Below are 72,089 nucleotides of genomic sequence, written 5' to 3'. Positions count from 1 at the left end.
TTCACGTTTGTTCAATAGAGAACTTTGCACTTATAGTTATTGAGTGGACATCAGTTCTTTACATGGTGTCAGAAGCGCTTGACGAACACATTGCTTCGAAAGGATGGCCAAGTTTAACCCCCCGGAAAGTTTTGCTTTCGACCGACCGAATGAATGGGCAGATTGGAAGCAACGTTTCCAGAGATTTCGGATGGCGACGAAACTTACTAAAGAGAGTGGCGAAGTTCAGGTCAGTTCACTGATTTATGCCATGGGAAATGAAGCTGAGAACATTTTCAAATCTTTCAACTTTGCGGATGGAGCGGATGAGAAAAAGTTTGACGTTGTGTTAAAGAAATATGACAAATACTTCTATCCCAAACGCAACGTGATTCACGAGCGCGCTTGTTTTCACCAGAGATTGCAGCGGCCCGGTGAGAAAGCTGAAATGTTTATCAGAGCCCTTTATGAGATGTCAGAACACTGTGAATTTGGCGTGAACAGAGACGAGCACATCCGTGACCGGATTGTTGTGGGCATTGTCGATAAAGAACTGTCACGCAAATTGCAACTGATGGCTGAACTGACGCTTGCTCAAACCGTTCAAAACGTTCGCCAGTCTGAAGAGGTCACACTCCAAGTTCACCAGCAGGGTGAAGCACACGCTGCGGTGCAGGAGGTCCGTGGAAATGCAGCAGGCAGAGGGAAATCTAAATGGCAACCCAAAAGGAGGGAAAGTGGAGAGCAAGGAGACTCTAAGTGTGGAAAATGTGGGAAATTGAAACACACCGATCCAGCAAGGTGCCCAGCCATGAATTCAACATGCAACAGATGCAAAAAGGTGGGTCACTGGGAAAATAAATGCTATAGTAAATTAGTGAGAGAAGTAACTGAAGAGACAGTTTCACAGAGACCGTATTACCTGGGTGCAGTCACTAACACAAACAGAAATGACGAACTATGGACAATAAAGTTAACAATTGGAGCAGCACCAGTCAAATTTAAGATTGACACAGGTGCAGATGCAAACATTATGGGAGAAGAGACATTTAACAAATTAACTCCCAAGAAGAAATTAGAGCCGTCTAATATCACACTGTGTAGCCCAGGTGGTCAATTGGACTGTTTAGGGAAATTTCTAGCTAGCACACAATACAAAGGGAAGCCATACACTTTTCCTGTGTACGTCATCAGTGGCAAAACTGCAAATAACTTGCTGAGCAGAGACACAGCAACATCGATGGGGCTTGTGAAGCGCATCGAAGAAGTTCACAAAGCATTCGGTGAACTTGGAACTTTGAAAACAGAACCTGTTAAAATCCTGTTAAAAGAGAACGCACAGCCATACACAGTGCACACGGCCCGTCGCATCCCTTTGCCCATGTTGCAGCAAGTAAAAGAAGAATTGCAGCGAATGGAGGAGAATGAGGTGATAGAAGCCGTGACTGAACCTACAGACTGGTGTGCACCAATGGTGCCAGTCCCACGGAAAAATGGAAAAGTGCGTATCTGTGTGGATTTGAAGAGGTTAAATGAAGGTGTACGTAGAGAGAGATATGTCCTTCCTACCGCAGAGGAAATCACTGCAAAGCTCAGTGGCGCAACCATGTTCACATCTTTGGATGCCGCCTCTGGCTTTTGGCAAATTCCTCTCCACCCAGAAAGCACCAAATTAACCACCTTCATAACGCCCTTTGGGAGATATGCCTTCAAACGACTCCCATTTGGTATCGCGAGCGCGCCTGAAATTTTTCAGCGCAAGATGACGGAGACGCTCAACGGCCTGGAAGGCGTGGCAATCTTTATGGATGATGTGCTAGTGTATGGTGACACTCCTGAGCAGCACGACCAGCGTCTCAGCAAGGTGTTGGAGAGGATTGAGTCGGCCGGACTGAAGCTGAACAAAGAAAAATGTAAATTCAGACAAGACCAGCTTCACTTCCTGGGCCAGGTAATTGACAAATCAGGCGTGAGGCCGGACCCTGATAAAGTCAAAGCAATCCGTGAGCTCCCTCCACCACAGAATGTGAATGACCTAAGGCGTGTCCTGGGTATGTTTAACTACTTAGGGAAATACATCCCAAACCTGTCAACAGTGGGCCAGCCACTATATGAACTGTTAAGATCCAAGTCAGTTTGGACGTGGGGCCCTTCTCAACAGGAGGCATTCCAGCGCCTGAAAGACATTCTGTCTACCTCTCCAGTCCTGAAATTCTACGATGTGAACCGACCAACTGCTGTATCAGCTGATGCCAGCAGCTATGGCATTGGCGGGGGTACTGCTGCAGCTGCACGACAAGGACTGGAAACCAGTGGCATTTCTGCTCGCGTCGTCTGTCGGAGGCCGGAGACCAGATATGCCCAAATTGAGAAAGAATGGTTTGGCTAGTGTGTGGGCGTGTGAGAGATTCGAGAAGTACCTCTGTGGCCTTTGAAAACTTCAAGTTGGTCACAGACCACAAACATTTGGTGCCACTTATGAACAAAAAGGACCTTTGACAATGTGCCAATACGATGCCAAAGGCTACTCATGAGACTGGATGAGGTTTAAACCAACAGCTGAATACTGCACCTGGAAAAACATTGACAGTGGCAGATACACTCTGGCGAAGTCCGCTACAGTACGTAGAAAGAGAGGCTGACACTCACTCAGATGTAGCGTGTTACATAGCAGCCATTGTTGATAATATGCCAGCTACTCCACATAAACTGATGGCCATAAAGACCGCTACAGCAGCTGACTACAATCTTCAGTTAGTGTTGCAGTAGCGTCAGATCCGTTGGCCTGAGTATATAGGCAATGTTCCAGCAGTGAATTAAAGACTACTTTCCCATCAGAAATGAACTGTTCTGAACACAACGGGATTCATCATATAGAGGAAACCGCATGGTGATTCCTGATGTCATGAGAGCAGACATCCTGGATCGAATACATGACGGACATCAAGGTCTGACAAAGTGCAGAGAGCGGGCCCATGCGGCTGTGTGGTGGCCCGGCGTCTCATCTGAAATTAAAAACAAAGTCCAGTCTTGTCAGGTATGCCGTGAGATGAAAACCCGCCCACGATTGCCGAAAGGAGCCCTGATCTCAACCCCTTTACCTGATAGACCCTGGAAGAGACTGCCATTGGACCTGTGTGACCATAACAAACACATCTACCTTGTTGTCTCGGACTACTTCCTCCCGGTTCCTTGAGATACTTCACCTGGCAACAACCACTGCTTCACAGGTGATTTTAAAGCTGAAAGGAGTGTTTGGAAGATTTGGTTGTCCAGATGAGGTGTTTAGACAATGGGGCCTCAGTTCCTTGCCCAAGAGTTTCAAGAGTTTGCAAGACAGTTTGACTTTATGCACATCACTTCTAGTCCCACAACAACCCCCAAGGAACGGACATGCTGAGAAGAGGAGTACAAACCGCAAAGAGAATCCTACAGCAGAAAGATCCTCTGCTCGCCCTTATGTGCTATCGGTCAACGCCTTGCGCCACCACTGGCGTAAGCCCAGCAGAACTGCTTATGGGCCGGAAGATCAAAACAAACTCTTCCGACTCTGGAGGCCAATCTTCAGCCTCGATGGCCTGATTCTGGAATTAGTCAGGAATTAAGGATGCAATGGAAAAACAGAAACAAGCATTCTACTTTAATCAGCGCCATGGAGCAGACCCTACCATCACTAAAACCAGGTGTCCGGTCCTCATGAAATTGGACCATCAGAAGTCCTGGAAAACACCCGCCATTGTCACTGGAGAAGGCATCACACCTCGCTCCTTTGTCATTGAAAACCCCAGGGTGCAACACTGCGACGCAACCGCCGTCACTTGCAACATGTTCCTGAACAGCTGGAGCTGCACACCTTTAGCTCCAGACGGACTACAACAGGGAGCTGCTGGACAGGCAGCCCGACCCTCCAGTTACGACTGGCACTACCTCACCAACAGCCATTGTCAAACCCCCAGACCCACATAATGGACTGTTTCATACCCGGTCTGGCAGACAGAGTAAACCTGGGGAAGACTGAATCTGTGAAAAAAAAAAAAAGAATGTCACATGTTCACTGTTGCTGTATGTTGCTATTTTGTTTCAGTAATTAAGCTATGGACTGTGGGGAGGGGAAGAAAAGAAAGAGAAAAAATAAGGTTGTTGATTTTGTGAATTGAAAAGTTTACTGAAGCTGTGAATGAGCTAATGTTCTAATGATCTAATTGATAAAATGCTCAGATTTTGATTTTGATAAGTTAGTGTTTGATAAGCTAAGTAATATCAGTGTCTTGCTGATTTATGAAAGCAGTATCTTCTGAATGTTTAGTCAGGAAATGTAATTGTCTTGTTTTGTTCTGAGAGAAAGAAACAAGCTGAAAAGGGGAGATGTCATATAATGTGTACATGTATATGTGACCTTATGAGTGATGTCACCGGTAATGAGATCACGCGAGATATACGTTAGTCTGATGTTAATGCTAAAGTGATAAGTGGGATTTACCTGCCTGTGTGTTACCTTCACGTTTGTTCAATAGAGAACTTTGCACTTATAGTTATTGAGTGGACATCAGTTCTTTACACCAACTAGCCCAAACCTACTACTGACAACCCAAAACTAGCACTGGAAGGCAGACCACACTAACTTTGGCTGCACCAGTACACTCTTTGCCCATATTAAACCATATACAAACGGTATCTATACCCAGACGCACAAACCCAAGCAAATCACACTAAAAGAAGTATCAATCCAGGAAAATCTAATAAAGATACAAACCTTATCAGCACACAATGAAACTTGTACAATCCTAAAACTGGCCTTATTAACATTCGGTCCTTAACAATCAAAAGGTGCACTTATGAATGAGCTGATATCGGACAACAACATTCAAATACTTTTCCTAACTGAAACCTGGCCTAAAACGAGATGAATTCCTAGCCTTAAATGAGTCCACCCTCCAAATCATGTTAACTGTCACATCCCCCCGCAGCACAGGGCGTGGAGGTGGAGTAGCTACCAATTTCCCTCGCTAACCTATGTATTTCCCCAAGACCTAAATTTAAATTTGCATCATTTGAAGTCCTCGTACTTCATCTTTTGCATCCAAACTCAAAAGCCACTCAGCCGGTCACTCTCGTGACCTATATAGACCACCAGGCCCCTACACTGAATTTTTATCTGAATTTTCCGACTTCCTATCCGCCCTGGTTGTAAACTGATAAAATCCTCATAGTTGGGAGATTTTAATATCCACATGATAATGAAAGTAATGCCTTACAATTGCATTCCAATCATATAGACTCTATCGGGTTCTCCCCAACATGTAACACACCCAACTCACCACCATAATCACACCATTGACCTGTTATTAACACATGGCTAGAAATTGACCGCCCTCTAGTTCTACCTCAAATACTGCCCTTTCAGATCACCACCTAATTACATTCAACATGAAATTAGATCTCCGTCCAACAACGGAATTAACCTATTCTACAGCCGTTGTTTATCGACAGGACTACAGCAGAATTCATATCAAAACTACCAGTCGCTCTTGCCACAGCTCCTACCACTGGCCAAAAGTAAATGACGTAACGCACACCCCCACCCCATATCGACCTACTAACGGATGGCGTCATACATGCGCTCCACTCAACCCTTGACGCTGTTGCGCCACTAAAAAAGAGAATAAGAAAACTGAAAAAGACTGGCCCCATGGTACACTGATCAGACTCGTGCACTTAAACAAACCACACGAAAACTAGAAAAAAAATGGTACTCCACCAAACTTGAGGTATTCCACCTGGCATGGAAGGATAGTCTTCTAAGCTATAAACGAGTACTTTCTGAGGCAAAATCGGCTTACTATTCTTCATTGATTGACAATAATAAAAACAACCCCAAAGTTCCTATTTAACACCATTTCTAGGCTAACAAAAAACCACAATACAATCGAACATTCTGTTCCCATAAGCTTTAGTGGTAATGATTTCATGACCTTTTTCAATAACAAAATTCTAACAATAAGAGAACAAATTCATAGTCTCCTCCTTACACCTCTTCCAAAATGCCCTATGGCTATGGCAACACCCCCTAAACCTGGTGCTCTCCTTGAATCCTTCGCACCCATTGACCTCCCTGAACTAAACTCCCTGATCCTCTCATCTAAATCATCGACGTGCCTACTAGACCCTATCCCACAAAAACTTAAACATGCACTATCGTTATTAAGTGAGACATTACTTAATGTAATGAATAATTCACTAATTTCCGGATACGTCCCCAAATCATTTAAATAAGCAGTGATCAAACCATCTCTCAAAAAACCTAACCTTGATCCTGATAATCTAGCTAACTATAGACCCATATCTAACCTCCCCTTCTTGTCAAAAATACTTGAAAAAATAGTAGCTAAGCAACTTACTTCCTTTCTACACCAAAACAAAATCGAAGAAACCCTCCAATCTGGCTTTAGAGCCCACCACAGCACTGAAACGGCCTTAGTCAAAGTCCTGAATGACCTACTAATCGCATCCGATCATGGGTGCACCTCAATACTAGTTCTCCTAGACCTTAGTGCCGCCTTCGACACTATAGATCACCATATCCTATTACAGAGACTTGAACACCATGTTGGCATCAAAGGCTGTGCCTTATCCTGGTTTAGATCTTACCTCTCTGATCGCCATCAATTCGTTCACGTCCATGAGAAGTCATCCAATCACACTAGAGTAAGCTACGGTGTTCCCCAAGGCTCTGTCCTCGGACCACTGCTCTTTTCCCTTTACATGCTACCCTTAGGTGCTGTCATAAGGAACCATGGCATTAACTTCCACTGCTATGCTGATGACACCCAACTCTACCTATCCATGAAACCTGATGAAATTGTACATTTACCCAAGATAGAAACTTGCCTGCAAGATGTAAAATCTTGGATGGCTAACAACTTCCTGCTCCTCAACTCTGATAAAACTGAGGTTATGCTTGTAGGCCCCGATCAATTGAGAATGACACTATCTAGCCATCTATCCACACTCGATGGCATCCCAACACCCAATACTAGCATCAAAAACCTTGGTGTAACTATCAACCAAGACCTCCTATTTGACTCACACATAAAACAGATCTCAAAGACATCATTTTTTCATTTACGCAATATTGCCAAAATTAGAAAAGTCCTATCCCTCCAAGATGCAGAAAAACTAATCCACGCATTTATTACTTCCCGACTAGATTACTGCAATGCTCTCCTGTCCGGATGCAGCATCAACTCAATAAAGAGCCTCCAACTTATACAGAACGCTGCTGCCGTACACTCACCAGAACTAAAAAATATGAGCACATCTCACCTGTACTTGCCTCTCTGCATTGGCTCCCTGTCAAAAGTAGAATTGATTTCAAAGTACTCCTGCTAACATACAAAGCCCTAAATGACCTGGCTCCAAACTACCTTAAGGAACTAGTTGTCCCCTACTGCCCCCTAAGACCGCTCCGTTCCCAGAGTGCAGGCCTCCTTGTAATTCCAAGAATATCAAAAACCACAGTAGGAGGCAGAGCCTTTAGCTACCGAGCCCCCCTCCTCTGGAACAATCTCCCTGCCTCCATCCGAGATGCAGACACCCTACCTATATTCAAATCAAGACTAAAGACATTCCTCTTTAGTGCATCCTATAGCCATAAGTAATTGCATCAACAAACCCATCACCTGCTGGGCCAGCCAGTCAGCAAGCATAACTAGACATAACTGAACACATAAGAAAGAAAAAAAAAAAATAAATAAATAAAAAATGTATATCACTGGGCTACAGACAGCGTATGTTGTAGCCTGCAACCCTAACAAAGCTTACGACTAAAATCTCCATATGTACCAAACCAAACTAATTGCTAAATGGCAGCATAACTAAACATAACTAATGCTAAACCAAACTAAATGCCAAACCAAACTAAATGCTAAATGCCAGAATAGCTAAACACATCTAAAACACATGCAATACCCCCCTAATCAACATAACTGGGCTACAGACAGCGTATGTTGTACCGTGAAGGAGTGCGGAAGATCCCGGGTACAGCACACGGCGCGTATTGCGACTGTCACCAGCCAACTAAATACTAAATAAAATCCCCATACACCCAGCCAGGCAGCCTCTCTCTCTCTCTCTCTCTCTCCCTCTCCCTCTCCTTTCTTATCACATTGCTAATGCCTATAATAACCCACTCACTCTGTTCTTTTTCTTTCTCTCCTAATCTAGACTATCTTCGCCATGGGACGCTGCTGTAGTCTCTCTACCCGGTCTACCTGCAGAAACCCTCGACCAATTGCACCCACCGCCACTGCACTGCCGTACACTTACTCTACCTCATACCCTATGCTAGCATTTATATACAATATATATTATTGCCACCATCGACATGTTTCTCTGTTCCTACTCCCCTTACCCCTGTAATAGTAACCCTATCAGCACAGTGTATATCCACTAAACTGGTCTTGTCTGTATCATGTATTTACCACTGGATGTCTGTATATATATTATGTACATCTACCAAATGCAGGCTATGTACAACACCTGTTGTTTCCCTTCCCCTTCTGCCACACAACCCTCCCCCCTTCCCCCCTTCCTATCTCCACCAGGCCGACCTCAAGCAGATGGGTCCCCCCTTATGTGCCGTGGTTCTGCTTAAGGTTCCTTCCTGACTAACAGGGAGTTTTTTCTTGCCCGTGTTGCCATTGTGCTTGCACTAAGGGGGTTTCAGGCTCTGGGCTCTGTAAAGCGCCTAGAGATAATTGTATTGTTATGGCGCTATATAAATAAAATTGAATTGAATTGAATTGAATTGAATTGATTGACTCTTGCAACTGTGCTCTCTTAATGCAACAGTGCACTTATCGTAACTGGCAAAACTAATAATATGCATCACTATTGTATTACTTTTGGTATTCATTTTAGCCTGTGTAAAGTTAATTTGTTTCAATGTAACGGTAGGCACCTGCGGCTTATAGAAATGTGCGGCTTATTTATGTTAAAAATAATTATTAAAAAAAAATTCAGTGGGTGAGGCTTATATTCAGGTGCGCTCAATAGTCCGGAAATTACGGTATATAATGCTGTGTAAGCTGTGCCTGCCCCACCAGACAGAACTTTCTGCTTATAAAAATGAATCTTCAAATCTGTGCAAACATGTGATGGGCTATGATTCAAACAGTATTTTTCCCTTTCCATTAGTAGTTCAGACAGCATTCTTGTTGTTTAGTTAGCTTTGCTACAATAAGCAAAATATGCGTGTCATGGCACTAGTAGCCTCATTTTGGCTAGCACTTACAACCGCCCTGAGTATGCTAACGTTGACTAGCTAGCTAGGCTAGCTATACACTCGTGTACACCCCTTGTATCCATCATTCTGTTAACAGCCGTCATCCATAATAATTCCATTCCTGTCTTCCATTCGTTTCAGGTCATAGCATTATTATGTTCAGTCTCTCATATTGTGTTAAAAACTGCAGATCAGTCATCAGCAATGAAATACACCACATAAACTGATATTAGGCTAATCATTTGGCTGCCTCCCATGCCCTGAAACAGGAACGATGTGAATGCGCACACCATCGTTGTCAGACAGTTGGACAAGTCAATGTCAATGTGTATGTCGTTATCTTGAATTTATCACGATGTTTAGTCAGATATTGATAACAATAAGTGGTGGCTTTGCAACGTGCACGTCTTTCATGTTCATGCTCAGGGGTCTCGGTTAGCAAGAATTTAGGATTATGAATTGTGATGCATGTAGAAATAGAAAATAATGTTATCATTCTGTATATATACACTGTAGGTCTGACATCTCAAGTAGCTATTTATAGCTATTTCTGTGTTATGATGCACTCTTGATGGCAGCTAAATACTTGTCAGAAATGTTGTTTGTCATTCTACAGGTCTAGTCTATGTCAGACAACATCTTGACCTGATGGTAGAGGCTGAAGCAAGTTGGACCACATTCATCAGATGAAGATGATTTGTTTTCCTCAATGAAGTCCAGAAGGTACAGGGGAGTTAGAAGGGTACCTAGCCTGTGTCTCAGACAATATGGATCTGCTGAACTCCTTTCAGAATATCAAAAAACTGTCCCTGAAACTCAATACACCTGCCTCGGCCGCCTGCAAGTGACTCTTCAGCTGTGCTGGATTGCTGTTCACTGCAAAGCGAGCCCGGATGAACTCTACTCACCTTGAAAATCAGCTGCTGCTCAAACTCAACAAGAAGTTTGTAAACTAATGCTCTAAAGGTGGACACAAGTAAAGTAACTAAAGTTTAAATATACAGTGGGGCAGCGGCATTTTAACTTTTTTATTTTAGCTGTCATGTGGTTCATGTCTTGACATGTCCTCCCAAAAGTTCTTAAATGTTGTGTTTAATGTTTAATGTTTGACATGTTTAATGTCATTGCACAAATATTTCTAAAGATTTCCTTTAAATAAAAATAATTCGTTTTTGTATTAGATTTATGACACCTTGTCCTTTATGGCACTATATAGGAGCAGCCCGATCAAGATGTTGAAAGTAACTAAGTAACTTTTAAAGTACATTTTAAATTAACTACTTTTTACTTTCATCAAAGTAATTGTACTTTTACTTGAGTACAACATTTCAGTACTTTTTACACCTCTGTATGGGAGCTTTCGCTCTCTTGAGCTTGCGGAGGAAGTAGAGGCGCCGCTGGGCTTTCTTCGCCAGTGATGCAGAGTTGGTGGCCCAGGAGAGGTCCTCACTGATGTGCACCCCCAGGAATTTGGTGCTGCTCACACGCTCCACAGCAGCACCATCGATGGTCAGTGGTGGGTGTTCAGTGTGGCTTTTCCTGAAGTCAACCACAATCTCCTTTGTTTTGCTGACATTCAGCAGGAGGTTGTTGTCTCTGCACCACGTGGTCAAAAGGTTGACCTCCTTCCTGTAGTGGGTCTCATCGTTCTTGGTGATGAGACCCACCAGAGTTGTGTCGTCCGCAAACTTCACCATGTGATTGGTGCTGTGGGTTGTTGTGCAGTCGTGAGTCAGCTGGGTGAAGAGCAGGGGACTGAGCACACAGCCTTGAGGGGCCCCTGTGCTGAGTGTGATGCTGCTCGAGATGTTGTTGCCGACTCGTACTGCTTGGGGTCGCTCACTGAGAAAGTCCAACACCCAATTGCAAAGGGAGGTGTTGAGCCCCAGCTAGTCCAGTTTATAGATGAGTTGTTGTGGGATTATAGTGTTAAAAGCTGAACTAAAGTCTATGAAAAGCATTCTCACATGTGAGTCTGCTTTTTCCAGGTGGGTGAGGGCTGGGTGGAGAGCAGAGCAGATTGCGTCCTCTGTGGAACGTTTGGCCCGGTATGCGAACTGAAAGGAGTCCAGGGTGGGGGGGGGATGGACTTGATGTGAGACATGACTAGCCATTCAAAGCACTTCATAATGATGGGGGTCAGTGCCACAGGGCGATAGTCATTGAAGCAGGATGGAGCTGGTTTCTTTGGCACAGGTATGATGATGGAGGTCTTGAAATGTGATGGAACAGCAGCTTGACTCAAAGAAGTGTTGAAGATATCCATGAAGATATCCTTAAGCTCCTCTGCGCAGTCCCTCAGTACACGGCCTGGAATGTTGCTTTTCGGGGGTTGATAGTAGAGAGTGTCCTCTTCACACTTTCGGCAGACAGGCACAGAGCCTGGTCGTGGGGGGTGTAGAGTTTTCTGTGGGCTTGTGTTATTTGTTGCTTCATACCGTGCAAAGAAGCTGTTGAGGTCGTTGAGCAGAGAGATGTTGTCGTCGCAGGTCTGTGATGCAGGCTTGTAATCCGTTATGGTCTGGATGCCCTGCCACAGGCTGCGCGTGTCTCTGCTGTCCTTGAAGTGGCTGGTTATCTTTTTTGTGTAGTCCTGTTTTGCTCTTCTGATGCCACGGGACAGGCTGGCTCTCGCTGTTCTCAGGCCAATTCTATCCCCGGCTCTGAAGGCTTTGTCCCTGACCCTCAGCAGCCGATGGACAGCTCCTGTCAGCCATGGCTTCTTGTTAGCCTGAGTGATGATGGTCTTTGTGTGGGTCACATCATCTGTGCATTTGTGGATGTAAGAGCAGACAGTGTCTGTAAGCTCCTCATTGTCTATGTGGTTGTTGTGTGTAGCTGCTTGCTTGAACATGCCCCAGTCTGTTGTCGCAAGACAGTCCTGAAGAGCACACATTGATCCATCCGGCCACACTGAAATCTCCTTCCTAACCGGTTTTTCCACTTTCACCCTGGGCCTATATGCTGGCATTAGCATAACAGTGATGTGGTCGGAGAGTCCGATGTGGGGGAGGGGGGAGGCCTTGTATGCTCCTTTGTGTGAGGTGTAGACCAAGTCCAAGGTGTTTCTCTCCCTTGTTGGGAAATTGACATGCTGATGAAGTTTTGGTAGTACAGTTTTAAGATTAGCATGATTAAAATCTCCAGCGATGATAATAAATCCATCTGGGTGTGCTGTCTGTTGTTCGCTGATGGCCTGATATAGTTCACAAAGTGCTGCATTCCTGTCACTGCTGATGGAGGTTGGAGGGATATATACCGCGATTAGCAAAACCGCAGTAAATTCCCTTGGCAGATAGAAAGGACGGCACTTTATGATCATAAACTCCGCCAGTGGTGAACAATGTCTGCATACTACCACAGCGTCCTGGCACCACGCATCACGTATGTAAATCCAAACTCCTCCACCACGTTGTTTACCTCCGTTAACATGGGCTCTGTCCGCTCGATAGCATGTTAGCTGCTCAAGATGTACAGCGGGTCGGGGTTGTTGTCATTAAGCCATGTTTCAGTGAAAACAAGCACACAGCAGTTACTCACTGTCCGATTCGCTGATCTCAGTAGTCGTATGTGGTCCATTTTGTTGTCCAAGGATCATACGTTTGCCATGATGATGGATGGTATGGCTGGGCGAGTTGGGCTAGCCGCTAGCCTAGCTCGGATACCTCCGCGCTTGCCCCTCTTCTGCTTCCTCGCACACCGTTTCCGACGTCTCTTAATCGGGGCTGTAGTCGGGTCCGGTGTAATCACGGGCTGGCGAAGTAATCCGAGCTCCTTGATGGTTGTCTCTGTTGTAGTATCCAACACGTTGTTAATCTTGCTCTTGCAGATGTCTAGCAGAGCCTGTTGACTGTACTTGTAATCGGACGCATACAGACGAGATGAACACGACAAACCTTCGGACAAACACTTATTAAATAAACAAAACACCGCATTTTCGGAAGCGTGAGTGGCCGCTGCATCTACACGGGCCGCCATCTTTTTAACACCAGATAGAGTGTCACACTTCAGGTCTGAAAGTCACACACATACCAGAGCGACAATCATGCATCACACACATCACACATTTCTTGCCACATAAAATATAGTGTATAGCCTATATTGGTTTAATGGTGTAGTAGTCTGAAAAGTAGATAGTAGATTGTTGTTATCCATTGAAAATGTTTCTTGTTTATTTAATATTTTTTGATGCACTTGGTGCCTTATGCACAGTCCATGCCCTGTGTGTAAATAGCGGCGGCCCTGCAACCAATCATCTCCACTCCTCACTCAAATGGTAAAGATCCACCAATCATCTCTACTCCACTCTCTCACTCAGCAGTAATCAGATCTCAAACAATCATCTCTCACACTCACCCAGAGACAGGACAGATTCCTCCATCTTCTTCCTCTCTTCAGCAGTTATCTCTACCTCCACTGTAATACCAGAGTAGAGAGATGAGCTCTTTGAAGCAGGAGGCTAATAGACATGAACACATATGGAGCACACACACACTTACCTATACACACACTCACACGAACACATCTGGAACACGCACAGAGTTCTGACCATTACCCACCACACACACAAACAATGTTTAAACTGGTTTATTTAAACTAAATGATGAAGGCTACATAATCTGAAGTGAAGATTTAATGAATAATGTCTCTTCTCTCCCCAACAGGACATGCAGACACCCACCCTGTAATTAACTTCTGACCAGGAAGAGGTCAGCTATGGTTTCATAACTCACTGAACACCATTATTCATACAGAGAGAATCTGCATTTAAGCAACTGACAGACAACCTTGTATATGTTGTTGGCTGATCTGACTGTGGATTATTGCTCTGTTACCCACAGACTCAACCTGACCCAGTCACCACATAGCAGATCTCAACCTGACCCAGTCACCACATAGCAGATCTCAACCTGACCCAGTCACCACATAGCAGATCTCAACCTGACCCAGTCACCACATAGCAGATCTCAACCTGACCCAGTCACCACATAGCAGATCCAACCTGACCCAGTCACCACGTAGCAGATCTCAACCTGACCCAGTCACCACATAGCAGATCTCAACCTGATCCAGTCAACACATAGCAGATCTCAACCAATCTGGCCATTTAGGTACCCTATGTAAAACAGTTTTTCTGGTGGCCCCAGTACAAACAACAAAGGCAAATAAATAAATGAGCCCTACATGCTCTACAGATCTTCTCTTTTCCTTGTTCATTTGAAATAGCAAGTAGCATATTCTGCAATTACAGAGTGGCAACTGTGGTAAAAGCGGGATAAAGGACTTCACGCTGCTCTGGTAGCAGAAAATAATGCACTTCCAGGTGTAACAGCCACTCCTCTTTGTGTCACGGTCACATTAACACCTCGCAAGTACATTATTTACTGCTACCTGAATGCTGTGTTGTCCACGATCCCCATATAATATAGCCATTCCGCCTTGCATATACTTTCTTAAAATTCATAGACTGTTGCACTGTTTGTTTTGTATTGTGTTGTAATGTATATTTTGTGTAAGCACACTGAGAGCCATTTACCAAGTCAAATTCCTTGTTTTGTGCAAACTTACTTTGCCAATAAAACCTGATTCTGATTTTGATTCTGATTCTGATCCCTTACTTAAACAACTTTCTTAGAATACACCACACTATAGTAGTAACTACAACCCACTTTCTGTCAAAATGATTGATGGCCTATAATAGATAAAATCCAACAAATCAGCCTTTGATTGCCAGGTTGGTTTGATGGGCCTCTTGCCATTCTGAAATGGCGGAAAATTTGTGATGTGTGAGATGGATTACTGTGGCAACTCTTTGAGTTTGTGAGTGTGTCTCATATTAATCAATGAAACGTATAGATCCGGTTCTTACGCTCAATATTTATTTTTCTGTGATAAGGCCTACAGTTGTCAACACATTCTATCTATGTATCTCATGTCAGATGGATAGAAGCACTGCCACATAACATAGATAATACTCAGTTGTTTGCTTAGTGTCACATACAGTTTTGATACTAATTGTTTTTCAGTAACCAGCTCTGTTTTTGACATGCACACAAACACAAGCAGACGCACAAACACACACACATGCACATGTGGCAAAGATCCACCAATCATCTCTCCTCCACTGTCTCACTCAGCAGTAATCAGATCTCAACCAATCATCTCTCACACTCACTTAGAGACCTTTGGTTGGAGTCCTCCCTCTTCCTACCTCCCTCCATCTCCTTACACACTGTAATAATAATAAAGAGAGAATAGAGTAGAGAGTTGAACTCTTTGAAGCAGGAGGCTAGTAGACATGAATACACATGGAGCACACACACACTTACCTATATTAACACATACACACACAAACACTCACACACACACACACACACATACACACGCACACACAAACACACCTTCTTATATTAACACACACACACACACACACACACATACTTACCTATATTAACACACAAACACACACACACTTACCTATATTAACACACATACACACTTACATATATTAATGCACACACACTCAAGCAAACATGAGCACATTTAGATCACACACAGAGTTATGAACATTACCTACCACACACAAACGCACACACCCCTAATTCTGTCGTATCCTCTAGGGCGACGCCTTTCTTAGAACACGCTAACAATCACCTTTCACCTACACCAGGCTCTGTCGGTTCACCCGCGGTGATTACAAACTTCCTTCTTAAACACTGGGTGTCCCTCCACCTTCACTCCGGCCCTGTTCGAAATCTCTGGTCGGAAGGAAGGAAGGACTGTTCGAAAACTCTTAATCTTTTTCTTCTGCTTTTATGAGATACCTTGAAATCGTCACATAACGGTCATTTTTCAAGAGAGCATAGGAGCAGCCTTGAAGCTGCCTATTACCCATAAATCTGTGCGCCATATCCCTAACCAGAGACAAATTTAAAAAAAGATGGCGAATGAAATCGTCGAAGTCCCACAAAAGTATTCACCGATGTCATTTTCTTTGCTTTTTTTTGCTTGTTTTTATAAAAAGTTACCAAGAAATAAACAGTGTACTATGTAATTATGCCATGGTTGATTAACAAAAATAGTCTGATTTCGTTAGCGAAGTATCCATTAGCCAGGTCGCTAACAGTAGCTGTTAAGCTAGCAAATAAGCACTCACAGCCTAATGATGTCACATGTTGCCGTACATGCTATCTTAACCCTCTGAAGTCCACGCTCCCTGTGCAGGGATATGGTGGTTTTTATGGGGAATTGCTTTTAAAGCTCAGCCAGTTTTTGTCGGAGAGACATAGAAATTACACCCCCAGAAACCTTGAACCCTTTTCTTTTCAAATTTACACAGTTTGAAACAAATATATAAATAAGCACTTTGTAAGGAGAATAGGACTAGTCTCTTGCACTTTTCAGTCTCTGAGTGAGGTTTCAGCTCCTAACGACCCGCCCATTAGCAAATGACAGCTATTCATATGATAAGGGTATGGTAATTCAGTGATCTCTATTGGGCCATGGTGTGTCAAGAAATCCTGTGGGGGGTACGGGCCACAAAGACATTCCAGGGCCATTAGGTAAGGGCCATTGTTCTTGTCTGAGGTGTCCCAGGTGTGTTTACACCTAACTCATCAATATGCATTTGTAGGGACACTAGTTTTGAAAAGGTACAGGTCACTCTAAAATTATAAATATATAGTAGTGAAACCACACACACTTTCTAAATGCTAAACTCACCTTTGTAAAACTAACACTTATGTTTACAAAGTTCAGAGTTCAAAAGCCTTGCTCCAAAATCTTTACAATGTATTTTTTGTACAAAGTCTGAGCACCTCTGAAAGTATGTTTTTGGAAGGGTTTGTTTAGATTTGATTTAAATTCAATCTTTTTTTACTACATTCCTTTCATTCCCATGTTATTATTGCTGAGGTATTCTAGAATATAATCATACATGCCACTTTTGCCTCAATGTTTTTAGTTAGGTGAAATAAACTAAAATATCAAGGCATGGCAGACTACCTAAGAGAGTGAAAAACAGGGTCGGACTCAGTAGTGTTAATAGACTGTTCGAAATCAACGGTTTTTGAGATACCTTGCCCCGAAAGGAGGTGTCTCGTCAGACACCTGTTTAACAAGAGATCAAGGATGAAGACAGCTATCAAAGATTTCGAACAGGGCCTCCGTCATGAGTTACCATGAGTACATGTTTTCTGATCTCTCTGCTCTCCGACGTGAGTGTCGCTACTTTGTATCTCCTCTGTTTCGAGTTAGCACTAAACTGAAGTAGATTAAGCTAGCCAAGCTACCGCGTGACTGTGTATAGAACTATAATGCCGCTGACGTGGATAATTGCTTTCTATTTTTGGATTATACTTTCTCCGTTGTGGATTACCCTTTGTTACGAACTATGTCTACTGTCTAGGACTGAAAGACGTGAACTATTGTATCTCCTGAGTTAATGACTGCCAGTTAACAGACAAGAACTTTTCCTTTTCCCCTTTGTGGATTATATCATGGACTACACTGACTGCTCTGCTCTATGGAGCTCACAGTATACAGGTGAGAACTTTTCCTTTTCCTGTGTGGATTACATTGTGGATTATCTTGCCTGCTTTGTTCCGAGAAAAACTTGGAGTTAATAAACTTGTTTGCATCTCACCTGCAGTCTGCGCTTGTGCTTCAGACCTAGCCTGATATATTTACACTAACAAACACCCACCAACACACACAGGACTGTGACTGCAATCTCATCAGTGAAGAAGTTAAATTAAATGTGTGTCCACATATGAACACTAAGGCCTGTTGACCATATTGACCCGTCTTCTCTCTTACAAGCCTCCCAAACAAAAGAAATGTGTGTATGTGATTGTGTTTGTATATCTGTGTCTGTCTGTGTGCATATGTGTGTTTTTGTCTGTGAGTTTGTGTGTGTGTGTGTGTGTGTGTGTGTGTGATGCAGCAAGTAGACGACCATAATGGCCCCCCTCCCTCCTAATGAAACCCAAACACACCAACTCATTTCTGGTACTTACTTTGCTGAAAATCTAAAGAAACCAGAAACAGAGATGAGATCATTAATGAGCCCAATGGAGACCAACTCACAACAGAATGATTTTCATTCACACATTACATCAACACATATGACAGCAGTTCCCTGTGTTGTGTTTGTGTGATGTATGTGTGTTTTTGTGTGTGTGTGTGTGTCTCTGTGTTTGTGTCTGTTATTGTGTGTGTATATGTGTGTGTTTTTGTATCTGTATAAAAGTGTATGTATATATTTTTGTGTCTGTGTGTGCATATACAGTGGGGAAAATAAGTATTTGAACCCCTGCCGATTTCGCAAGTTTGGCCACTTGCAAAGAAATGTGTGATCTATAATTGTAATGGTAGGTGTATTTTAACAGTGAGAAATAGAATATCAACAAACAAATCCAGAAAACTGCATTTTATAACATTTATGACTTTATTTGTATTTGATGCAGAAAATACGAAAATAATACGAAAATAAGTATTTGAACCCCCAAGCAAACAGCAAGAATTCTGGCTCCCAATGACCAGTTATGTGCCCAAGAAGCACACAGATTAGTCCTCTTTAGGCCTAACAAGGTACATCTGATCTCAACTGGTGACGTGTTGTGGCATCACGGTGGGCCAGATATCAGAGGGGTGTGGTGTTCGTGTGGAGGTCTGGCTGCCACACCACAAGATGGCTTCCAGTGGCACTACATCTCCCAGAATGCAGCAGCACCCAACCAGGTGTAGGTGCTTAAGGCACCTGATGGAGGGGGCATTTAAGACAGGTGGTGCCTGTTGTGAAAGGGCGAGCTACGAGAGCAGGAAGAGTCAGGAGGGAGAACAGAGAGCACTTGATGTGCGGGTGAAGCCGTTGTGGAAACGTTTGTTGAAGCGCTTGCTAAGCCGCATCCGGAAGGGGGAAGGCTAGCCCCAAGCCGGGAAGGACCTGGACGGAGGAACTTTAAGCTGCAACTACAGTGGGCAGGATGTAAGTGAGGAGCAACTTTATGAAGCCTATGTTTTTGCCTTTGAAGAACTTTTATGTTTGCTTCCTGAAAGACTTTGTGTTTGGTGAATAAACCTGATCCTCGTTTGAAAGCACTTTTGCCGGCTCTGTCCTGTTAATTACGCACTGCCCTACACCCAGCTCAGTGGTAAAGCCTCTCATGATGCCACAGTGTATAAAAGAAACCTGTCCAAAGAATCATACTTCACACCTTCAACCTCACCACCATGGGCAAGACCAAAGAGTTGACCAAGGACGTCAGAGATAAGATTGTAGACCTGCACAAGGCTGGAATGGGTTAAAAAACCATCGGCAAGCAGCTTGGTGAGATGCAGACAACTATTGGTGCGATTATTCGTAAATGGAAGCAACACCAAACAACTGTCCATCGCTCTAGGTCTGGGGCTCCATGCAAGATATCCCCTCGTGCGGTATCGGTGATCATTCGAAAGGTGCAGAATAACCCCAGAACTACACAGGGGGAGCTTGTGAATGATCTCAAGGCAGCTGGGACCACAGTCACCAAGAAAACCATTGGCAACACACTACGCCGTAATGGTTTGAAGTACTGCAGAACTCGCAAGGTCCCCCTGCTCAAGGAAGCACATGTACAGGGCCGTCTGAAGTTTGCCAATGAACACTTGAATGATTCTAAGGAGGATTGGGAGACAGGATGTGGTCAGATGAGACCAAAATCAAGCTCTTTGGCATCAACTAGACTTGCCGCGTTTGGAGGGGGAAGAATTCTGAATATGACACCATCCCCACCGTCAAGCATGGAGGTGGAAACATTATGCTTTGGGGCTGTTTCTCTGCCAAGGGTACAGGATGACTCCACTGCATCGAGGGGACTATGGATGGGGCCATGTAATGTGGAATATTGGGCTTGAACCTCCCATTGAAAACGCAGGAGGATTTGGAGAGGATCTGCAAAGAGGAGTGGACCAAAATCCCTCCTGAGATGTGTGTAAACCTGGTGACCAACTACAAGAAAAGTCTGATGTCTGTGCTTGCCAACAAGGGTTATTCCACCAAGTACTAAGTCATGTTTTGCTAGGGGTTCAAATACCTATTTTCTGCATCAAATGCAAATTAAGTCATAAATGTTATAAAATGCAGTTTTCTGGATTTTTTGGTTGATATTCTGTTTCTCACTGTTAAAATACACCTACTATTACAATTATAGATCACACATTTCTTTGCAAGTGGCCAAACTTGTGAAATCGGCAGGGGTTCAAATACTTATTTTCCCCACTGTATGTGTTTGTGTTTAAATTTGTCTGTGGGCCAATGTGTATGTGTCTGTGTGCATATGTGTGTTTTTATTTGTCTGTGAGTTTGTGTGTATGTTTGTTTGTGTCTGTCTATGTGGCTGAGTGTGTGTGTGTGTGTGTGTAGTGTGTGTGTGGAGTGTGTGTGTAGTGTGTGTGTGTGTGTGTGCGTGTCAGTGTGAGTGTGAGTGTGTGCCTCCCTCCTAATTAAACCCAAAAACACCAACTCCTCTCTGGTACTTACTAGGCACAGCATCTAAAGAAACCAGAAACAGAGATGAGATCATTAATGAGGGCCAATGGAGACAAACTCACAATAGAAGGATCTTCATTCACACATTACATCAGCACATATGTGTGTGTGTGTGTGTGTGTGTGTGGCTGTGCAGGTTTGTAAATGTGTGTGTGAGTGTGTGTCTGTGTTTGTGTCTGTTATGTATATGTGTTTTTGTAGTTGTATAAATGTATGTGCATTTTGTTTTGTGACTGTGTGTGCATATATGTGTTTGTATTTGTCTGTGTGTTAATGTGTGTGTCTGTGTGCATATGTGTGTTTTTGTTTGTCTGTGAGTTGTGAATTTGTCTTTGTGTGTGTAGGTGTGTGTGTGTGTGTGTGTATTGTGTCAGTATGTGTGTGTGTGTGTCTACACTAAGGCCTGATGACCATGATAACACACCAACTCCTCTCTGGTACTTACCTCTGCGAGCTAAAGAAACCAGAAAAAGAGATGAGATCATAAATGAGGCTCAATAGAGACAAACTCACACTAGAATGATCTTCATCCACACATTTCATCAACACATATGACAGTGGTTCCCAACTGTGCATGCGTGTGTGTGTGTGTGTGTGTGTGTGTAAAGATAAACGTTATTCTGTAAGGCAGAAATGGATGTGGCCAGTGGAAAATCACAGATGGACTTCTTCCTCTAGTAACTGTTCATTTGGTGGGGCCGGGGTGTTGGTTTACAAACATTCCAGAGATGCACTGTCCCAATTGTTGATCGTCCCACCCCCTGATGAGACTCTTATGTCAAACCTATGTGTCTGGTTCTCTCTCTGTGCTTTTCCATGCCGGGGTGAAACTAGGGGCAGAGGAATGAATGTAAGATTGCTTAAGGGAAATATTGCATTGTAATATGATTTCTTTGTCATGTTTGGGTTTATTTTAATGGTCTCAGTCTGAGTGGGAAAATGGTCTCAGTTCTACAGCTGTATAAATTAATTAAAACATAGATATCAGAGACCTGTGAGAGTGCAAAGGTATCTCTCTTTGGAGGGGGTCCACCTTAAATTTGGGTGAGAACTCCCTCCATTTTGGTTGTTAATGTGTGATTCTCATCTTGATCAACCTCTTATCTATGGGGGTAATTATTAGACCAGATACAGGACTAAAATGGGTACTTAAGGGTAAGACAGTCAAAGAACTTGGAGCATTCTGTCTTCAGATCTCCCTCACAACCGTGTGAGTAGTCATTTCTAAGCAGCCAGGTATGTTCATGTTCTCTAAGTGTTTTTATGTTTCATGTTTCCTTTTATACTTATATTCTTCACTTTAGACTTGTTGGATTTGTAAACTGGAGTAGTCACTTGTACCTGATGTAATACTGACCCACTGTGCCCTCTTAAGAAATTCTTAACTAGAGGAGTCCTCTTAGGTTCCAGTGTTTCCACAGATGACGGGCTAGATATGTTTCATGCCCAAATTGGCCACAAGCGTAAAACTTTAAGGGAACTGGCTATCTCAACTGGACTAGACATGCTACAGGGAACTGTTAATTGTATTATATAGCGGTGGTTTGCCCCAGCCTCTGCTCTGGATCGAATGGTTATACGGAATTGTACTGCAGCCTGGCGCCCGTCCCGGAACCAAGTCGACTAACAAGCTGCAAGGTCCCGTAACAGGACTGTAAGACCTCTGAGGTAGATCCAGAAATAGTTTCAGCCTGTGTCGTGGGTATGTCAATAGGCCGTGGCATTATCCTAAGTGACACTATTCCAAGACAAAACCAGTTATTAAAAAGTAAGGGAGGAATTCGATAGGTGTACAAAAGAATGAGTTGGAGATCAGCCTGCAAAACCCGGTACTAATATACATTAAAAGCTAGGAGCTAAGGCTGAGTTCCTAATAGAGTGGAGTCAGACAAGGAAAATGGAGTCAGATTAATGATTGTCGTACTAAGAAAGGTGTGTCAATAAATGTTACATTTTCAGCAAAGCGAGGAGAGAGACGCATCCACTCAAACCTTCCAGAAGCATATTCCCTCATTGGTCTAGGAAAGTTACGTCTTACAATTCTATTCAAGTCAGTTCTCCAGTAATCATTGCTCCACCACACACAAGTTTATATGTATTTGTGTGTTCCTTTATGGGTTTGTAAATGTGTGTGTGAGTGTGTGATTGTGTTTGTGTCTGTTATGTATATGTGTTTTTGTAGTTGTATAAATGTGTGTGCATTTTGTTTTGTGACTGTGTGTGCATATATGTGTTTGTGTTTGTATTTGTCTGTGTGTCAATGTGTGTGTCTGTGTGCATATGTGTGTTTTTGTTTGTCTGTGAGTTGTGTATGTGTCTTTGTGTGTGTGTGTGTGTGTGTGTGTGTACACTAAGGCCTGATGACCATGATGACCCCCCTCCCTCCTAATGAAACCCAAACACACCAACTCCTCTCTGGTACTTACCTTTGGTGGGACCTAAAGAAACCAGAAAAAGAGATGAGATCATAAATGAGGCTCAATGGAGACAAACTCACACTAGAATGATCTTCATTCACACATTATATCAACACATATGACAGTGGTTCACACATTTTACTTGTCTGTGTGTGTGTGTGTGTGTGTGTGTGTGTGTGTGTGTAAAGAGAAACTTTATTCTATTCAAGTCAGTTCTCCAGTAATCATTGCTCCACCACACACAAGTTTATATGTATTTGTGTGTTCCTTTATAGGTTTGTAAATGTGTGTGTGAGTGTGTGTCTGTGATTGTGTTTGTGTCTGTTATGTATATGTGTTTTTGTAGTTGTATAAATGTGTGTGCATTTTGTTTTGTGACTGTGTGTGCATATATGTGTTTGTGTTTGTATTTGTCTGTGTGTCAATGTGTGTGTCTGTGTGCATATGTTTGTTTTTGTTTGTCTGTGAGTTGTGTATGTGTCTTTGTGTGTGTGTGTGTGTGTGTGTGTGTACACTAAGGCCTGATGACCATGATGACCCCCCTCCCTCCTAATGAAACCCAAACACACCAACTCCTCTCTGGTACTTACTATACGGACCTAAAGAAACCAGAAACAGAGATGAGATCATTAATGAGGCTCAATGGAGACAAACTCACACTAGAATGATCTTCATCCACACATTTCATCAACACATATGACAGTGGTTCCCAACTGTGCATGCGTGTGTGTGTGTGTGTGTGTGTGTGTGTGTGTGTGTGTAAAGAGAAACTTTATTCGATTCAAGTCAGTTCTCCAGTAATCATTGCTCCACCACACACAAGTTTATATGTATTTGTGTGTTCCTTTATGGGTTTGTAAATGTGTGTGTGAGTGTGTGTCTGTGATTGTGTTTGTGTCTGTTATGTATATGTGTTTTTGTAGTTGTATAAATGTGTGTGCATTTTGTTTTGTGACTGTGTGTGCATATATGTGTTTGTGTTTGTATTTGCCTGTGTGTCAATGTGTGTGTCTGTGTGCATATGTGTGTTTTTGTTTGTCTGTGAGTTGTGTATGTGTCTTTGTGTGTGTGTGTGTGTGTGTGTGTGTGTGTGTATTTTGTCAGTATGTGTGTGTATGTGTGTGTGTGTTGTGTCAGTATGTGTGTGTGTGTGTGTGTGTGTGTGTGTGTGTGTACACTAAGGCCTGATGACCATGATGGACCCCCCTCCCTCCCAATGAAACCCAAACACACCAACTCCTCTCTGGTACTTACGTGACATATCTAAAGAAACCAGAAAAAGAGACGAGATCATAAATGAGGCTCAACAGAGACAAACTCACACTAGAATGATATTCATCCACACATTTCATAAAGACAGATGACAGTGGTTCCCAACTGTGCATGCGTGTGTGTGTGTGTGTGTGTAAAGAGAAACTTTATTCTATTCAAGTCAGTTCTCCAGTAATCATTGCTCCACCACACACAAGTTTATATGTATTTGTGTGTTCCTTTATAGGTTTGTAAATGTGTGTGTGTGTGTGTGTGTGTGTATATATATATATATATATATATTTATATATGTGTGTGTGTGTTTGTTTACTCTTCTCCCCTCTCGTTTCAGACACCTCACTCCCTTTTCCTTGTGTGTGCCCCGTTTTGATAGTTTGCACCTGTCCCTCATTACCTAGTATATTTAGTCTGTGTGTTCCTGTGTCTCGTTGCCAATTTGTCTAAATTTCCCCATGTCTCTAGCGTCCCAGCGATTTCTCCATGTTTATTGATTCTCTAGTGTTGCCAACCTCTGCCTGTCTCACAAACCCTGCCTTTGCCTTCTTCAAAACTTCAAACCGCCTGCCTGTGTACTGAACCCCGACCTGACCCACACAGAATCCTGTTGCCGTCATCTCCCTGTTGGATTTGTTTGCCTGTCTTTGGATTGTCTTTCCGTGTACCGAACTCTGATATTAAACATTTTTGATTATTATTTACCCCTGTCTCTGAGTTGTGCAATTGAGTCCTGCTCACAATACAGTCCTTTACAGTGTGTGTGTCTGTGTGGTGTGTGTCTGTGTGTATGTGTGTACACACATGCACACTAAGGCCTGATGATCATGATGAAAGAAACCCAAACACACCAACTCCTCTCTGGTACTTACATGATTTCCGAGCTAAAGAAACCAGAAACAGAAATTACATCATTAATGAGGCTCAATGGAGACAAACTCACACTAGAATGATCTTCAATCACACATTACATCAACACATATGACAGCGGTTCCCAACTGTGTGTGTGTGTTTGTGTGCGTCTGTGTATGTGTGTCTGTGTGTGTGTTTGTGTGTGTGTGTGTTCCCTCATGTAGGTGTGTGTGTGTGTGTGTTTTGAAGGAACCAGGATTTAAGATTTATAGTTAATAAGGATATGCCAATAGTCAATAATCAAGGATAGTCAATAATTAAATGTATCGTATACCTAGTTGTTATTGTTACTTTTTTTTGGACTTAAGTTAGAATAGAATGTAATCATTTCTGGTTAGAGAAGAGAGATTATCCTGAGGAGTGAGGTGTGACAAGTGATCTCACTCCCTTCCCCTATGTCAAATCAATGTGCCCTGTCTCGTACTTTTGTATTTTTCCCAATAATATATTTCACTTTATTTCCTCTACGCTGCGTTGTGTTTTTGCCATTGATATGTTTAACATCTTAACGTCTGAGGTTATTTTTGGAGACTTGGCTGCAGGAGTGTCTACTAATGGTATGTCCCTGAGTAACGGGCCATTTATAAATGTTTTATACAGTATAGATAGTGCCCGCTTTAGATCAAGCACTGCAAAACACTTTACTAATGATTAATAAATGGTTTCTAAAGACCTATGTTAAGCGTCAACTGAGGTATTGCTACATGTGCTAACATTTATGAATTCACTCATGAACTAAACAATAGTTAATGCATAATAAAGGTTATTCATAATGACCCATAAATGGTGAGTAGACAATTATCACATACTTCTTACAAATCATTAGTACATCATTTATAACTGGTTGATTTGTCATTTCTAAAGGCTTTATTAAATGCGAGCAGACCATTATCATATATCTTATAAACAATCTTATAAACCATTAGAAAAACATGTTCATAAATACATTACTACTCATTTAAAAATAGTGAACTAACGTTTATAAATATTGTAATAATGATTTGTAAATGATGAACAGACTATGAACAAATGCTTCATAAACGGTTATGGGGTTATTCTTAAGCGTTACCTATATTTGTTGTGTCCGAGTGTGCGTGTGTGTGTAAATGTATGTGTTTGTGTGTGAGTGTCTGTATGGGTTTGTAAATGTGTGTGTGTTTTTGTCTGTATGGGTTTGCAGATTTCTCTGTGTGTTTGTGTCTGTATGGGTTTGCAAATGTGTGTGTGTTTGTGTCTGTATGGGTTTGTAAATGTGTGTTTGTTTGTGTCCGTATAGGTTTGTAAATGTGTGTGTGTTTGTGTCTGTATGGGTTTGTAAATGTGTGTGTGTTTGTGTCTGTATGGGTTTGTAAATCTGTGTGTGTAGAGAAATTTGCATTTAAGTAATTTCTTCACTAATCAGTACTCCACCACTAAGTCTATATGTATGTCTGTGTATCTCTCTCTCTCTGTGTGTGTGTGTTTGTGTGTATGTGCTCACATGTACACTAAGGCCTAATGACCTAAGGCCTAATACACTAAGGCCTAATGACCATGATTACCCCCCTCCCTCCTAAAGAAACCCTAACTCCTCTCTGGTACTTACCAGACCATCCATAACTCAGTGTCGGTGTGTGTGTGTGTGTGTGTGTGTGTGTGTGTGTGTGTGTATACTAAGGCCTGATGACCATGAAACCTCCTAATGAAACCCGAACACAACAACTCCTCTCTGGTACTTACCAGCCTTCATACCTATGTTCCTACAAGCACACTAAGGCCTAATAATCATGATGACCCCCTCCCTCCTAATTAAACCCAAACACACCAACTCCTCTCTGGTACTCACCAGCCTCCTCACCTAAAGAAACCAGAAACAGAGATGAGATCATTAATGAGGCTCAATGGAGACAAACTCACACTAGAATGATCTTCATTCACACATTACATCAACACATATGACAGTGGTTCCTAAACTTTACCTGTATGTGTGTGTGTGTGTGTGTGTGTGTGTGTGTGTGTACAACCCCCAATCAGAAAAAGTTGGGACGGTATGTTAAATTAAAATTAATGGAATGGAATGGAAATTCTTTGACCTGTATTACATTGAAAACAATACATTATTTGATGTTTTACTTCAAGTAATTTAATGTCAGATGCACAGAACAACAGAGTCAGACTGGGCACTGAAATTCTTCACAAATGCTTCATAAACGGTTATGGGGTTATTCTAAAGCGTTACCTATATGTGTTGTGTCCGAATGTGTGTGTGTGTGTAAATGTATGTGTTTGTGTGTGAGTGTCTGTATGGGTTTGTAAATGTGTGTGTGTTTGTGTCTGTATGGGTTTGCAGATTTATCTGTGTGTTTGTGTCTGTATGGGTTTGCAAATGTGTGTGTGTTTGTGTCTGTATGGGTTTGTAAATATGTGTTTGTTTGTGTCTGTATGGGTTTGTAAATCTGTGTGTGTCTGGTACTTACTAGGCACAGCACCTAAAGAAACCAGAAACAGAGATGAGATCATTAATGAGGCTCAATGGAGACAAACTCACACTAAAATGATCTTCATTCACACATTACATCAACACATATGACAGTGGTTCCTAAACTTTACCTGTATGTGTGTGTGTGTGTGTGTGTGTGTGTGTGTGTGTGTGTGTGTGTACAACCCCCAATCAGAAAAAGTTGGGACGGTATGTTAAATTAAAATTAAAACTGGAAATTCTTTGACCTGTATTACATTGAAAACAATACATTATTTGATGTTTTACTTCAAGTTCAAGTAATTTAATGTCAGATGCACAGAACAACAGAGTCAGACTGGGCACTGAAATTCTTAAAACAAGACACCGCACAACAACCTACCTTAGCATAACATACAATAACATAACACAACATATAAGTACTCTGAACATAAATTACACATATGATAAACATATAATATATCTACTAAATATACAAAATAAATATATAATACAATCTGCTAAACATATAATACACATATTGTAACCTATACTAACCTAATATACCTATATTAACCTAAAGACAAATCAAGTGTGCCTGTTATCAGGTAGTGCTATATTACTGATAGTGCAAACAGTAGATGAAACTGTAACATGCTCTCCAATCTACGGGTGCGAGACCGAATACTTCGGTAGCGCCTGCCAGAAGGCAATGGGGAAAAAGTCTAAAGCAGGGGTTTTCAACAGGGGGCCCGTGGTCTAAAGGATGGATGGTAGCAGTCTTTAAGGATCCTGCCAGCTTTTCTGATGCATAGTGTGTGGAAGATGTCCTGCAGGAATGGACTTCATGAAGTGTATTATTTTTTCAAAATAAACACTTAATTCAATATTGATTCTTGCAACATTTAAAAAAAAGTTGGGACAGTAAAGCATTTGTCTCTTTGTAATGTTGCCATTCCATTTCACAACACTTAAAGGACGTTTAGGGACTGAAGACACCAAGTGAGGAAGCGTTTCAGGTGTAACTTTGTCCCATTCTTCCTGCAAACAAGTCTTAAGGTGTACAACGGTACGGGGTCTTCGTTGCTGCATTTTGCTCTTTATTCTCTATTGGGGAGTCAGGACTGCAGGCAGGCCAGTCCAGCACCCGCACACCCTTTTTCCTCAGGTTTGCCTTTGAAAATGTGTGCAGAATGTGGTTTTGCATGGTCTTGTTGAAATATACAAGGGCTTCCCTGGAAAGGATGTCGTCTTGAAGGCAGCATATGTTGCTCCAAAATCTCTATGTACTTTTCGGCATTAATGGTGCCATCACAGAAGTTTAAGTTACCTTTGCCAAGGGCACTGACACAATCCCACACCATGACAGACCCTGGCTTTTTTGACTTGTTGCTGGTAACAGTCTGGATGGTCCTTTTCTTCTTTGGTCTGGAGCTCACGGCGTCCATTTCTTCCAAAAAAAACCTGAAATACTGATTTGTCTGATCACAATACACGTTTCCCCTGTGTGATGGTCCATCCCAGATGCCTCAGAGCCCAGAGAAGTCGACGACGCTTCTGGACACGGTTAACATAAGGCTTCCTTTTTGCACAGTAAAGTTTTAACTGGCATTTGTGGATGTAACTACATATTGTCGTGCTTGACAAATGTTTTCTAAAGTAATCCTGAGTCTATGTGGTTACATCGCTTATAGATGGAAGACGGTTCTTGATGCAGTGCCGTCTGAGGGATCGGAGATCAAGGTTATTCAGCTTAAGCCCTTCCCATTTACGCACTGAAATTCCTCCAGATTCCTTGAATCTTTTAATTATGTTATGCACCGTGGAGGGTAAAATATCCAAATCCCTTCCTATCTGTAAGGTCTGTGTTCTGTCCGTGTTCAATTTCTGAGTTTGTCTCCCTTGTGTTGTCACATGTTTGTTCCCATGTCTAGTCCTCGTGCTTCCTTGTTCCCGCCATGTGCTTTCCTATGTTTGTTTGTCTATGCCATGTGCCCTCTTGTTGTTGTCCGTGTCTCCACCCCTCACCTGTTCCCAATCACCCGGTTTGTTTGTGTTATTGGTTTCTTCTGTGTCCTGTTAATTCCCCTTGTTTAGTCCACCTGTGTCATTGTCTGCCCCGCCTTGATTGTTGTCACCTGTCCCTCGTTATCTGTTGCCTGTGTGTATATATATAGTCCTTGTATTCTTGTTTCTCGTTGCGTCTTCGTCATTATATGTTGCGTTGGTATGTTCATTGTGTTTCCTAGGGTTCCCTCGTGTTTCCGGGGGTTTGCGATTTCTCTTTGTGAAATTGATTTACTCGTGCTTCTGACCTCTGCCTGTACTACGACTATTCTCCTGCCTATTCCCTGTTTGGATTTGTTTGCTTTCTCTTGGACTGCCTACCTGTGTACCGAACCCTGCTAGTAAACGTTTATTCTTCAATCTACTGTATGAGTTCTGAGTCGTGCATTTGAGTCCTGCACATCACCACCCAGTCGTAACACTATCTTTCTTTGAGAAACTTTGTTTTTCAATTATTTGCTCACACATTTGTTGGCAAACTGGCGATCCTCAGCCCATCTTTGCTCCTACAGGACTATGCCTTTCCTGGATGCTGCTTTTGTACCAAATCATGATTACAATGACCTGTTGACATCACTTGCTTCAAATCACATCATTATTTAATTATTCTACCACATTACTAGCCCTAAATTGACCCCGTCCCAACTTTTTGGGGAATGTGTTGCAGGCCTGAATGGCAGGAATGGATATACAAATCAAATGAAGTTGACCAGACAAAACATGAAATATCTTGTGTTCATAGTGTCTGCAATAAAATACAAGTCAAGGTACATTTATAAACCACTGCTTTCATTTTGTATTTGCATTTGTGTGTGTGATGATTATTCATAACCACGTTTATGATACATTATGTCAGTAAATTATAGATAATGCATTATACATATTTCATTATTAGTCTTTGCATTAATGTATTATAAATATTTAATCATTATTCTGTGTATCTGTCAAATGTCAAAATGCATCCTAGCTAACTTATGTAACTTAAGTTATGTAGAGATGTACATTGAGACTTGACTTCTATTTCACAGTGTTAAGCAAGCTTATGACATATACATTGTTATAATGAGGGTAACAGTGACTTTTAGCGACTTTATTAATGCCCTCATAGGGGCCTTATAGATGCAGGCTTCATAGAAAGTGGTTCCCTCTTTTCAGCTGTGTATGTGTATGTACTGTATGTGTGTATGTGTGTTTGTATGTGTGTTTGAATGTGTGTCTGTGTGTGTGTGTGTGTGTGTGTACCCCTGCATAGTCCTGATATCCCCATACCCCACATTACTGTGTGTTGTAAAGTGTCCCACAGCGCCCCCTATGTGCTCAGGCGAGGCCTAGTCTGGGCTCTCTGAACAGCTGAAGTGGGAGAGGCCAAAACAGTCTCCAGAGGGGTTCAACTATAATTCTACCCCTGTTAGAAAGGCCAGAGACCATAACAGATTGCGCATGTGCAAAGATCTGATTTCTCAGTCGCATCTCGTGATTGTGGAAGTTCGCGGCAAAACACCAGAGTAGTCTGCACGGTGTTAGTTTGGTTGTTCCTATACAGTTTAGTAGTAGAAGTTAGTCCTGTTACCTATTATTCTCAGACATGTTTGTGCGTCACTGACGAACCGTATGTCTGTTTTTTCCTGTTATATGAATGTACGCGAGACTGACGTACGTAGACTGTACGTGGAATGACGTTGGTTTAGTTAGCAGCTAGTATGTTAGGGTTTGTTTGTATGTGGAGATGATAGCTGTATGTCTGGCTACTCTAAACGCAGTTTAGGTGAACTGTTATTAATGTTAGTGAGTATGTTAGACCTGTGTAATATGTGTAAGCTTTCTGGTATTATTATTTGTAGCGTGAATGAGAATTATATTCCAACCGCGAGGATGCACGTTAATGGCATGATAGTTATAATTCTAGGTTACTAAAACGGACATGAATGACCAGTAGATGACAGTATAATTGCATAGTAATCACCACTATTATACTGTTATAACCTATTTGTTGTGTGTCTTAGATATGTTTATATTAAGCCTTTATGTGAATGTTATGTATGCATACTAATGTATAATTTGTAATTGATTCCCTTTTGATAGACCACAAACACAAACAAAACCATAAAAGCTCCTTGAGTTTCACTGGATATGCCTGTCTGAGTCCTGTGTATTGCTGTGCTGCCTACAATAGCCACGTAATCCCATAAAACTGCATTCCGACTCCAGAGGTGTTCTTACAGACACACCAGGGCGACACCACCATACCTGGACCTAACCCTATACAGTCCTTTACACCCGTTTACCAGTTTTGCAACCCCTGTGTAGTCCTGATACCCCTATACCAGATCAGTGGAAGATGCTGCTCTGAGCCCTGAGTGTGTCTTTAGTAGAAAACTAAACTTCCTCAACACTGATGGTGTTAAACACTGCAGAGATGATCTTCATGCTATTAGCTCAGTCTACTTATCTAACAGTATTACTGAAGGCAGCAGCAAAACCAACACTCTCTTCTTAACTATCAGACATTATAGCACTATATACCACTATAGGTGAACTAGTTGTATGTGTTGTGTATTTACACACACTTTCCTCCCTCTACACTGCATTGCTAATCTCCACTCCTCACTAACGTCACTTGATGCTGAAACCCTTATTTATGCTTTCATCACTTCACACCTGGGTCACTCCAACTCTCTAGTCTCTGGTGTCCCTACCTAATCACTCCAGAAACATGAACACCAACAGACCTCTGACACAATCCTGAGGGCACATCTGCAAACTTACTTGGCCAATAAACGTGATTCTGATTCTGATTCTGATTCTGTCATACAGCCCAGTTTGGGAACCACTGACATATGAAAACACCAGAATGATAGTTAAGTCAACCATTTGCTAGAATGCACTAACCAACACAAGTAAACACACACATCCACAAACGATAGATACGGGACTGGATTATTGTATGTGTGTGTGAGAGAGAGTATGTGTGTGATAGAGAGAGAAAGGGGTAGTTTTTTTTAGTATGAAAGTGTAATCAGGTTAGAGAGTGTAAGTGTGAGCAGGTTTAGTTTGTGACATGAATGACAGCACTGAGCTCTTTACAGCAGAGGAACAGGAGACTTACGTGTCAGTCCGACTCTTCCCTCCTCCTTGTGTTCTCCACTGATGACCTGCCATGTGTACACTCCTCCATCTTCCTCTCTTCTCTCCCTCAGTGTCAGAGACACGTCTCCTCTCAGCAGCTTCTGGATGTTCACACTCACTCTGCCCTCATAGTCCTCCCCCACTGTCACATGACCATTCTTATACAGGTAGATACAGTCTGTCCCTTTAAACCACCTGATATCAATGGCAAAAACAGGAGAGATGTGACAGGGCAGAGTGACATCATCACCAACAAAAGCCTTCACAATAGGATCAAGATCAGGATCAGGGGTGACCAGTTTGAAATCTGTAGGGGAACAGGGAGTGGTGTTAATGACTTTCAGACAAATCTCCAACACACACACTTACATTACACATACATCACACACACACACACAGACACATACATTAAACCTGCATACTCCCTCACTCTCACTCTCTCTCCCTCACTCACACACACACTTTTCTCTCTCTCAGTCTCAGAGACACGTCTCCTCTCTGCAGCTCCTGGGTGTTCACACTCACTCTGCCCTCATAGCCCCTCCCCTCTGTCACATGGCCATTCTTATACAGGTAGATACAGTCTGTCCCCTTAAACCACCTGATCTCCATGGCAACAGCACTGGTTTCAGGAGAGAGGTGACAGGGCAGAGTGACATCATCACCAAAAGAAGCCTTCACAATTCATAGTTTTCAGTCACGTGACTACAATGGGTACCTGGCGGGCAAAAAGAACAGCGAAACAGCGAAGATGGCGACCAACAGTGGACATCTTCGAGCAGTGCAGCCTACTCAATTACGATCGGCATCAAACACAGATCATACCACTATAGCCAGACAGACATATCTAGAAAAAAATGACATTTTAGGAACTTGTGCACTTTACTGCACCAGCTGATATTTGTATTTCTATAATAATTCTGTTAGCTAGCAGCCTTTAGCCTACCCAACGCTGTTCTTTATAATTTGACACAATTTCCTGGTTTAAACAAGTACGAACACCTGGTCTAGCGAATGACAACTGAAATTATCTTCCCATATGTTTTCTACTGGCATTGTAGTATTACCAGTTGGATGACACAATACAGTAGCCTAGCCTACTTGCTTAGGTACTTGTCGCAATCTCAGAGCAGAAGCCGGGTAATCCAATTTGAATCGTGTTGATGCTTTGTTTCTTGACTTTATTACTTGATCTATTCCCGTTTTAGGTAGTTATTCTGATAAATTAGGCTACCAGAACAGGGTGACTGCTTTTATTGCCAGCTCCAAAAATAAGGCTACTTTACTGCGTGTCCGAGAAAAGTTGACCCAGACGTCTACAATCAGCTGGCAGCAACGTGGGCGGGTTTTAAATGCGATAAAAACACAATCCGGGATTGTCTCCTCGCCGATTTGAACAGCCAACCGAGCAACAACTGTCTAGCATTTTACTACCTAAGTCAGACAATGTTAAAGCGGAGATATTAAATTATCTTGAATGAAAGGTGGTTGGTTCCTGTATAAACTCCAGTGATAGACAGCTGTGGAATGCTTTTCTTGCCCGCCAGCTGGCATTCTGACATCACGTGAAAACTATGAATAGGATCTGGGGTGACCAGTTTAAAATATGTAGGTGAACAGGGAGTTGTTAGATATTGAGAAAATAATTCTTACGGTATCTAGGCAAATGTACTTGTTTTTAGTGTAGCTTTACTGATTTCAAGATAAATTGCCTAACACATTTTCTACATTTCGAGAAAATAATTCTGACATTTTTTTGTATTTAGGCAAATGTACTTGTTTTTAGAGTAGCTTTACTGATTGCAAGATAAAATGCCTAGCATACAGCCTCATTTCAAGATGATAGAACTATCATTTGCTGAATATAAGCACATTGTTCGACATTTCGGGAAAATAATTCTTAAGTTTTTTTTTATTGAGGCAAATGTACTTGTTTTTAGTGTAAATGTACTGATTTCAAGATAAATTGCCTAGCATATAGCCTCATTTCAAGATGATGGTCCTAGCATTTGCTGAATATAATTAAATTCTTCTACATTTTGAGAAAATAATTCCTAATTTTTTTTGGTATTTAGGCAAATATACTTGTTTTTAGTGTTGCTTTACAGATTTCAAGATAAATTGCCTGGCATGTAGACTCATTTCAAGATGATAGTGCTAGCATTTGCTAAATATAAGCACATATTCCTACTTATTGAGAAAATAATTCTTACATCTTTTGGGTATATAGGCAAATATACTAGTTTTTAGTGTAGATGTACTGATTTCAAGATAAATTGCCTAGCATATAGCCTCATTTCAAGATGATGGTCCTAGCATTTGCTGACTATAATTACATTTTTCTACATTTTGAGAAAATAATTCTTACATCTTTTGGGTATATAGGCAAATGTACTTGTGTTTAGTGTAGTTGTACTGATTTCAAGATAAATTACCTAGCATATAGCCTCATTTCAAGATGATGGTGCTAGCATTTGCTGAATATAAGCACGTTTTCCTCATTCACTTTAACCTGCTAAAGGATGATAAAGTCTGTTCTTAAAGCAAAAGTTTGACTTAGTTTAATACTGTCTTTGCACTGTATAGTATTTTGTCTGCAGGAATACATAATTGCTGTGCTGTGCTGTGCTGTGCTGTAATACAATGTTTTTATATATGTAGAGATCAGAAGGATAAGATGCTTGAAATAAGAAATTCGGACTTTGACAAAGCAGTTTTGTACTTAAAATGCCTTATAATTATGGCAATTCTAGTTTCAAGCAATAACGTGCTCAGAACCAGTAATACAATCTCAGTAACAAGTAATAAAACCTTATTAAGATAATTAAGGACTGAAACGCTTGAAGCAAGTGAAATGCTCTAACATAAAAAAATGCCTGGTAAGAAGAAATATCTTGTCAGACAAAAACAAGCATATATTGCCTTGATTGAAGATATTTCATCTTACTAAGATTTCACTTTTTGCAGTGTAAAGGGTCTTACATTTTTTTGAATGCTCTCTCTCTCTATCTCATTCTCTCTCTCGCAAACACACACACACACCATAAAATATTGTATCTCTTACCTTTGTCCATGTTTCCAGATGCCATTTTGCCTTCCTGAAACAGAGACAGATCATTGTGTCATGTTCTCCAACATCATTCTCAATCTCCAGTGGGAGTCGTCCAGTATAATTACTTTTTTCTATTCCTGTCCTTATATGGCATTAGGGACAGATTATAAGACAAACTCCAGTTTTATAAGATACGCTGCAGTGACATTTACCTCCCTTAGCTAGGAAGCTTATCATAAACCCATCATCCTCATCATCACTGCCCCCCCTCTTTCCTTTACCTCCCATCTTAAGGCCTGAAGGCTATTCATATCATGAGGTAAATTGGTGATCGCCATTGGGTCACGACGTAGCAAGAACACCTGAGAAAACATCCTGTTTCACCAGTAAACAAGTCCACATGTTGGGTTGTTTTTATACTTCATATATACAGTACTGAAGACGGTGAGGACAAATGTATCCACTTTGAGCTTCACCTTGACCCAGCTGAGGATATTTGTGATGAGTCAGTTCTATTCTAACAGTCTTCGTTGCCATGGCGGCATGTATATTCGCAGCGGCTCAGTGCTCCCTAAAACAATGCAGTGAAATCATTCAAATCAAACCAAATCAATCGTCAAATATTTTCTACAATAGAGAGGTTTTATTGTACTTCGGTAGAACATGCCGAATTCCGATAACGAGTGCCTTTCAACACTCGCATTGGGATTCCTCTGGGAATAGCCAGAACACCGGCGTCTCCATGGATAGCTACACCGAGCGGCATACCCCGAAGACGGAGGAGGGAACGTAAACAGAAGCGGGGTTGCAGGTCCGGTGACTTGACTAGGCTAAAGAGGGCTCCAAACAGACCACCACTGCCCAGTCTTTACGTCACAAATGTCAGGTCTTTAGGAAACAAGATGGACGAGCTTCATTTGGGTATATCGACCCGGTCAACCATACGAGACAGCTCCGTCATTGTCATCACGGAAAGCTGGCTACACTCGGGGATCCCAGACGCAGCGGGGGAGCTGGCAGGTCGCTCACTTCATCGCAGCGATAGAACAGAGGCTTCTGGTAAGAGCCGTGGAGGAGGACTATGTGCATATGTAAAAAAGGACTGGTGTACAAACTCCACTGTCATCGATAAGCACTGTTCACCCGATCTAGGGAAAAATGTAGACCATTTTATTTACCACGCGAATTCTCCGTTACCGTGGGAATAGCAGTATACATCCCACCAGATGCCAACGCTAATGCAGCACTTGGCAATCAACTAGCAGCTATAAACAAACAGCAGACCACTTATCCAGCGGGAGTTTTTATTGTGGCTGGTGACTTTAACCATGTCAACCTCAAGACGGTGCTGCCTAGCTTTGATCAACACGTAAAGTGTGCAACTCGAGGAAAAAATATTCTGGACTGTGTGTATTCTAATATTAAAAAGGGATACAGGGCCTCACCCCTCGCACACCTGGGTCAGTCTGATCACCTGTCACTATCCCTGATTCCAGCATATCGCCCCATCATTAAAAAACAAGAAGCTACCATCAAACCTGTTAGGAAGTGGCCTGAAGAGGCATCTCTACAGCTCCAGGACTGCTTTGAACGAACAAACTGGACCTTGTTTTTTAATCAGGATGTGAATGAGTATGCCTTTGCTGTCCTCTGTTACATCAGGACCTGCGTTGAAAATATCACCACCAACACCCGCATCAGGATTCTCCCTAACAGTAAACCCTGGATGACTGGGGAGCTCCAGGCCCTTCTGAGGGAGTGCAACATAGCTTTCAAATCAGGTGACAGAGCACAGTACAGCATAGCCAGGCACAACTTGAAAAAAGGCATCAAGCAGGTCAAAGCCATGTACAGGGAGAAGATTGAGGGCCACTTCACCAACAGAGACCCAACACAAGTGTGGCAAGGCATACAACAGATCACCAACTACAGGGGAAGCCGCAACCCACCCACAAACACCAATGCCTCCTTAGCAGAGGAGTTCAACCACTTCTATGCCCGCTTCGAGACATCTGGGCTAGATAATGGAGCTGCTCCCCCACCTGCTGGCACAGACCACACAGCCATGGTAACAGCAGAGGAGGTAAGACACATCCTCAGGTCTGTGAACACAAGGAAGGCAGAGGGACCAGATGCCATTCCAGGAAGAGTGCTCAAAGAAGATTACTGCTCGGCTTTTAATACCATCGTCCCCAACCGGCTGATCACCAAACTCCTTGATCTGGGCCTCAGCTACAGCCTGTGTATGTGGATTAAGGATTTCCTAACAGATCGCCCCCAGTCAGTGAGACTGGGTCCTCACCAATCTTCGAGCCTGTCTCTCAGCACCAGAGCTCCACAAGGCTGTGTATTGAGTCCCCTGCTCTACTCCGTCTACACATATGACTGCACCAACACCCATACTTCAAATACAGTTATCAAATTTGCAGATGACACGACTGTGGTAGGACAAATCACCATTGAAAATGAAAGTGCCTACAGAGACGAAGTTGACAGACTGACAGGATGGTGTAAAAAAAACAACCTGACCCTGAATGTCAAAAAGACAAAAGAAATCATAGTTGACTTCAGACGGCAAAAGGCGAACCCTCAACCCCTCATCATCAATGGTGAGGAAGTGGAGAGGACCTCCTGCTTTAAGTTCCTGGGGGTTATGCTCTCAGAGGACCTGAAATGGGTGATGAACACAACCGCCACAGTCAAGAAAGCACAGCAGCGGCTCTACTTTTTGAGAATACTGAAGAGAAACAACCTGTCTTCCGAGCTGCTTAAGTCTTTTTACCACTGTTGCATTGAAAGTGTCCTCACATACTGTATCACTGCATGGTACGTCAACTGCACAGACAAGGACAGGAAATCCCTCAGTCAGGTCATAAGGTCTGCGGAGAGAATAATTGGACTTCCACTGCCTCCTCTGGACGACATCTTTAGGACACGCTGCCTCCGCCGAGCATGTGGCATTTTGAAGGATGAGACTCACCCCGCAAACCATCTCTTTACCCTGCTACCCTCTGGCAGGCGCTACCGGGCCACTATAGCCCGCACCTCCAGACTGCAGAACAGTTTCATCCCCAGGGCCATCACAGAACTAAATAATCACACAACCCTCATACCCTCCGCCCAGCACAACTGCACTTTTTTTAGTGGTTGCACAAACAAATTTCGTTGTGTATCTAATGCACAATGACAAATAAAGTATATTCTATTCTATTCTATTCTATTCGTTTGACTAGCTCTTATAATGAATGCTGTTGATGAACTTATATGGAGTAAAATGCATGTCATATTATGCTCGGAGTTCTGAGTTTAGGCTAATACCGTCAACTCTGCATGGCGATTTTGAATCATATAATGACCTCATGTCACTAAGACTGTTATACAGTAAAATACATATCATGCTTAGAGTTGCATTCATTTTATTGGGCTACATACGTCAGCGTTTGGAGTTTGTTGTCTGCACAGAAATTAGTATCAGGCTCCTGTAAAGAACCCCAGCAATCTTCGCAAGCCATTGTCTTTGAGGGGACTGCCCAGTGTTCCCGAAAGGCCGATATTCCGAAATCTCAATATTCCGATAAATAGTCCGAAATATCTTTACTCCGACAAAATTAAACCCTCTGTTCCGAAATGCCATTGTTCCGACCAGTGGATATTTTGGATAGTGTTGTGTGTGTCCTGCTAGTAACAAGAGGTAGGCTAATCAGCGAATGTTGCATTTTTTTCACCAACTTTATTAGGAGACGGGCAAACAGCTGTCTCTACGCTTTAGCTTAGAGTTTTTTTTGTTGATACCTGGCACAAATCTCAAACTCCACTTATGGGTCTATGTGTTTACGTTGTGATGCCCAAAATAATAAAGGCTATACTATAAAACAAACACATGTGATGTGGTCAGATAACTAAGGCCATTTGAGCGCCTAACTAATAGTGGACAATGCAAGGCTACCTTTCCATTCGGGATGTCAATGGGCCGCACAACTTAACAAGATACTGTTTAAGTGGCACAATTAAGGTCGACATTTTAAGATAGGCCTATCCTACTTAACCACAACTTTGTTTGCCTCGTGTGACTTCTATTCGTGTGAGGTCTATTATTATTATTATTAATAACCTAGGCTATTTAGAATGATGCAGGTTTTTTGCTCTGAAAGTTGGCTATCATAAAAGTTATTTTTTATCATTGCAATGCAAATGCCATGTGTGTATAATAATAATCTGAATTAAAGTTCATGGTTGTGAAATAAATGTAAATCAGAACAGCCAGATGTCGGACTAATGAGTTTTGTGTACTTTGGTACCATAACTTTGGTATCTGGACAAATTAGCATATTTTCAAATACCGAGTTTTCGGAATACTGCACTGTTAGCCCCAATTTATTATCCAGTCTACTGTACTTAAACAATTTAATTACAATGCACTTAAAAATGTAAGTGTGATGACATTACTACAAATTTCTACCAATTTGTACATCTAGTCAAGGGCGTCAGCAGCATTTTGAGAGTGGGGGGACATATTTTTTTAAAGATGTAGATGCAATTTCCCGCATTCATGTTTTTAGATAGAAAATGATCTCTCTCTTTCATTTTTTTTCCTTGGAGTCGGCATGGTCTGCAATTACTGACTACTTGGTTCTGGTAGACTGGGTAAACCCAGCCCGATCTGCAATCTTAAATAAGATTGAGCTTGGTCTGGTGATAGCCAGGATAATGTTTCGGTGTAATACACAGAGGACTGACACTGAGGACTTTGGCACTTTATTCTCCATTTAATGAGAGCAAAAGATTTAAAAGGAGGATTTAAAAATTCATTAGAAAAACTAGCATGTTAGCTGACGTTAACTCCAGATAAGCTAACGGTTGTTATGGCAATAAAAAAAACCACCAACATTTTATTTTTGTAGCTAGTTGAAAAAAACATCCTGGTCATCGCTTTCTGCCCGAAACAGACGCCTAGGTCTGAACACGGCCAAATGCACCACATATTTCAGACCCAGATTAAGAAATCAACAAATGCTGTTCCACTTGTAATGGGTAATTAAAGTATGGTAGCCTATTGCCTAGTGCTAGTTGTAGGTAAATAACTTGCTTATCTAGCTATAATCATAATGTTTGCAGAATGATCTTTGTGACTTAATGCTAGTATAGTCAGATAATGTCTCATAAGGGTGCTTTGGCCACTAAAGGGAAAACTTGGGCAACTCTGACTTACTTTCCTCTTCCTCGAAAAAAACATCCTTGTGTCCATTTCGTCTGTGGAACAGTCAATGTCTGAAACCAAGTGCTAGCTGCTAGAGCGACACTTCGATCAAAGAGTATGGGGGTTGAATCTGCGTGCGTAATGAGGCTGTATGTGCAGGAAAAGGCGGAGTGGATTTCTAATGCTATGGGTATTCCTCCTACTGATAAAGTGGAACGGATTTGATTGTGAAGCAATGGAAAGAACGCTGGACTAGTAGACAAGTCATGCACTCATATTTTGATGGCAAATGTGGGGGGGTCCAAACGACTTATTTTTTAAAGTGAGGGGGACGTGACCCCCCCAAGTTATATTGTAGCGACGCCCATGCATATAGTCGAATGTGTGAATAACTTTAAGTGAAATGGCTTTAAATTACTGATTTTTTTTCACTTAAAGAATTTAAGTTTCATGACATTACTACCAAATGTTAAGTATATTCTACTACGTGTGATGACATTAAAAATTCTATTCCACTACTTTGTAGATAAAGTCGAATGAGTGAATAACCTAAGTGTTAACTTAAGTTAGGTGGCTTTCAATTACTGAGTTTTAGTCATGACCAGAGTGCATTATGGGAATGTGAATGCTCTTGACAGCTGAAAAGCATGGACCGTGCTCCCTCATTCATGCGAGCAAAGTGGAGAAAGAAACACTTGATCTGTTGATCTACTCCAGCTGAATATAATAAGAGCTACTGACGTTTTTTGTGGATACTGTTAAGAAACTAAATCTGAGTGTTCAGTTAAGCCTTTTATCTCTTACCAGGATAGAAAGTCTGTAATTAAGTTAAATTAAAGTGAAAAAGTTAAGTAAATTAAGTCTGTAATTCATTTGGCAAAAAAACAATCTACAAATCTGCCGTGGTAAACCTAACGTGGTCACAACTTGAATGTGGAGCATGATTTGTAGATTGTTTTTTTGCCAAATGAATTACAGACTAAATTTACTTAACTTTTTCACTTTAATTTAACTTAATTACAGACTTTGAATCGCTCCTCTTGTTGTTTTACAATGTTTTGGAAGTGCAAGTACTGTCCTCATAGCTGTGAAAAGAGAGCACAGCTATTTAAACATTATAGACTGAAACATGGAAGTTATTCGAGAACAGAGCCATTTCCATGTTTATATCAGGAATGTCTGTGAACGTTCAGGTTATGCTTAATTTGGGGAAATGCAAGCTGCCACCAAAAATTCAGACGCTGAAAAATCAGCTTGCAGCTTGCGAGTAGGTGCTAACTGGTTGCAATATATTTTTTAAGTTTTTGTATTTTTGGTTTTGTAAAAAGTGTTGAAATAAAAGTGAAATAAAAAACTTTTTTTTTTAACTTGTAATTTAGTGCATTGAACTAATTATGCAAAGCGATTGTTATTGCAAAATATTTTAAGTGAAATCAACTTCGGAATTAAGTGCATTGAACTTAATGCTTTAAGTTTAATCACTATACGAAGCAGTTGATATTGCAATAGATTTTAAGTTAAATGTACTCAAGTTTTCATTACACATTACTTGATGTTTTTAAGGCAACCACTTTCCTCAAAGTAAACTCAAGTTATTGGGGCTTACAGTGTGGGCTTTCGGCATGGCACCGTCTTTGACAGATGGGCCATAAGCAGTGACAGTGGGGAGGGGCAATCACCGGAGTGTTCACACCTACGTATGTAATCAATATTCATTGTGTAGGGATGAAAAGGTTACTCTGAAGTGATTAATATTTAGTAGTGAAACCACACACACTCTCTGAAAGCTTATACCACCTATGTATAGCTAACACCTACGTTTACAAGGTTCAGAGTTCAAAAGTCTTGGCCGAAATCTTTCCATTGTGTTTTTCTACAAAGTCTGAGCACCTCTTAGAGTAGGTTTTTGTAAGGGTATGTTTACATTTGATTTAAATAAAAACATATTTTACAACATTCCTTTTGCTCTCATGTTATTATTGCTGAGGTCTTCTAGAATATAATCATATATGCCACTTGTGCATCAATGTTTTTAGTTAGGTGAAATATACAAAAATGTCAAGGTATGTGAGTGTGACGGGGCACTTGTGTGACCTGCCACTGCAGCCTGTAGGCTGCTGCCTTTACCGGACTGGAGTGCAGGTGTTTTTTGTGTGTTTTGCATGTTTGATGTTCGTGTACAGTTTATATGTTCGTTATCCACGTCATTCTGTTTAAAATAACCACACCATTCAATGTCTTGTCTCACAAATGTTCCGTTTATTTAGTTTAAAATCATTAGGGCTTTCAGCGTTAACGTGTTAATCTATGCGATTAATTTGGCCACGATTAACGCACTAAAATATTTTAACACAGTTAACGCAACTTTGTTTAATTCCGGTGTGCGTTGACCCCTGACACGAAACTGCCACGTGCCTGCAGTCAGTTGGCTAGGAGAGACCGAGACGGTAGTTAATGATGGAGAACGCTGAGGGATTGATGGGCGGAAAGTTTCACTTTAAGAGGCAAAGTGACGGAACAATCGTCAAAACCAAAGTAGTGTGTAGCATTTGTCAAGCTGAATTAAGCTACCATAGAAGCAGCTAGTCTTTATCATATCACCTTAAAGCAAAGCACCCAACCGAAAGCAGGCCCATGTTAGATGCCAACGCACACTGCACGATTTTTCTAGAAAAATAACTAAACCGGTATGTGAAAAGGTTACCAACGCGTTGGCAGTTTGGGTTGCCGGTGACTGTCGGCCCATTAGCATAGTTGAGGACGGTGGGCTGACTGAGGTAATTCGAATTGCTTCAGGGGACAATTCGTACAATTTACCGTCGAGGGGCACCATTGTGTCTCGCATACGTTCATTGTATGACGGCGAGAGAGAAAAAAAATTCAGCTTCTCGAGCAAGCTGCCAGCGTCGCCCTTACTGGTGACCACTGGAAGTCAGTCAATAATGACAACTACCTGGGTGTCACAGTCCATTTTATTGACAATGCATGGAAACTAAGATCTTTTGCATTAGAAGTAAAATAAAAACAGAGGCGCGACATACAGCGGAGAACTGTGCAGAGGAATTCCTCGACGTGTCAAGCAGATGGGACATAAGTGGCAAACTGACCACTTTAGGCACTGATAGTGCCCGTAACATGTTGGCAGCTGCTAGGCTACTTCCCTTTCAGCATCTACCCTGCGCGGCACACAGTCTGCAAAGGACCATCACTGTTGCCCTAAAAGACAGTGGTTTTGAGAACGTCCTGGCTAAATGTCGGAAGATTGCACTTTAAACACAGCCCGTCAAATGATCACGAGTTGAAAGCACAGCAAACTGCACAAGGACAGCAGGAAGAGTCGCTAGTTCAAGATGTTGCCACCCGGTGGAATTCTGCCTTGGAGATGATCAAACGGATTCAGCGAAACAAGGGTCCGCTTGCTGCCACCCTGGCTCAGCACAAGACCAACATCTCGATGTTGACTGCACCGGAGCTGGCTAAACTGGAAAAGTTGGAGCAGCTACTTGAACCATGCAGGCAAGTCCACTCTTTCTCTCCTCTCATGTGCATTTTTTTTGTCTGCCTCGAACTGTGTGTTTGTGCATGGGCATGCATGTTAGTGTGTGCATGTATATGTGTAGGGCTACTTATACTCTCCCTTTGCTAATGTTTTCTGAGTGTGGACTGCCTTGTACTCTGTCTCTCAGTTTGTAGGCTATGTGTGTGCTCTCCCTCTGACAGTCTTTTTCTTTGTGGGGCCTCTATTCTACTCTGTGCTCCCTCTATCTCTCCACTTTTGCTTCCACTCTGCTAGTATTTCTCTGTTTCCCCATCCTGTGTGTGTGAGAGTGATTGTTTTAAGGCCTGCTTGCACCTTTTATTGCAGATATGTGACTGAACTACTGGGAGGAGAGCAGTATGTTTCCTGTTCAGTGGTCTTACCAGCCTTGTGGCACCTGTCCAGAGTGATGGAGTCATCTGATGATGATCCCATCTACGTGGTGAAATTCAAAGACACCTTTACTGCAGACCTTGCCATACGGAGAGAGAATACCAATCTGAAAATTGCGACACTGTGTGACCCCAGGTTTAAGGACTTGAAGTGCCTCCCCAAAGAGGAAAGAGGTGAGGTGTGGGCTTTACTGCGCAACCTGATGCTAGAGGACAAAGGTGGGATGCGTTCTGAACCTGTGAGAAGAGAGACAGAGGATCCAAAAAAGCAGAGGATGTCTTATTTCTTGTTGGCCTCTGCTGATACAGATTCAGAAGAGGAAGAGGAGGAGTCCATTGACAAAGCTCTGGACCGTTACAGAGTGGAGCCAAAATTGCAGATGGGGGACTGTCCACTAAATTGGTGGTCAGGAAGGCAGCACATACATGAGAAGCTTGCAGGAATAGCAAAGAAACACCTGTCAACCCCAGCTACCACTGTGCCCTGTTCTCACTCTCAGGTCATATTGTCCAGAAGAGGAGAGCAGCTATGGCTCCAGAAAATGTGAACATGCTTGTCTGTCTCAGCAATTGGCTGAAAGTCATTTGTTTTAGCTATGATGCCTAGATATTTGTCTTTTGGAAAAGTTACATTTATATTCATTTATTATTGTCATTTATATTCATTTATTATTGTCATTGTTTGTACTGCCTTATGGGCCTTAGTTGGGTGTGATAAAGCCCATCTTTATGACCATCATCAACCTCCTGAGTCCTCCTCCGAACATCTTGCTCTAACCGCAAAGCTATCCCGACCTTTAACAGTGAGACTACCTAAAAGAGTCTAACAGGCCTCAGTGTCAAAAGGGTTAAAGTATATATAGATAGTAGGAGTGTAAATCTCTCATGACAAAGACGATCCGATTCGTATCTCGATACGATACAAGAAAAGATGCATGTTGATAAAAAACGATTCAGTACGATTCGATTCGATGCGATTCGATGCAGTTCAATAATTGAAACCACTGAGTTGTGAGGAAACAATGGACCTCATTCTCGAAACATTTTCTTACTTGTCTGACTTGTCTGACTGATCATTTCAAAGTAAACCCAGACCGTTACAGAATGTCAATTCTATTCCACAATGGCAATATCTGTACACCCTGTACACACAGGACTGTGTGGCAACACACAGTTCCAACATCATCCTGAAGTTTGCAGACGACACTAACATCTTGGGTCTCATCTCTAACAACTATAGAGATGCGGTAAGGGGCTTGGCAGCATGGTGCCAAGACAACAACCTGTCTCTAAACATCTGCAAAACCAAGGAAATGATTGTGGATTTCAGGAAGCTACAGAGGGGGGGTCACAACACCATACACATCGAGGGAGCTGCAGTGGAGAGAGTCTCCAACGTCAAATTCCTCGGTTTGTACATCAAGGATGAACTCACCTGGTCCATGCAAGCGGACTCAGCGGTCAAAACTGCACAGAAGCGGCTTTACTTCTTGAGGAGACTCAAGAAGTTTGGCATGTCTTCTAAAACTCTGAAAAACTTTTATAGATGCACCATTGAGAGCATCCTCTCAGTCTGCATCACTGCCTGGTATGGTAGCTGCTCCGTTGCCGATCGCAAGGCCCTGCAGAGGGTGGTGAAGACAGCGGAGCGTATCATCGGCGGCCATCTCCCTTCCGTGCAGGGCATCTACAACAGTAGATGCCTGAGAAAAGCACGGAACATTGTCAAGGACCACAGCCACCCAGGCTATGGTCTATTCACACTGCTGCCGTCTGGTAGACGCTACCGGAGCATCCGAGCACGGACTACCAGACTCACAAACAGTTTTTACCCCCAGGCTGTTAGGCTGCTGAACCAGCAACACTGAACAGTCGCCATCACCTTGTACTTCACACCCATACAAATACACTTGCTACATATATATATAAGCACATATTTTTTATCTTATTTAATTTAATACTGCCCTTCTTGTATTTCAAACTGTTGTTACTTGTTATATGTCATATGTTATATGTTATTTCTGGTATATGCTATTTAGGTATATGTTATTCTTGTTACCTGTTGTATGCCGTCTACTGCGTAGATGTTGGCTGCCAAGTCGTAAGAATTTCGCTGCGCTGAAGAATTTTGGTGTATGTGATAAAAAACACTTTGACTTGACTTGACTTTGACTTATCCAGTGGTTATTTATTTATTCACTGCCATTTCCAGTGTTCATATTGTAACAGATCACGAAAGTGCGGAATATTTGTTATGGCTTTTTATTCCTCTCACTCATTAACACTAAACACAACACAATGTCAAAATGGCACGGGCTTTATGCCCTGGTAAAAGTTATCACGAACAGACTGTGCTACCGTCACACACCTGTATAAACTCCGTCCCAACACAGAACAACGACATGCAATTAGAACAGTAAGGAACATTGTTAGAAAACATCGTTGAGCGCTAGTGCATCACATAGAGAAAAGTATGCCCCCGCCGCACGGCATTATGGGGCGACTATGCCGGCACGTTACAATATAGTGCTTTTATTTATGTTAGGACATCACGATGTCTCGGCCTATGAATCATGACTATAAATGTTAAACATAATTGTTAATGATACAAATATTCTCCTATTTATTATTATTATAATGATTTAAATCCGAGGATGTCTGTAAAATCACCCAATCAACAACGATGTATCTTCCTTGGCTGAAGTAGCTAGCATAGCATTGGCCATTGAAATGAATGGCGTAGCTAGCATAGCATTGGCCGTTTAAATGATTGGGAGTTGTAATCTGTCATTCTCTGGTCTTGGCGTTATTTGTGAGAATACAGCCTGATTGGTTTATGCTATGCGGGCTTTGGCCAATGACAGGCTGTCATTGTTCTGACTGAGATCAAATGCAACAGGTCAGCCAGTGTTTAGTGTTTTAAGTTAACGGAGAGACAAACGCTTGTGAACCGGTTCATAACTTTTAAATCGGGCAAAGACCGGTTTATGCCATTTTAATACCGATACGGGACGTCACGCATCGATGTAGTCGTATCTTACACGCTAAAAACGGATATCGATACGTATCGTTTTTTTTTTTACACCCCTAATAGATAGGGCTATTTTATGTGTTATTTAAGCAATAAGGTACGAGAGGCAGTACTGTATCGTCAATAATGTACTGTTCAAGGGTGTTGTTAGGCCCGACGCGAAGCGGCAAACCTTTGCACAGTACATTATTGACAATACAGTACTGCCTCAAGTACCTTTTTGTTTTTATAATACGGTTGCCAGCAACATTATAAATAGTAACTAAATAGTAAGCTGCCTTTCAGCACAAAATAGTTGTAATAGCCACCAAACGTTGTGTATCACATTTCAGTAGCCTAGACTCTGGAGAAAATAGTCCCTGAATGTGTGGCTGTTGCTATGCAACAAACAAACAGCATTGGGAACATCACGTTGGTTAGCTTATACTCTCCTGAGCAAGCTAAAGTGGTAATAGCTAGCGAGCAGTTTACGGTCACAACCCACAGAAAGTTCAAAATGCCCGGGATATGTTGTGCTGATGGATGCGACAACAGTCGCCAGCGAAAACCTAGATATACAATTGATACAATTGTGAATAATTGCTGTGTCTTATTAGAGCTAAACTCTCCTGAGCAAGCTAGAGTGCTAATTACTAGCGAGCTATTTAGCCCTTTGGGATTTGGCTACAACTCGTTAGCCCATATTGGCACTCTTGCTTGCTCAAGAACGGTTAGCTTTGATAAGATCCAGGATACATGTCCTGTGATCTCATACATATTGTTTTTGTCTCCAAATGCCATATCTTGGTGTCGTTCACCCATCCTGCAACTGCATATTAAAAGGCATCTCTACTCCTGAAATCTCCGGTTTATGGGGATGGATTATGTACAGGATAAATGTAAATGTCGGGAAAAGAAAGTTGGGGCAGATGCTTTGCAAAAACACAGAGGAATTGCTAATCACTAACGGCTAGTAGCATGCTGATAGGTGGATCGTACACCTCGCAAATCCTCTTAGACGTATTTTTCAGTTACAATAATGTGGTTTTTATATTGCACAGTGTATATTTCTCGGTAACTTTCTAAAAATCTAAGCAAAAAAAAGTTAAACTTAAAACTTTTATGTTTAAATACGATGATCTACAGAGATTTGGTCTGCTATTTTTTTTCTAACTAAAGTAGTATATTTTGAGTGTGCACTGATATGGAACACTAAGGTAAATGTAAACAGCTGTACAGTACATTATGGCTCAATACAGTACACCCCATGACCTCCTTTCAACCAATCAGAATGCTTGATTTCATCTACCCGTATTATAATGAATAATATATATATATATATATAACAGAACAACAACAACACAACAACGATCGCAACGATGAACAAACACGGTATCTGTATCGACGAAAATATATATATATATATATATATATATATATATATATACTGTATATGTATATAAGAAGGCCCATGTTGTATGTATGCTGCCTTTTATTGTACACTCACCCATATATATCCTATCCATCATGTACTGTTTGATAATGGAGTGATCTGTTGTATTTCTACTGCCTTAATACAGTCTGTTCAAAAGGCTGCTGCTATCAACCAACGGTCTACAGCTGTGCACCCTACTGTGTAGGCCACTCACAGGACCTGGGGTCTACAGAGAGGTCACCCAATCAGTTGATCCCAGGGTTCCGTGGGGCTCGTGCACAGTGGAAACTTACTGACTATTTGGCCACCCCAAGCCGGTTTCAAGGCTCCCCCTCATCTCCCCTATAAATATACGACCCACCTCTGGCCAGTTGTGGGTCAAGAGAAGCTGGAGAGGAGCGCCAAGAAGTGCGTTGGACGATTCACATTCAGAGCCATTCATTTTCGTCCTTGCCGTGCATCTTTGAGAATGCGAGTGTTTGTATATATGTGTGTTTAGTGATTTAGTCTGTTCATATCATTGTAGATAATATCTGTTAGTCATTTAGTGTAGTAATCATTCACTGTCGTTTCATATCTCATTCATGTTACTGTTATACCAATGAGTTACTGTTGGTAACGGAGGAGTGGAATGTTCAGCTATGTTTCAGCTATGGGAGTGAAGTTGTGCTTCCTCTGCTTCTAAGAATCTTCTTTGGAGAAAAGTCGTCTCGGAGGAGAAGGAACACACAACTACTCCACTGTGATCAAGTTATAATGGAGGAGCACACGCACGGGATAAAGTGGGTGTGCAGAGAGGAAAACCTGTTCATCTGGTCAAAGAGCAGAGAAGTGGAAAGGAAAGGGTGTGGGTGTGTCACGCCCCGTCTCAGGCAAAAGGTGACACAAAGGTCTCTGTTTTTCATTAAAGTAAATGTGTGTCACACCCTGTCTAGAACAAAAGGGGACACAAAGTATATTTTATTAGAGTAGTCATAAATTACTGTATTAGAGAATTGAAATATAAAAAGTAAAGCTTTTAAGTCCACACACAAATGCTGCTTGATAAAAACAAAATGTTGTTTCCAAAAAGCCCCAATGTCTCAATGACTCTCACTCTGAATGTGGCGAGTGGACAATCTGTGGGTGAGCAATTGGGACGTCATCCGCCAAGACATGACACACAGTGTGAATATTTACAGTGATAACACACTCCCATTTCCCCCACATCGAGGGTGTGAGCCTCTGTGTGTTAGTGTGTGTGTGTGTGTGTGTAATAACAGACTCTCACTCCTCAACGTAAAGGGGGTGTGCCCGTGTGTGTGTGTGTCTGCCTGTGTGTGCTTGTGTGTGTAGGGATGACATTGCATTTTCACGCCTGCTTTCACTCAAAGCAAAGAAGTTCATCTGGACTCTACACAGCAGGCATAGTCCAGAAATATGGCGGATGGCTGGGTGGTGTAGAGTGGTGTGTACAGGGCTGGCCCTAGCACATTTGGCGCTCTAGAAAAGCTTCACTCCTGGCTTTCAAAACTATTTTCCACGAAAACGGAATTGCAACTTTCAGGCAGTATTTTGCCCGATCGCAACGATGAACAAACATTAATTAAAGAACAAAATCACTGAGAAAATGTCACGTCTGTGCTGAACTCCGCTCCGGCCACGCCCCCCTATTCAACGGTTGCTGCACACACACACCTCCGCTACAGCCTGTCACATTCACTCGCTCATCTTCCCAACCGCCTGCAAATCATGTTTTTTTAGTCTTCTGTTCTGTTGATGGCTGGCAAACAACAATCTTAGAAGGTCTGGGTCACTTGTGGCTAATATGGGGGTCTGCAGGGCAATGTCCCTACCAATGCTGAGCCCAAACCTACGCCCTTGGTAAAATCCTTAAAGACCTATGTGACAGGGAGTAGGAAGGCTTTCAATGATAAGGTACATCTTTTCTTCTTAACTCCACTAAAGTGACCGGGGCAATTCTGGCGTTCATGAACGTTTTCTTATCTGGGATTCATTCTTGGCTAAGAACAGGATTTAAGGATTTACCTTTCTCCTTGGCACGTTTCTCTTCTTCTTCCTTTCTTTTCTTCTTAAATTAGAAATATATTGTTCAAATGGATGGCTTTTGCCTCTTCATTATTTCTTTCGTCGAAGTTGCTTGGACACACACACTCTAACTATACGCCTCAATGTGCTAGCATGTTCTGACAACACCAAGGAGGTAGCCTACGTACCCCTTCCTCTTTCGATTTTGGCTAATTTTACCCTTATATAAGATTTATTTTTTTAATGTCAAAATATTAGTTGGAGGGGACTCCAGCGATGAGACTGAAGCGAACGGTCACTTAAACAAAACCTCCCGGACGGTCGGAGTTTATTCCCCAATTTAAATACGTTTGACTTAAAATTTGTGCTCAATAATGATTGAAGGGGAAAAACACAAGAAGAGCAAGAGAAAGCCGCAAGGGAAAATGGACAAAACTGATAAAACAGCGACTGAAGGGGCCATCATGGACGAACGTCGGGAATGTCCTGGTGGTCGCAGCCAAAATACCGATACGATGGACATGGAAGGTAACATCGCCGCCATACGCGAAGACATAAGAAATATGGCCAGGGAGATGAAGTCCGAATTGGTCAACTTTCAGGTCAACAGAATCAGAGAAGATTTGAAAAAGGAGCTGAGTGTCATACGAGAGGAAATTAAACAGAAGCTGGGCGATGTGGTAACTGTACTGTCCTCGTTGAGGTGTGATAACTTCAACTAGACAGTGAGCTAAACTCTCTTTTATTCATAAAGATGAAGAATGTCTTGTATTCTTGTTTGCAGATTTATTCTTCAAATTGTACTGAATCCACGACAATAAATCAAAGGGTGAAAGAGAGTGAAACTAGAACACAAAAAGCACAATGTTGCAATTAACCAAGTCACCTAGTTTCATGAAGTAAAGAAAGCACATGTTAAGCTAACTGTTAACATTTCCTAATAGCATCCACGTTTTAACATTGCCTTTTTTAGCACCCAATCAGTTGATCCCAGGGTTCCGTGGGGCTCGTGCACAGTGGAAACTGTGGGATATTTTTTATGTTGAGGTGAATATGGAATGGCCTGGTTCTCAGCGCAAGGTACAGTACAGGAATAGATAAGGACACTTTTGCCAGATAAGGACATGCTTACAGTAAGGAACTCTTCAAAAAAGTGTCGAGTATACAGGAGACAAGAAGTCTAGCTCTCTGAAGAGACAGTTGTCAGGTCAAAGGTGGCCTCAGTAAATATACCCCCTGCTGGTAGTCGATACAAGACCTAATACAGATGATTAGGGTAATTAATATGGGACAACGCCCCACAAGAACGAGGCTTAAATAGTACCAAGAAACCAGTACATGCGCTGAGATCGAGCTTGACCATGGACGTCTCCTTATTGTGACATTAACGATTACAATAAATACTATCAGATTTTCTTTACAATCAGTCTCAGAAAATATATTAATCACAGAAAGAAATGGAATGATCAGCCACGACAAAACTTACTGACTATTTGGCCACCCCAAGCCGGTTTCAAGGCTCCCCCTCATCTCCCCTATAAATATACGACCCACCTCTGGCCAGTTGTGGGTCAAGAGAAGCTGGAGAGGAGCGCGTTGGACGATTCACATTCAGAGCCATTCACTTTCGTCCTTGCCGTGCATCTTTGAGAATGCGAGTGTTTGTATATATGTGTGTTTAGTGATTTAGTCTGTTCATATCATTGTAGATAATATCTGTTAGTCATTTAGTGTAGTAATCATTCACTGTCGTGTCATATCTCATTCATGTTACTGTTATACCAACGAGTTACTGTTGGTAACGGGGGAGCGTGCCTATGTTCCCACAGCCCTATGTTCCCACAGCCCAATGTTCCCACAGCCCTATATTCCCACAGCCATATGTTCCCACATTTCTAATATGTATTACAAAATTAGGGCCTATGTTCCTACACTTCATCTAACCCTAACCTAACCTATAACCCTAACCCGCGGGTGGGTCCGCGATTTTTTCCAAAATGGCGATTTTTTTTACTTTTTTTTTTGCAACATGAACATGCAAATCGACTGTATAATTGTGGAGGAATTGATCATTTACTTTAGGCATGCATTTGTAGGTGTTTTTGTCCCGAAAACGGCTGGGGCTTAACAGAAAGTGTGGGACCAGAGGATTTAATTTTCAGAAAAATCTAGAAATGTGGGAACATAGGGCTGTGGGAACATCGGGACTAATTTTTCTAAATAAATCTGGGAACAAAGATCTGTGGGAACATAGTGCCTAATTTTCAAAATTGTCAGTGAAAAAAAAATCCTTAGAAATGTGGGAACATATGGCTGTGGGAACATAGGGCTGACCCCGGTAACGGAGTAGTGGAATGTTCAACGTTACGGGACACGGTGTTAAAGAAACATATCCATATTTATATCATAGCCGTAATAATCATTGTGTGTTTATACTGTTTTCATCTTTATTGTATATAATTGTTAATATTTGTATATGTTTGTTATTTTTATCATTCCATAGAAACCACGGATAAGTCAATCACAATTCATGTCAATCCTTTACACGGATTACTTTCACGGTCATCAGTCATTTTGTATTCATCCTGCCATTCAAGGCTTGAGTGTGTGTGTGCAATAAATACATCGTTACATCCGTCATCATTGGAACTTTGACATTCTTGTTCTTACCGGACAATCTGTAGCGATTGTCACCTAGTCATTCCACCATCATACAGATCCTTTTGGGATTCATTCAATCAGATATCCCCCTATTTTATACAGTCATACATGTATAATTTGGCTAACAGATTGTGCATGAACTGTTTTTACATTAATAATTTCTGCTCACCACAAAGTAGGTCTTACCTCAGTCTAGTGTTTCAGCTATGGGAGTGAAGTTGTGCTTCCTCTGCTTCTAAGAATCTTCTTTGGAGAAAAGTCGTCTCGGAGGAGAAGGAACACACAACTACTCCGCTTCGATCAAGTAATAATGGAAGAGCAAACGCACGGGATAAAGTGGGTGTGCAGAGAGGAAAACCTGTTCATCTGGTCAAAGAGCAGAGAAGTGGAAAGGAATGGGTGTGGGTGTGTCACGCCCCGTCTCAGGCAAAAGGTGACACAAAGGTCTCTGTTTTTCATTAAAGTAAATGTGTGTCACACCCTGTCTAAAACAAAAGGGGACACAAAGTATATTTTATTAGAGTAGTCATAAATTACTCTATTAGAGTATTTTATTAGAGAATTGAAATATAAAAAGTAAAGCTTTTAAGTCCACACACAAATGCCACTTGATAAAAACAAAACGTTAATTCCAGAAAGCCCCAATGTCTCAATGACTCTCACTCTGAATGTGGCGAGTGGACAATCTGTGGGTGAGCAATTAGGACGTCATCCGCCAAGACATGACACACAGTGTGAATATTTACAGTGATAACACACTCCCATTTCCCCCACATCGAGGGTGTGAGCCTCTGTGTGTGTGTGTGTGTGTGTGTGTGTGTGTGTGTGTAATAACAGACTCTCACTCCTCAGCATAAAGGGGGTGTGCCCGTGTTTGTGTGTGTGTCTGCCTGTGTGTGCTTGTGTGTGTAGGGATGACATTGCATTTTCACGCCTGCTTTCACTCAAAGCAAAGAAGTTCATCTGGACTCTACACAGCAGGCATAGTCCAGAGATATGGCGGATGGCTGGGTGGTGTAGAGTGGTGTGTACAGGGCCGGCCCTAGCATATTTGGCGCTTTAGGCAAGCTTCACTCCTGGCTTTCAAAACAATTTTCCACGAAAACGGAATTGCAACTTTCAGACGGTATTTTGCCCGATCGCAACGATGAACAAACATTAATTATAGAACAAAATCACTGTGAAAATGTCACGTCTGTTCTCCGCACCGCTCCGCTTTTGCCTCTTCATTATTTCTTTCGTCGAAGTTGCTTGGACACACACACTCTAACCATACGCCTCAATGTGCTAGCATGTTCTGACAACACCAAGGTGGTAGCCTACGTACCCCTTCCTCTTTCGATTTTTGGATAATTTTACCCTTATGTAAGATTTATTTTTTTAATGTCAAAATATTAGTTGGAGGGGACTCCAGCGATGAGACTGAAGCAAACGGTCGCTCAAACAAAACCTCCCGGTCGGTCGGAGTTTATTCCCCAATTTAAATACGTTTCACTTAAAATTTGTGCTCAATAATGATTGAAGGGGAAAAACACAAGAAGAGCAAGGGAAAGCCGCAAGGGAAAGTGGACAAAACTGATAAAACAGCGACTGAAAGGGCCATCATGGACGAACGTCTAGAATGTCCTGGTGGTAGCAGCCAAAATACCGCTACGGTGGACATGGAAGGTAACATCGCCGCCATACGTGAAGACATAAGAAATATGGCCAGGGATATGAAGTCCGAATTGGTCAACTTTCAAAACAGAATCAGAGAAGATTTGAAAAAGGAGCTAACTGTCATACGAGAGGAAATTAAACAGAAGCTGGGCGAAGTGGTAAACGACCTCAAAGCTACAACTGACAGGGTGGGTGAAGAAGAGACGCGCATAGCCGACCTAGAAGAGTGGAACGCTGACTTCAAGGAGATGCTGAGTAGCTCCCTACAAACTCAGGAACGTTTACAGATGAAGCTTACAGACATGGAAGCACGCTCGAGGCGAAATAATCTTTGCATTTATGGCATCCCAGAGGGCACTGAGGGAAACAATATTCAGCAGTTTATTGATCATTTCATTAAAAAAAGAGTTGGAGCCCCTCGCCGAAGCTGAACTTGGCATACAGCGATGCCATAGAGCGCTCGGCCCCCGGCCACCCAATGATACGCAGCCCAGGTCAGTGATTGCATACTTCCAGGAGTTTAAAACTAAATAACTGGTGTTACACTCTGCATGGAAGAAGAAGGAGATCTACCACAGCGACAGGAGGATCTACTTCGACCACGAATACCCCGCTGAAACCTTGGCAAAGAGGAAGGAGTATGCTCAAATAAGGAGAATTGTTCGGGAAAAAGGAATACGATTCCAAACACCACCGCCAGCCAAGCTACGAGTCTTGTTCGACGTTGGGCCGATAACCTATGGGAGCACAGCAGAAGTGGCAAAGGACTTAAAGACCAGGGGAATCTCTGTCGAGTTGGAGAAGTCGGCTGATGAGATTGCGTTACCAGAGAGGATGGAGAGGACCTGGCGGCGAGCGGGAGATGCACCCAGCCGACAGACCCGCCAAGAGTGGATTAAGGAGAAGCTGCGAGGTTTTCACCGGCCAAGATAGAGAGTCAGGGGGATCTGGAGGTAACAGACTGACACATGATTACTCATATTAAACGGCAACGAATCGGGTAAGCAAGATTACTGCCCAGTCAAGGACATTTATTACCGTCATTTGCTTTAAGGGATGAAACTGTATGCCCTTGTTATGTTAGCGTTAAAACTATCTGTTGCTTCAATTTCAACTTCGTCCACCCTACTAAGAGGAATTATTAAGATTATTATATTTTTTTTCATAGACTGAATATAAGATCATTTCATTATTTTCCTTTTAATTACATTGGCTTGCCCTTAGCTTATAGAGTGAAAATAGTTGACCGAATCTGGGTATAGGGTTCTGGTAAGACACAAAGTGCACAAAATACACTCACTAAGTAGGGGTATTATAGATTGCACTGAAGGGGGCCCTGGGGACTAACTAGACTACTCCCCTCACAAAAAAGTGGTTTTCTACTTCAAAATGGAGGTCCTGCGTTTTGTGATATGTTTGTTTGTTTTGTCTTGTATTCACTTGTTGAGTTCATGTTACGGTTCACAAATAGTTCAAGGTTGGTCACCAAAGGTTCATAACTCTTCTTTTAACTGTGGGTTTAAATGCAATGTCAGGAATATAGGGTGATTACCTTAAATGTAAATGGTTTACACAATCCAATTAAGAGGGGTAAGGTAATTGCAAAGATGAAAAAGGAAAAGTTGCATGTAATGTTTTGGCAGGAGACCCATCTTAACGACATGGAACATGAAAAGTAAAAAAAAAACTAGGTTTTAAAAATACTTTTCATTCGTCTTATAAGTAAGGGAAAAGGAGAGGAGTAGTGTGAGAAGGTGAAATTTTGTTCCCCTTCTCACTGTCTCATCAGGAGTTTGGCCCTGGTGTGGGGTGGACTCCCCCGCCACAATGGTTCGATCCGGGCTTCCCCCACCATAGTGGTTGGACCCGGAAGACCAAAGTGGCTCAATTGAACTCAGCTGGCGGCCCCTATTTAAAAGGCGCCTCATGTTCATGAGGAGAGACTTTTCATGAGATGGCCATGGGAGAACTTTGAAGGCAGGCATGAGAGGGTGAAATCTGGAAAACACTTACCTGCTGTGAGGCTAAGTGTAATGGTGTCTAGCTGTGTGGATACTAACCTGTGCTGTGAAGAGGTTCCTTCTGAACCTAGGTATTGAATATGTTCCTTCTGAACTTGTTAACCTGTGCTGTGAAGAGGTTCCTTCTGAACCTAGGTATTGAATATGTTCCTTCTGAACTTGTTAACCTGTGCTGTGAAGAGGTTCCTTCTGAACTTGTTAACCTGTGCTCTGTGAAATGTTCCTAGTGAACTTGTGATTTAGTTAATTAGTGAATAATGAATCGGTGCCTCAAGAATATGCTTAGTTCTCCTTAGTGTTTGTAGCACTTTAAGTGAGGCCATCTTTGTGTTTTTGAAGATATGTTTGTTTATTGTTTATACATGTTACGGGGTGGACACCAAATAATCCCCATGTAAATAAAGAAGAATATTTTTATATGGAAGCCACCATCTCCTGCACCCTTTATCCCAACAACACCACCCAGTCCAGTCGCAATCTCCCAAAACCGCCCGGTCCCTCACAAGTAGCGATACTAATTTCTAACAGAGTGAATTTCCAACTGGTCTCTTAATTTTGTGACAGTGAGGGTTGATATGTCTTTGTTAAAGGATATCTTGACCAGAAAGAAGTAACATTAGTCAATGTGTATAATCCACCAGGGCAGGAACATTCTTGTATCAGGGAATGTTTCAAGATAGCGCCGCGGATGGTCGACACAAGTGTTGTGCTCTCTTGTGCTTTTTATGTTTTTGTTTATTTGTACGGTCTTCAGCAATCCTTCTACGATTACTTTTTCAAGAGAAGAACTCATGAATGTTCGACATTCCATTCCTCAAACCCTTTCACCGGACTTTACAGACCCAGAAACTTTTTGGGAGATATTGGTTGGAGGAGCAGCAGCTCTCTGTGGAGCTTGGAGGAGATGCAGGCGTGGGAAGCGCGCTGGAGCGCTGGTTAGACTGCGAGAGCGAGGGTTCCGAACTCCGCTCCCGTCGTTACATCTGGCAAACGTCCGCTCTCCTCCCAACAAAATGATAGATAGATAGATAGATAGATAGATAGATAGATGGATACTTTATTAATCCCGAGGGAAATTTAGGTCGTCCAGTAGCTTATACACTTAACTTAACTCACAAACATACATACACAAATCACAGTAGAAAAACAATATACATAGGGAGTGGGGTGTATACAGATATTATACAGATATTATACAGATATTATACAGATATTACAGTGTGCATTGATTGTGTCAGTGTTGATGTCCACGAGGAAAGTAGTGAAAAGAGTGCAGATAGATAGTGTTCATGTGCTTGTGTGGATAGTGCAAAGATAGAGTACTTGTGCGTGTGTGTGTGAGGATAGTGCAAAGTGATATAAATAGTACAGTCTGTGCAATGGGCTAGTATAGCCAGTAAAAAGATGGGCAGTGGGATGGAATATAATGAGAAGAGGAGGGGAGACTGAGGTAGACTCATGCAGAGAAGTCCATCTCCCTCCCCCTCCCCTTCTGCGTGGCGTTGTAAAGCTGTATTGCCCTGGGGACAAAGGACTTTCTCAGCCTGTCCGAAGAGCATGACAGTGACAGGAGTCTGCCACTGAAAATGCTCCTCTGTCCGTTAAGAGTACTATGTAGTGGGTGGTGGTCATTGTCCAAGATGGTCAGCAGCCTACTCGGGGTCCTTTTCTCCGCCACTGATGTCAGGCAGTCCAGTTCCATGCCAACAACAGCTCCTGCCTTTCTCACCAGCCTGTCTAGTCGCCCTGCATCCCTCTTCTTCATGCTGCCTCCCCAGCAGACCACAGCATAAAAAAGGACGCTGGCAACAACAGACTGGTAAAACATGCGCAGGAGTTTGTTGCAGACATTGAAGGACCTCAGCCTCCTCAGGAAGTAGAGCCGGCTCTGACCCTTCTTATAGATGGCATCTATGTTGGCTGACCAGTCCAGTTTACTGTCCAGATGAACTCCTAAGTACTTGTAGGTGTTGACCACCTCCACACTGACTCCCCCGATGGAGACTGGTAGCAGAGGAGGCTGAGACCTCCTAAAATCCACCACCATCTCCTTGGTCTTGGTGGCGTTCAGCTGCAGGTGGTTATGCTTACACCACTGCACAAAGTTGTCCTCCAGGCTCCTGTACTCACCCTCCTGTCCATCCCTGATACATCCCACAACAGCAGAGTCATCAGAGAACTTCTGGATGTGGCATGACTCCGTGTTGTAGGTGAATTCTGATGTGTACAGGGTAAACAGGACAGGTGAGAGCACAGTCCCCTGTGGAGCGCCGGTGCTGCACAACACAGTCTCAGATACACAGTCTTATGGGGCGCCGTTTGTAAAATGTTGCACGTTAGAAAATCCTGCTCAGTTTTGGTAAATTTAGCATTATCATATGGGGAAAAAAGCATGACAATATTTCAAACATTTAGAGATATACATATTCATGTAAATTCATGCGATAACTTTTCCAAGGATAATTTTTTGCAGTAACACAAAGTTGTTAAATAATATAAATCTTTCATCTAAAATATAAATGTAAATGTAAATGTAAATGTTAAATGTTAAATGTAAATGTTCGATGTAAATGTAAATGTTCAGTCTACATGTCAGACTTGACGACAGAACATTACAATATTTACGGTAATTCATAGCTTTCAGTAACACTACCAGGGATACCTTGCGGGCAAAAGCGAAGATGTCGACCACTGATATTTGTATTTCTATAACGTCGTAGAAGTCCCTGCCTGAGCTCCTCTATCTAATAGAAAATCCGTCCCCCTACACACCTCAAAAACTGAAAGTCTACCAAAAGCACAGATAGTAATTTAATTTTCAGAAGGGGATGGGTTCATAACGATGTCGTCTGGAAGGTGAAAACTAATAAACATCTTCATTATCAGAGCAAAGATGATTGCCATTTAATAGCTAGCTACCAGCTAGCGAGCTACATGCTGTTAGCTAGCAGCCTTTAGCCTACCCAACACTGTTCTTTATCATTTGACACAATTTCCTGGTTAACACAAGTACAACCACCTGGTCTGGCGAATGACAACTGAAATTATCTTCCCAAGTATTTTCTACTGGCATTGTAGTATTACCAGTTGGATGACAAAATACATTAGCCTAGCCTACTTGCTTAAGTACTTGTCGCAATCTCAGAGCAGAAACCGGGTAATCCAATTTTAATCGTGTTGATGCTTTGTTTCTTGTCTTTATTTTTTGATCTATTCCCGTTTTAGGTAGTTATTCTGATAAATGAGGCGACCAAAACAGGGTTAGTTTTATTGCAAGCTCCAAAAATAAGGCTACTTTACTGCCCGCCTGAGAAAAGTTGACCCAGAAGACGTCTACAATCAGCTGGAAACAGCCGGGCTTGTCTCCTCGCCGATTTGAACAGCCAACCGAGCAACAACTGTCTGGCATTTTACTACCTATGTCAGACAATTTTAAAGCGGATATATTAAATAATCTTGAATGAAAGATGGTCAGTTCCTGTATAAATTCCAGTGGTAAACAGCTGTGGAGTGTATTTCTTGCCCGCAAGCTGGTAATTCTGACGTGACGTGAAAACTATGAAAGCCAATTACCGTAAATATTGTAAGGTTCAGTCTTCAAATCTGACATGTAGACTGAACATTTAACATTTACATTTACATTTACATTTAGCATTTAGCATTTAACATTTACATTTAACACTTATATATAACATTGAACATTTATATTTAACATTTACATTCATATTTAACATTTACATTTAGATGAAACATTTATATTATTCAACAACTTTGTGTTACTGCCAAACATTATCCTTACATGAATATCTCTCTAAATGTTTGAAAAAGTGACATTTGAATATTGTTGTGCTTTTTTCCCCATATGATAATGCTAAATGTACCAAAACTGAGCAGGGTTTTAAAACGTGCAACATTTTACAATCGGCGCCCCATACAGTCTTTCAGCCTGACAAACTGTGGTCTCTCCGTCAGGTAGTCAGTGATCCAGGATACCAGGTGGGGGTTCACACCCATCTGCACGAGCTTGTCACTCAGTCGGAGGGGCTGGATGGTGTTGAAGGCACTGGAGAAATCAAAGAACATGATTTTCACAGCATCTTTGTCCAGATAAGAGTGAGCCCTGTGCATTAGGTAGACGATGGCATCTTCCACGCCCACCTTCTCCTGGTAGGCAAACTGCAGCGGGTCAAGTGCATGGCGTACCTGGGGTCTGATGATGTGCAGTAGCAGTCGTTCCATGGTCTTACAGATGTGCGATGTTAGAGCGACTGGCCTGAAGTCATTCAGCTCACTGGGGTGTGGCTTCTTTGGAACAGGGATGAGGCAGGAAGTTTTCCACAGAGCAGACACCTTCCCCCGTTGGAGGCTCAGGTTGAAGAGATGCTGCAGAGGCTCACCCAGTTCCACAGCGCATACCTTGAGAAATCTTGGACAGACTCCATCAGGGCCAGCTGCTTTCCTGGGGCGCACCCCTCAGCTCTCCTGTGACCTGTTTAGCCGTGATGGTAGGGGGGAGGGAGGGGGCTCTGTGTAGTCACCTGGGGGAGGGGTGCAGCTGTGAAGAGTGGCAGAGCAGCTGGTGGGGGAGGTGGAGGAATAGGTGTTAGACACCAGTGACAGGGTTATCAAAATCTTAAACTGGTTTGCCCTCACCACATCCCCCCTCAACAGTGCTGCTGCTCTTCTTGCAGCCTGTGATGGTTTTCATTCCATCCCACACTTCTCTCATATTGTTCTCCTGCAGCTTCTGCTCCACCTTCCTTCTGTATGAGTCCTTTGCCTCCTTAAGCATGGTTTTCAACTCTCCCTGTACGCGTCTCCGCTCGGCCTAGTCCCCCTCTTTGAATGCCCTCTTTTTCCTGTGGAGGAGATGTTTTACATTATAGGTAATACAGGGCTTGTTGTTAGGCGAGCAGCGCACCGTTTTAGTGGGAGCGACAATGTCCATGCAGACGTTCAGGTAGTTCGTAGTGCAGTGTGTGGCCCCTTCAATGTCCTCCCCAAAAGAGTCCTGCAGCGCACTCCAGTCAGTTGACTCAAAGCCTCAGGAGCCCAGTTCCTGAAGGAGCGTGTGGTGGTTGGTTGCCTGCGCACTTTTGGTGTGTATTTGGGTTGTAAGAAAACCAGATTGTGATCAGATTTCCTTAAGGGAGGGAGTGGTGTGGCTTTGTATGCATCCCTCACGTTAGCATACATCAGGTCAATTGTCCTGTTCTTTCTTGTTGAGCAAGACACAAACTGGTGAAAAGCAGGCAGAGTTGAGTCCAGAGTAACATGATTAAAGTCCCCCGAGATTGCAATGAAGGCCTCAGGATGTTGAGTTTGGAGCCCAGCGATGACGGAGTAAATGGTGTCACACGCGATTTCGACCGTAGCTCGTGGAGGGATATAAAAAACACACAACAATGGCGTGTGAGAATTCCCTGGGCATGTAATACGGACGGAGGCTAACGGCTAACACTTCTATGTCAGGGCAACAGACGGTCTCTTTTACAGTCACATGCCCTGGGTTGCACCACTTAACATTGACATAAAGTGCAAGCCCCCCACCTTTCCGTTTGCCACTTAGCTTGAGATCTCTGTCCGCTCTCACCGTAGTAAAGCCGGGTAGCTCCACGTTGAGGTCCGGGATGTTGCTGGTTAGCCAGGTGATGGAACTGGAAATATTGCTATTCTGTTGTTGTAAGACATTAACTCCTTATGTTGTATCTGCAACTCATTTTGGATGTGTACTCTGTCTGTTTCACTGAGACCTGAACAAGTGGCTTGTGAACCCTTCCCCCCCCAGATAGGCTCCTTCCTGCTCAGACCTTTTGTGTCATGGTATCACCCCCTCGCCCCATAGGTGAACCCCTCACCCCACTGTCTCCCCCTTCCTCTCACCTAAAGGGTGTGGTCATCCCCTCTCCTATTGTATTCTACCTGACTGAAATGTATAAATGCCTACACATTCTGCTATCAGGTAGGCCTTGCTCTGAGCACCAAGCTGAGAGGGGGTCTCCACGCCTAAAATAAACTACAGAAACCTGACTTCAACTCTCCGGCCCCTTCTTCAACTTAAGCGTGCTTACAGAGATTCCATCACAGGTTTCCGTGAGGCACAGTAAGCTGCACTCTCTGTACAACTTCACGTTCACCACCAAGGCTGCCAGCTCATCTGTCTTGTTGGCCAACGAGTTTACATTCCCCATCACACCAGAGGAATAGCTGGTTTAAACCTCCACCGCTTCTCCAGGTGCCTAGCCTACACCACCGCACCAGCTCTGGTTCCACGGTAGCGTCTTACCAGCTCCTCCGGTATGGGGTAAACTTTCCCAGCATGATTTCTCGACCGCAGTGCGATCAGCTGATCCCTCGAGTAAACATAGTTCTGACTGCCTTGTTGCAGTCGAATAATACGTGTATCCATAGGATATAAAGATTTCCACACAGTGCCTTTGAAAAGCAAAGTGTAAACAGGACAAACAAACTTAAAAAAGCGGAAAAGACACGCGACAACGGAGCTACTTGGAAAGGCTGCCACTCGCGTTGGCGCCGGTACCAAATGGACGAACTGCTGCTCCTAAACAAGACTAACAGGGATTTATCAGGATCCACTGCCCTGTGTTTCAGTGAAACCTGGCTTGGAGAGTCCATCCCTGACAGCATCCTCCATCTGCCGGGCTTCCAACTCCACCGTGCGGACCGCGTTACGGAATTAACGGGGAAAACGAGGGGAGGAGGAATCTGCTTTTATACCAACGAACGTCAGATGTCACAGTGCTATGGAAAATATGCACTCCTCACCTAGAATCTCTTTCCATCAACTGCAAGCCTTTTTATTCACCGCAGGAGTTTTCCTCCTTCATTCTGGTCGGTGTCTACATACCACCTCAAGCCTGCGTTAGCGACGCACTAAGGCACCTGGCTGACCAGATAACCAGCACGGAGCGAAAATACCCGGACTCTATTCTCATTATCTTTGGAGATTTCAACAAAGCGAATCTCAGCCGCGAACTGCCAAAATACAGGCAGCACATCAAGTGTACACTCGACCATTTCTACACAACGCTAAAGAATGTATACCGCTCTGTTTCCCGTGCAGCTTTGGGACTCTCCGATCACTGCATGGTTCATCTCCTCCCAAGCTACAGGCAGAAACTAAAATCTGCAAAGCCTGTGGTGAAAACTGTGAGGAAATGGACCAACGAGTCAAAGCTGGAACTACAGGCCTGCTTTGACTGCACTGACCGGAGTGTTTTTGAGGCTGCATCTACATCACTGGATGAACTCACGGACACTGTGACGTCATATATCAGTTTTTGCGAAGGCATGTGTGTACCCACCAAAACGTACCGCATCTTTAATAACAACAAACCATGGTTCACAGCAAAGCTCAAGCAGCTTCGTCAAGCCAAAGAGGAAGCCTTCAGGAGTGGGGACAGGATCCTGTACAACCAGGCCAGAAACACACTGACTAAGGAGATCAGAGTAGCAAAAAGAAGCTACTCTGAAAAGCTGAAAAACAGGTTTTCAGCTAACGACCCTGCGTCAGTGTGGAGGGGCCTGCAGGACATCACCAACTATAGGAAATCCTCCCCCAACTCCATGGAGAACCCTCAACTGGCTGACGAACTGAATGTGTTTTACTGCAGATTTGATCACCCCACATTCACACCCCTCATCCGCTCCAACTCAGACTTCACACAATCATCTGCACCCCCTGTTATCACCTCCCCTGACTCCCCACCGGCATTGACGGTCTGTGAAGAGGATGTGTGCCAGCTCTTTCAAAGACTGAAGACAAGGAAGGCATCAGGCCCAGACGCTGTGTCACCCTCCTGTCTGAAAGCCTGCGCTGATCAGCTGGCCCCCATCTTCACACGGATCTTCAACAGATCTCTGGAGCTGTGTGAAGTCCCCTCCTGCTTCAAACGCTCCACCATCATCCCGGTTCCCAAGAAATCCTCCATCACTGGACTGAATGAATGACTGCCTGTCGCACTGACGTCTGTGGTCATGAAATCCTTTGAGAGACTGGTATTGACCCATCTGAAGGGCATCACAGGCCCCCTGCTGGACCCTCTGCAGTTTGCCTACCGGGCAAACAGGTCAGTGAATGATGCAGTCAACATGGGGCTGCACTACATCCTGCAACACCTCGACTCCCCAGGGACCTATGCAAGGATGCTGTTTGTGGACTTCAGCTCGGCGTTCAACACCATCATTCCAGAAGTCCTCCTCACCAAACTCACCCAGCTCACTGTGCCTGCCTCCACCTGTCAGTGGATCACAAACTTCCTGATAGACAAGAAACAGCAGGTGAGGCTGGGTGAAACAACATCCAGCACCCGGTCAGTCAGCACTGGTGCACCTCAGGGATGCGTGCTCTCCCCACTGCTCTTCTCCCTCTACACAAACGACTGCACCTCAGGAGACCCATCTGTTAAACTCCTAAAATTTGCAGACGACACATCAGTCATCGGCCTCATCCGTGATGATGATGAGTCTGCATATAGGCGGGAAGTTGAACAGCTGGTCCTGTGGTGTGGTCGCAACAACCTAGAGCTGAACACACTTAAAACCGTGGAGATGACAGTGGACTTCAGGAGGAGCCCCCCAGCACTGCCCCCCCTCATCATACACAACAGTACTGTGTTGGCTGTGGAATCCTTCAGGTTTCTGGGATCCACAATCTCCCGGAACCTGAAGTGGGAACCCAACATCAACACAATCATCAAGAAGGCCCAGCAGAGGATGTACTTCCTGCGCCAGCCTCGGCCACCAAACTGGATAAGAACAGACTCCAACGGACAGTCAGGTCTGCAGAAAAGATCATCGGTGACAACCTGCCCACCATCCAAGACCTGTACACCTCCAGAGTCAGGAAACGGGCAGGAAAAATCACTGCAGACCCCTCACACCCTGGACACAATCTATTTAAACTCCTCCCCTCTGGTAGGCGCTACAGATCACTGTTCGCCAAAACCTCCAGACACAAAAACTGTTTCTTCCCCCTAGCTGTCTCACTACTGAACAGCTAACCCACTGTAGCATATATAGCATATATATTTATCCCTGCACTTCTTGCACTCTCCACTTCTTCTTTGCACTATTGTTGTGTAACATTTCACAGCTACTGTATATAGCCATTCCGCCTTGTATATATTTCTTAAACTTCTTAGACCGTTGCACTGTTTGTTCAGTATTGTGTTGTAATGTATATTTTGTGTAAGCATATTAAGAGCCACTTTACCAAGTCAAATTCCTTGTTTGTGCAAACTTACTTGGCTAATAAAACCTGATTCTGATTCTGATCTGATACACTTAAAAAACGTGAACCACCAAGTAGTACATGGAGGGAGGCAATCATTTCGGTTATGTTTATATTATACTTAAACAATTGTCTTGCCTGTTATTGTTCCAATATTACACTGAAAGCTATTTTCCGCCAATCAAGTACTTCAAATGCCTTCACTTTTCTAGTTGTTTCATGAAGTGTTATAGTGTAGTGATATTGTAGTACTTTAGTATTGTGATACCATACTTAGACTGTAGCATAGTGATACAACTAGAGCTTTCCATTGTTTAGTAATTTAATTATAAAATATTAAATACTAAATGTAATGATTATTAAATTTTATGAGACTGATTTAATTAACTTAATGTAATAACCCCGGTTTCACCTACAATTCAAACATTAATAAAGGCGGCGAGGCTGAGGGGGCAGCCTTGGCGACAGCCTCTCTCCAAGTTGACAACCTGAGAGAGGTGTCCATTAATCTTTATCCTGGCGTTTGATGAGGAGTATAGAGTTCTTATGCAGTTAATAAAATCATCCTTAAAGCCAGATCTTCTCAACGCCAAGTACAGATATTTCCAGCGAACTGAATCGAACGCCTTTTCCGCATCTAAACTAATCACTGTGGCTTCAATATTCCCCTTAGTCACATGATCGATAACGTGTAGCACCCGCCTAATATTATCTTGTGTCTGTCTTTCACGCACAAAGCCAGTTTGGTCTGGATCCACTAGTTCTACTATTATATGCTCTAACCTTTTTACTAATATTGACGCATACAATTTGTAGTCTATATTGAGTACAGAAATTGGCCTATATGTGCTACATTCTTTTCTGTCCTTCCCCTCTTTAGGAATAACCGAAATGATTGCCTCCCTACATGTACTTGGTGGTTCACATTTTAAGTGTATAGTTGAAACAATCAAAAAGCATAGGCACTATTTCATCCTTAAAGGCCTTGTACCACTCCGCCGGGAAGCCGTCTGTCCCCGGAGCTTAATTAGCTTTTAATCCATTGTAATCTCTGCCATCAGGGCTTTATTCTGTTCTTCATCTTTAGAGGGTAGATCGAATGACTCCAGAAATTAATTTATTTGCTGAGGGCTAGTTGTATTTGGTTCGTTATATAAGTCTATATAGTAATTTTCAAAAATATGTTCAATATCCTCTAATTTATGGAATATTTTTTTAATTTATGGAGCTGTCTGCTTGTTGTATCCTTAACCTCCATCCCAGAAGCTTCAGCTTGGTCCATTCTCATAATATCTCTGCTTTGCAAATTTGGCTTTTTTTCTCTAATTCTTCTTCACATAGTTTGTTTATTTCTTTTCTGACATTTCTTATTTGGTTTAGAATACAAGGTTCCTTACTTTCAATGTGTTCCCTCTCTAAAACTTTAAGATTCTCTTCTAAATCAGACAGCTTTTTATATCTTTCCTTCTTTCTGTGTGAGGTCAATGCTATACATTTTCCTCTGATCACTGCTTTTGCAGCGTCCCACAGAACACTTGGCGATACTTCTCCATTATTGTTATTGTCCATATAATCTTTAAATTCCTTCTGCATGTCCTGTCATTCAAGATGCTTGTATTAAGTCGCCAAAGCATGTTTTTCTTTTTATTATCCAGGTGCACAGTTAAATAAACAGCTGAGTGGTCAGATATGTCTCTGACTCCTATCCTACAATCTTTAAGTCTGTGTCTGTCTGAGTTGTAAGTAAAAAAGTAGTCAATTATTGAGTATACACCTTTACTTGCTGAATAGAATGTGAATTGTTTTTCTTTTGGGTGGAAATCCCTCCATACATCGATCAGTCCTAGCTCCATCAACATTTTTTTTGTAATCCTGGCACTACGAGTTATCCTCTTAACCCTCCTATTATGTTTGGGGTCAATTTGACCCCATTCAATGTTTAACGTCTCTAAATAAATGTTTGACATCATTTTTTTTGCTTCATATTTAATGACTTTTCCTAATTTAATGGGGACAACTGGGTAAAGACAAAATTAACATGATGATATGTTTTCAATGTCCTGTACACATATTTTACGCATAGGTGTTGTTTGGGGTCAATTTGACCCCAGGCTGTTTTAATTGTATAAAATATACAAGAAATATCAACTTTTTTCATCACATTGTTACTTTTCTTGATAAAAGAAATAGTTTTTTACTCCAAATGTTATAGATAGCAACAATATGTACTTAGAAATAATATGAAGCCATAAAAACACCAGAAGGATATCTCTTTCCAATTTTAGGTCAATCAGTGAGATTTTATGGGGATCTGCATATTTCTCCATAGTCGCGTAACATGTATTCTGGATGTATAAAGAGGGTGGGTGGGGGTATTGTTTTATTTTTAAGGGCTATTTAGGGAGTCAACAAACAAACCTAAAGTACCTGACACAAAAACTTGGGTAAAAAAAAGAATTATAATATTTTTTTGGAGGTTTAAATTGCTGGGGTCAAATTGACCCCAAGCATAATAGATGTGGGTAAAATTTGAACATAATAGGAGGGTTAAATGTATTGGAGGAGTCATGTTTAGGTTGTAACTGAATGTTCCAATCTCCTCCACACATTAAAACACCAGAGGCCTCAGAAGCTATCAAATCAAAAAATGCCCTGATACAAGAATGTTCCTGCCCTGGTGGATTATACACATTGACTAATGTTACTTCTTTTTGGTCAAGATATCCTTTAACAAAGATATATCAACCCTCACTGTCACAAAATGAAGAGACCAGTTGGAGATTCACTCTGTTAGAAATTAGTATCGCTACTCCTCTCCTTTTCCCTTTCTCATAAGACGAATGAAAAGTATTTTTAAAACCTAGTTTTTTTTTACTTTTCATGTTCCATGTCGTTAAGATGGGTCTCCTGCCAAAACATTACATGCAACTTTTCCTTTTTCATCTTTGCAATTACCTTACCCCTCTTAATTGGATTGTGTAAACCATTTACATTTAAGGTAATCACCCTATATTCCTGACATTGCATTTAAACCCACATTTAAAAAAAAAGTTATGAACCTTTGGTGACCAACCTTGAACTATTTGTGAACCGTAACATGAACTCAACAAGTGAATACAAGACAAAACAAACAAACATATCACAAAACGCAGGACCTCCATTTTGAAGTAGAAAACCACTTTTTTGTGAGGGGAGTAGTCTAGTTAGTCCCCAGGGCCCCCCTTCAGTAAAATCTATAATACCCCTACTTAGTGAGTGTATTTTGTGCACTTTGTGTCTTACCAGAACCCTATACCCAGATTCGGTCAACTATTTTCACTCTATAAGCTAAGGGCAAGCCAATGTAATTAAAAGGAAAATAATGAAATTATCTTATGTTCAGTCTATGAAAAAAATATAATAATATTAATAATTCCTCTTAGTAGGGTGGACGAAGTTGAAATTGAAGCAACAGATAGTTTTAACGCTAACATAACAAGTGCATACAGTTTCATCCCTTAAAGCAAATGACGTTAATAAATGTCCTTGACTGGGCAGTAATCTTGCTTACCCGATTCGTTGCCATTTAATATGAGTAATCATGTGTCAGTCTGTTACCTCCAGATCCCCCTGACTCTCTATCTTGGCCGGTGAAAACCTTGCAGCTTCTCCTTAATCCACTCTTGGCGGGTCTGTCGGCTGGGTGCATCTCCCGCTCGCCGCCAGGTCCTCTCCATCCTCTCCGGTAACGCAATCTCATCAGCCGACTTCTCCAACTCGACAGAGATTCCCCTGGTCTTTAAGTCCTTTGCCACTTCTGCTGTGCTCCCATAGGTTATCGGCCCAACGTCGAACAAGACTCGTAGCTTGGCTGGCGGTGGTGTTTGGAATCGTATTCCTTTTTCCCGAACAATTCTCCTTATTTGAGCATACTCCTTCCTCTTTGCCAAGGTTTCAGCGGGGTATTCGTGGTCGAAGTAGATCCTCCTGTCGCTGTGGTACCACTTCGCCCAGCTTCTGTTTAATTTCCTCTCGTATGACAGTTAGCTCCTTTTTCAAATCTTCTCTGATTCTGTTTTGAAAGTTGACCAATTCGGACTTCATATCCCTGGCCATATTTCTTATGTCTTCACGTATGGCGGCGATGTTACCTTCCATGTCCACCGTAGCGGTATTTTGGCTGTGACCACCTGGACATTCTAGACGTTCGTCCATGATGGCCCTTTCAGTCGCTGTTTTATCAGTTTTGTCCACTTTCCCTTGCGGCTTTCCCTTGCTCTTCTTGTGTTTTTCCCCTTCAATCATTATTGAGCACAAATTTTAAGTGAAACGTATTTAAATTGGGGAATAAACTCCGACCGACCGGGAGGTTTTGTTTGAGCGACCGTTTGCTTCAGTCTCATCGCTGGAGTCCCCTCCAACTAATATTTTGACATTAAAAAAATAAATCTTACATAAGGGTAAAATTATCCAAAAATCGAAAGAGGAAGGGGTACGTAGGCTACCTCCTTGGTGTTGTCAGAACATGCTAGCACATTGAGGCGTATGGTTAGAGTGTGTGTGTCCAAGTAACTTCGACGAAAGAAATAATGAAGAGGCAAAAGCGGAGCGGAGAACAGACGTGACATTTTCACAGTGATTTTGTTCTTTAATTAATGTTTGTTCATCGTTGCGATCGGGCAAAATACCGTCTGAAAGTTGCAATTCCGTTTTCAGAATCAGAATCAGAATCAGAATCAGGTTTTATTGGCCAAGTAAGTTTGCACAAACAAGGAATTTGACTTGGTAAAGTGACTCTCAGTGTGCTTACACAAAATATACAACACAATACAATACAATACAATACA

Source organism: Clupea harengus, unplaced genomic scaffold (genome assembly GCF_900700415.2).
Source record: "Clupea harengus unplaced genomic scaffold, Ch_v2.0.2, whole genome shotgun sequence".
Classification (NCBI taxonomy): domain Eukaryota; kingdom Metazoa; phylum Chordata; class Actinopteri; order Clupeiformes; family Clupeidae; genus Clupea; species Clupea harengus.
The sequence above is the reverse complement of the archived record's forward strand: the minus strand, read 5'-3'. Positions refer to the sequence as shown.